The sequence below is a fragment of the Sciurus carolinensis genome, chromosome 9 (genome assembly GCF_902686445.1).
Source record: "Sciurus carolinensis chromosome 9, mSciCar1.2, whole genome shotgun sequence".
Taxonomy (NCBI): domain Eukaryota; kingdom Metazoa; phylum Chordata; class Mammalia; order Rodentia; family Sciuridae; genus Sciurus; species Sciurus carolinensis.
This window is the reverse complement of record NC_062221.1, coordinates 26,193,808-26,265,896: the sequence shown is the minus strand read 5'-3', so window position 1 is coordinate 26,265,896 and position 72,089 is coordinate 26,193,808. Positions and strand designations below refer to the sequence as shown.

At 39.8% G+C, this 72,089-nt stretch overlaps 2 protein-coding genes across 2 annotated transcripts in view; both read left to right on the top strand.

Annotated features, from left to right (window-relative positions):
• The first annotated feature begins 25,430 nt into the window (after positions 1-25,430).
• On the top strand, positions 25,431-40,181 carry LOC124993554 (IQ domain-containing protein F5-like). Its single transcript, XM_047565441.1, has 3 exons — positions 25,431-25,565; positions 38,581-38,667; positions 39,753-40,181. The coding sequence occupies exons 1-3, from the start codon at positions 25,431-25,433 to the stop codon at positions 40,179-40,181; spliced, it is 651 nt and encodes a 216-aa protein (XP_047421397.1).
• Positions 40,182-70,708: 30,527 nt separating this feature from the next.
• Iqcf3 (IQ motif containing F3) overlaps positions 70,709-72,089 on the top strand; it is a 9,566-nt gene continuing 8,185 nt past the window's right edge. Inside the window, exon 1 of the mRNA XM_047565440.1 lies at positions 70,709-70,723. Within this exon, the coding sequence (XP_047421396.1) occupies positions 70,709-70,723 (15 nt within the window). The remainder of the gene's footprint in view (positions 70,724-72,089) is intronic.

Below are 72,089 nucleotides of genomic sequence, written 5' to 3'. Positions count from 1 at the left end.
TCAATATATATAGGGAATAGCAAGTGGGTCACATTAAACTCAAGGACAAAGCCTTAATGGTGCACTTAAATGAAGGATGAGAAATCTGGAGCCCACTCTGCAAGGCAGACAAAGATGCCTCTAAGTTCTTAGCCCTGGTTTTCCAGCTGGAGTCATTTGGGTGGGTGTTCTACTTCTGATGCCTGGGTAGCAACCTTGCTGTGCCATTCTGGGTTACAAGTGCCTCCTCAGGTTCTTCCTGAGCACACACTTTCTAGATTCATAGAATTCTAGATTCTAGATTCTAGATTCATATGGAAACTTTCAAAGCCTGTGTTCCCCTCATCTCATTCCCTAGGCTCTTCTCAATCTCTCCAGTTGGTCCTGTTTGCTCCAACAGTTATTCCCGGTATCAGGTGGCAGTGACTAATTTACTTGCCATTAAACATTTCCCACAAAACACCCCTGGGTAGCTGTCTCAGTCTTGGATAGTTCTTAGGCAAATAAAGGCAAGGACTTTGAACTGATCCTACAGGGAGCCACCAGACAAACATCCCAGTCTTTGAGCACAAGGACTCCTTTTGCTCTCTCTCTGGCATTAGGAACCTATATTGGGAAGACAGGCTGTTGTCTTGAAGGCTTCTGTGGAGCTGGAGAGTGAATGAGAGATGAGGCAGGGTAAGTTAAACATGCCACAACAACTCTAAATAACATTCAGCATTTACTTTGTTTTGTATTTCTCTAATTAAGCATTTGCCCCAATGCTGTAAACTTTATATTAGTTTCCAGATTCTGTTAAAATCAACTCTAAACGTTTTTGGACAGTGTTTATTGCTTTAATAGAGAGGCAGTTTTCTGGAGTTCTCCATTCTGCCTTTTTTGATGCTATCACTCCATGCGTGCATGTTTTTCTTAAATTTATTAGTTATTTTTAGTTATACATGATAGTAGAGTCCATTTTGAAAACAATTATACAAGCATGGAATATATCTTATTCTAATTAGGATCTCAGTCTTGTGGATATACATGATGGTGAGAGTCACTGTGGTATATTCATGTATGTACACAGGAAGTTGTGTCAGATTCATTCCACTGTCTTTCTTTTCCTATCCCCCCTCTCTTCCCTTCATTCCCCTTGTCTAATCCACTGAACTTCTATTCTTCCCCTCCTCCCCTATTGTAAGGTTCGTTTCCACACATCAATGAAACATTGACCTTTGGTTTTTGGGATTGGCTTCTTCACGTAGCTTGATGGTCTCCCAGATCCATTCATTTACCAGCAAACGTCATAAAGTCGTTCTTATTTATGACTGAGTTTCATTATCCATTCATCTATTGAAGGGTACCTAGGTTTGTCTGTAGCTTGGTTATTGTGAATTGCGCTGCTCTAAACATTGATGTGAGCCAGACGGGGTGATGCACACCTGTAATCCCAGTGGCTCGGGAGACTGATGCAGGAGGATGACGAGTTCAAAGCTAGCCTCTACCAAAGGTGAGGGGCTAAGCAACTCAGTGAGACCCTGTCTCTAAATAAAATACAAAATAGGGCTGGGGATGTGACTCATTGGTTGAGTACCCTGAGTTCAATCTCTGGTACCCTCCCCCAAATTGATTTGGCTGTGCCACTGTAGTATTTAGAGAAATGAAAATTAAAACTACACTAAGATTTCATCTCACTCCAGTCAGAATGGCAATTACCAAGAATACAAGCAACAATAAATGTTGGTGAGAATGTGGGGAAAGTGTATACTCATACATTGTTTGTGGGACTGCAAATTGGTGTAACCACTCTGGAAAGCAGTATGGAGGTTCCTCAAAAAACTAGGAATGGAACCACCATTTGACCCAGTTATCCCACTCCTTGTATATATCCAAAGGATTTTAAATCAGCATGCTACAGTGTGTATGTTTTAAAGTGAACATTATTGTTAACGTGCTTTTTAATTTTCCTTTTTTTTCAGAGTATGCACAGCATAGATCTTATACTTTTTTTTTTTTTTACTATTTTCTATGATTTTAAAATGGGAATGCTATAAAAGGATGTGTGTGTGTGTGTGTGTGTGTGTGTGTGTGTGTGGGTGTGACATTTTGTTACCTCCCAGTTTCTGTGGGCCAGGAATCCAGGAATGTTTACCTAGGTGGTTCTGTCTTGAGGTTGCAATCAGCACATTGTCATCTGAAGGCTTGAACTGCACATTCAAGTGACATACGTGGCTGAAGGCATCAGGCCTTAGGTTTTTTGCTGGCTTGTTTTTGGTCTTGTGCTTGTTTTCATTGAACTTCTGTCAAGTTACAGTTTCATCAAATTTGGAAAAATTTCAGGCATATTTTTGCAAATAATTTTTCCGATTCCTCTTGCAATGGTTTGGCTAAGGGTCCCCCCAAAATCTCTGTAGTAAAAGTTTGGTCTCAATCTTGACACTATTGGGAGATGGTGGAAACTTTCAGAGGCAGGGCCTACTGAGCAGTCTTTGGGTCCACTGGGAGCTTGCCCTCAAATGGGGATTGGGGTATCCTGGTCTCTCTCTTTTTGCCTTCCTTGGCTAGGAGGTGAACATTTTTGCTCCATGCACATTCTGGTCATGAAGTCCCACCCCAGGACTATAGGAAACAAGACCAATCAATCATGGACTGAAACTTCTGAAACTGCCAGTCAAAACAAATTTTTCTCTGTAAGTTGATTATCTCAGGTGTTTGTTACAGTGGTCTAAAAACTGACTAACACACTTCCCCCTCTCTCCTCTGGGACTTCAATAACATGTTTATTAAGAGATTTGAAAATGACCCACAGCTCACTGATGGTCTTTTCTCCCTCCCTTTCTTCCTCCCCTCTCTCTCTCTTGTTTCCTGTCTATCCTTTAGTCCTGATAATGTATTTTCATCTCAAACACTGTCATTTTCATCTCTAGAGTTTCATATTGTCCTTTTTATATCTTCCATGCCTCTATATTTAACTTTTTGGACCATATGGAATGCATTTACAGTAACTGCTTTAATGTCTTTATCTCTAAGTATGATATTTGGGTCAGTTTTTATTGACTGATCCCTGCCCCACACACCTCATTATGAATTGTACTGCCTGTTTCTTTATATGCTTGGTAATTTTTGATTGGCTACTAGACACTGAGAATTTTACTTTGTTGGATGCTATGTATTTTGTTTCTATAAATGTTCCTGCATCCTGCCTCCCACCAGGAACACAGTTAAGCTACTTGGAAACAGTTTGATCCTTTGGGATCTGCTTCTGAAACTTTTTAGGTGAGGTAAGATCTATGTTTAGCCTTGGGTTAATTATTCCCACTACTGAGGGAAGGCCCTTCTGGGTACCCTATCCAAAATACACCTATTCTGGCGTGGTGGGGACAGCAACGTTCCCAACCGTGGGTGGCACTGGATATACTGTTCTAATTGGCTCTTCGCTTGGTGTAAGGTAGTTTCCTCCAGGCATGCAATGATACTTTATTGAAAGTTCAATGCAGATATGATGATCAAATTCTTTCTCTCTGCAGCTTTCTCCTTTCCTGTGGTCTCCTTGGTTCCCAAGGTCCTCAGATTCTTCACCTCAATTTGGGGAATCCACCATGCTCTGCCTCCCTGTGCCTTGGCCCAGGGTTCACTGAATTTGCATCCTGTCTTTCAGGGATCATGTCCTTTGTTGCCTAATGTCCAGTATCTTAAAATGCACTGTTTCATATATCCATAGGATTCATTATTGCTGTTTTGGTTGTTGAGGTAAATCAGATTCTCCTAATTCCTTGACCAGAGGTGTGTTTAGTCAGCTTTTTTGCTGCTGCGACTAAAAGAATCCCCCGCCCCTGCCAAAAAAAAAACAATTGTAGAGGAGGAAAATTTTTTTTTTCCATTTTTAAATTTTAATTTATGAGCACTCATTATATATCAATTTGAATATAATGTACATGATTTTTGGATGTACATATATGAACTGACAACATGACATACACATAACACAAAAGCAAAGACCTTGTAAACTTTTATAGGTGAATCTCTATTGCAGTGTAACAGATGTTCAAAAACTCTAGTTGAACAAAAAAATAGGACTGATCAATAAAAAGTCATGAGCTCAAAAAATGTAGACTTGGAAAAATTTTTTTGAAGGCTCATAGTTTCAGAGATCTCAGTCCATAGACAACTTGCTTCTTTCTTTGGGGCTCAAGGTGAGGCAGAACATCACAGAGGAAGAGTGTGGTAGACAGAAGCAGTTTACAATGATGTTCAGAAAGCAGAGAGAGAGAGAAAGAGAGAGAGAGAGAAAGAGAGAGAGAGGGAGATCCCCATTTGCCAAATATATGTACCCAAAGCTACTCTCCCAATGTCCCACCTTCTCCAGCCACACTTTACCTGCCTTCAATTACCACTCAATAAATCCCATCGGGTTAAGTCACTGATTGGATTAAAGTTTTCACAATACAGTCATTTCTCCTCTAAACCTTCTTGCATTGTCTCACATGTGAGTTTTTGGGAAATACCCCACATTCAAACCACAACAAGGTGGAAGTCTTATGTATTTTTGATATATACTCATATACTGTGAAACATGAAACTTACTGGTAAGTTCTGGTACAGTTTCTAATTTTTTATCTGTAAGCACCAGGTAATGGCTCTTCTAAGAGAGTGTGAGGAGATGGGACAAGAACAGTGTAAGGACCTCTTTGGGGTCTCCTTTACTGAGTCTATTCCAGTTGGTTTGGGTTGTAAAGGCTTTATATTGCTTTGAACCTCTTAAGTTCAGTGTGAAGTATCTTCTTTATTTTTACCCTCTCTTCCTTCTTTTTCTCCCCTTTCCTCTTCCATCCCACTCCTTATTACCTACCTTTACCCCATAAACAATGTTAACACTGGTCATGAATCCTTCCATAGTTTTCCTTGTTGATCATATAATCATAGTGATCTATCTCACATGTAGGTTCTTTATCTTTTTTATGCAAAATAAAAATGTGTATCTTGATTTTCTCACTTCCCCAAAATGTTGTGAAAACATCATCAAAGCAGCTGATAGAAATGTAATCATCCTTTATTGGTAACTAATATTCCATGGAATGGAAGCACCACCATTCGTCATTCATTTATTTTCTGTTGGTATTCCTTTGTTTGTCATTTTCATTTGCCACTGTGTATCACATGGCGTGAACACCCTTGATGTGGGTTATCCCACATGGGTGCTACTTGTTTAAGACTTATACATGGTGGAGTGTGGTTTCTGGGTCAGAGAGTATGGGTTTATTAAAATTTATTAGTTGATGCCAAATCACTCTTTCAAAAACCTATATTAATTCACATTCTTCCAATAACCATAGTGTATGAGAATACCATGCATCTCTAACAACATCAGGCATTATCACACAAATTCTTTGAAATATAAGGGTAAAAGTAACATCTCATGGTTACTTTGCATTTTCTTGGCCACTAGACTGGTTATGCATGCTTTCATTTGTTTATCTGGTTATTCTACCAGATTGTATTTTGACTATTTGGGACAACTATAGGCATCACCCTTTTATCTGTTATCTATTTTGCAATTTTTAATGCCTTTTTTATGTCTTTGTTTATGAAAGTTTCTGACAATGAAGCATTTTAAATTTTGATACAATCAAATGGACTTTTCTTTCTTAGCTTCAGGGTTTCTATCTGGACTGAGCGTACTCCCAGACCTAGAGGTTGCAAAGTAATTTCTCAAAATTTGTGGGGAGGAAAATATTGATTAGGGAGAAAATCTAGTAAAAAGGAAGAAAAGAAAACATCAAGAAAGTAAATTAGAATGACCAGGAGAAACTATGTCCATCAGCAAAATCCTAACAAGTGAAGAAGTGTGTTAATCAACTTTGTGTCACTGTGACCAAAATACCTGACAAGAACAGCTTAGAGGATGTTTATTTGGGACTCAGCATACTGCAAATTGGTGCAACCACTCTGGAAAGCAATGTAGAGATTCCTCAGTCCATAGATGGACATAGAGAGCAGTCCATCGATTGCTCTGGGCACAAGATAATGCAGCACATCACCGTGTGGTGATCCTCGCTGACCAGGAAGGAGAGGTTGTGGATAAGGGGGAAGAGGCCACTGGGAAGAACAACTCTTCCAAGGACCCACCACCTCCAGCTATGCTTCACAATTATCATCCAGTGGGTTCATTCAAACTAGGATGGACTGATTAAGTTACAGCTCTCATAATCCAATCACTTCATCTCCAAACATTCCCATGTTAACACAGGAGCTTTGGGGAGACACTTCATATCCAAACCATAAAAAGGAGGTAAAACCAGAAAGAGGCAGGCAGCAGGTCCACCTTCTCCAGCCACACTCTACCTGCCTTCAGTTACCACTCAGTTAATCCCATCAGGTGATTAATTCACTGATTGTACTAAGGCTTTCACAACCCAATCATTTCTCCTCTAAACCTTCTTTTGTTAACTGCAAGAATGAGATAACTGTGGTCTATATAAATGTTGTTTTTGAAACTGCCCTTTTGCAAACTCCTCTCCAAGCTACTCTGACACTGTGATGGGCTAACAGATTTGACTCCAGAGAATGTTATAGGCCAGACTCTAAGGGAAATGAATAAACAGACTCCATTTTGCTCCAAGACTCCATGTTATGTAGGAAATAAGCTTCTCCCATGGGAGCACCCCACCTCTGTACCCATCATCAGTTACTTAGTGTGACATGTTTAACTATACAGAATGACAATTTCTATGTAAAGAAAAATTGCTCTCTTTTGATTCCTATTGATCCTAAACAATGTACCATGTGAACGGTGATTATGTGGATGTTAGTAACCATTCTTTAGTTTGTACCTAGGTAAGGGTCATTTTGACCCACTTCTCCCTCTGTTGATGATCTCATGATGTTAGTTTGTAATTTCAAATCATAGCAACAGACACTTATAATTGATGTGATTTTTGGTATAAGAACCCCTACAACCCTATGGTCGGGGCTGTTCTCCCAATAACCACTTTTGGGGGCATTGTGTGAGACAGTCAGCTGGCCGGCTTAATAAAGACTCTCAAATTTGGACTTCTCAGTGGTGATCGGTCTGTTCTTAAGTTGCACCCCATAACAGCACTAGCACCCCCACAGTCATAGCATTGTAGTGAGAAAAATGACATGAAAACGAGTAACATCAGCAAGAAGGGAGCTCTCCACGTCTGGTGGCCTGTGACTGCGGAGCATGCAGAATGATATCATGAAGATATAGAGTAGACCTTAGGTGTCAAAGTATTTCCTGGAATCCACAGGCTTACAGGCAGCTCCTGGCCAGAGTACTCCCTGCTTCTTGTGTACATTCAGGTCAGAAACCCTAAGAATTGGGACAGTCTCTCTCCAAGTTCCCTGGGAAGGGTCTAGGCTACACTGTGGGGGTTTTCCCTTTTGTATGATCATCCCTCCGGGAATGGAGCCATCTAGACAATACCTGAGAGCTTGGAGTTGACAATATTCAGGGGTAATTTTTCCAGTTAGATTTTAATCCACCAGGAATAATTTAGTTTGACACATGTTGAGAGATGAGAGGTCCAATTTTACATTCCAGATGGACCCACTATGCATTAAAGAAACTGTAATTTACCCATAAAATTTAAATACCACCTTTATGGTACAGATGAGAGGTGTCCCACAAAAGATCAATGAGGCAGTCAAAAAGTTTAGAGGTGAAATGAGAGCCTTAACCTAATTTTCACAGCAAAGGAAACAATCAAGAACATGAAGAGAAATCTTCATATCTTACAGAATGATAGAAAATCTTTGCCATGTGCACCTCAAATAGAGCATTAATCTCCAAGAAATACAAAGAACTCAAAAAACAATACCAAAATAAGCCAAATAACCCTGTCAATAAATGGGTAAAGGAACTTTACAGAGGAAAAAATATAAATTGTCAACACATATATGAAAAAATGTTCAACATCTCTAGCAATAAGAGAAATGCAAGTTAAAACTACACTGAGATTCCATCTCACTCCTGTCAAAATTGCAATTATTAAGAACACAAGTAACAATAAATGTTGGCAATTATGTGGGGAAAAAGTTCACTCATACATTGCTGGTGGGAATGTAAATTGGTACAATCACTCTGGAAAGCAATGTAGAGATTCCTCGGAAAACTTGGCATTGAGTCACCATGTGACCCAGTAATCCCACTCCTCAGTATATACCCAAACGATGTAAAAATCAGCATATTGCAGCAACTTTTATGGCTTGGATGTGGTATCCCCCAAAAGTTCATGTGTGAGACAATGCAAGAAGGTTCAGAGAAGAAATGATTGGGTTACAAGAGCCTTAACCCACTTAACCCAGACAGTGAATTTTAATCACCTGATGGGATTGAGTGATAACTGAAGGCCAATGGGGTGTGGCTAGAGGAGGTGGGGCATTGGGCGTGGCTTTGGGGAATATATCTGTATCTGGCAATTGGAGATTTCTCTTTTGCTCTGCTTTCTGATCATCATGTGAGATGCTTCCCTCTGCCACACTCTTTTGCCAGGCTGTTCAGCTTCACCTTGAAGCCTGAGAAATGGAGCCTGCTGTTTATGGATTGAGACCTCTGAAACTGTGAACCCCCAATAAACTTTCCCTCCTCTGAGTTATTCTGGTCAGATGTTTTAGTCACAGCAGCTAAAAAGCTGACTAAAACAGTGATGCAGTCACATAAATGTTTATAACAGCCCAATTCATAACAGCTAAGCTATGGAAGCAACCTAGGTGCCTTAAACGAATGATTGGATGAAGAAAACGAGGTATATATACACAATGGAATATGATTCAGCCTTAAAAAAGAATGAAATTATGGCATTTGCTGGTAAATGGATAGAACAGAGAACTATCATGCTAAGTGAAATAAGCTAATCCCAAAAGACTGAATGTTCTCTCTGATGTGTGGATGCTAACACACAATAAGGAGAGGGGAGGGAAGAATAGAAGTCCATTGACATAGACACAGCGGAATGAAGGGAAGGGATGGGGGATGGGAAAAGGAAAGACTATAGACTGACATAACTTTCCTATGTTCATGTATGAGTAAACGATCAGTGAAACTCCACATTATGTACAACTACAATTAATTGTAGTTGAATTAGAATAAGTTATACTCCATGTATGTGTAATATGTCAAAATACACTCTACTGTCATGTGTGTCTAAAAAGAACAAATAAATTTTTACAAATGTAGCTATGAAACAATTTGGTTCCAGGGCAATATATTCCATCCCCTCCCAGGGCAATATTTAACATACAATACAAATGGACCTCTGTAGTGACTGTTCTATTCAAGTTTTCTACTTTTTCTTGGATTGATTTTGATCATTTAGATTTTGCTAGGAAACCATCTATTTCCTCAATATTTTCAAATTTGGTTTGTGATAAATTTGCATTGAGTATTCTCTTAATAAAATTTTAATTTTATCACATTTGTAGGTTTGTCACAGTTCTCCTTTCTTGTGTGTTTTTACTGTCTCTTTTTATTTAATCTGTTTCTTAAGAATTTATCTATTTTATTGGTATTTTCAAAGAATCAGTTTTTGTACTTAATTATTTTTCCTGTAATTTGTATTGTTCTGTTTTCCATTTTGTTAACTCAAACTTACTATTATCTGCTCAGTTTTCATTTATTTTGGAATATTTTGTTGTTTTTGATTTTTCCAGTCTCATGGTGAACACAAAGTTCCCACATCTCTGGTCTGTTTTCCATAATTACGAATGCATTTGACACTATGGAATTCTCTCCAAGCCAAGGCTTTCTTGGGAAGGGGTCTCTTTTTCATTGTTTTATGGGTAGTTCACAATTTCATTTGATTTTTCCTTGCATTAGGGCTTTATCTTAATTTGCAATGAGGTAAGACATTGATTTTTAAATTATTCATTTCTAGGATTATTGGACTTGTTACAAAAATACTTTAAAAATCTCTACTTTTGTATTGCTCTTAAGCTTCCTCGATAGCGAAGTGCATGCCACTCAATGTTCTGTGGACATGAAGTAAATTATCATTCTCTTTTTAAAAGATATAAAGCTCTTCATATATCTGCCAAATTGTGTTTGCTGATTGCTATTAAATTCTATGTCCTTACTTTTTGCTATTGATATTGAAGTCTCTAGATAATGGTCACATTCTCCTTGCCTTTCATAGTTCTAATAGTTTCTTGGTTGATTCTTTGAGATTTTTAAAGTAGATGATCACATCAATTATCAATACTGACAACTATGTAGTTTCCCCAATTCCTTCCTTCCTTCTCTTCCTCCTTCCTTTCTCCCTTCCATTCTCTATTGCATAAAGACTTAAGTACAATGTTGAAAAATATTGGGGGAAGTGGGCACTGCTTTTCTCTCTGACTTTAATTGGAATACTTATTATGCTTTTCCACCAGTGAGGCTGTTTGTGGGGGTTTATTTTACCTAATTTTTTTCAAATTAAGTACATTTCCTCTTATTCTGGTATGCTAATTTTTTAAGTCAAGGCTTTTGTTATTTACTGTTTTTTCTTAAAAGAAGTACGTTTCATTTTACAGCTTTCCTCTCTGACCTGTTAATATGGTAAATTACATCAACAGATTTTCTACTGTGTAGACGTCCTCACAGTAGTGGACCTTGGCTGTATTTGGGGCTACCTCTAATCCGATCTCTTTTCCTATGTTTGGGGACTCCCCTTCTTAACCTGTCTTGGTGAGAAACAGCCTGCTTCTAATTATAGAGATGAAAATGCCAGGTCTTCTTTTTCCCAGTTTTTCTGTTTACTTGAACAGACAAGTGAACAGGTTTGGCCAATCAAATGTACCTGTTAGGATTTTCAGTCTGTAACTTGGCATCCAGAAAACCAGCATAGCATTATCTATGCTGGTGGTGGAATCCCCAGCAGGCTGGTCTATAGCATGGTGTTTTCTGTCATTCTGGACGTGTAGCTTCTCTTGATCTGCCTGGTTTTTAGGCCTGACAATTTGGTGAACTACTAAATATAGGTTCAGTATGTTTAAGTTCCTCTTAAACAAATATGTATCAGTATATGTTGTTGATAATAAAGAACAATCACCAGTATGCTTGCATTTGTGAGATAAATCCTACTTATTCAAGTATTATTAGAAATCACTGCTGGATTCAGTTGTTAATATTTCTGTTTGTAGATCAAATTGGCTGATGATTTTCTAGGCTTGGGTCTCCTAATCTGGTTTTACTGTCAAATGGGAATTCACTTTTGGAAATATTTCTGTAGGAAGAATTCCCACAGTACCACTGCTAAAGCAAGAATTTGGTGCATTTTCAGTGTTGATGGATAGTGTCCAAAGAAATTCTGCTAATTTATATTCTTACCAACAACACATAATGCTATTTCTCTCCAACCTTGCCACCACAGAGGAACTGTCACCAATATGTTCCTTTAATTTTTTTTTATGGATGAATTAAGCATCTTTTCATGTGATCACGATATTTTTTCCCAGTTCTTCTTTTCCTTCCCTTCCTCCCTCCCCCACCATACCCCATCCCTTTTCTTTGTCAGTACGCGGGATTGAACCCAAGGGGACTTACCTCTGAGCTACATTGCCAGCCCTTTTTGTTTTATTTTGAGACAGGGGAATCTTTTTTTAAATTGTTTTTAGTTTTATTTTAACAGACTGCATTTTGATTCATTGTACACAAATGGGATATAACTTTTCATCTCTATGGTTGTACATGATGTAGATTCATAGTATTCGTGTAATCATACATGTACATAGAATAATGATGTCTGTCTCATTCCACTATCTTTCCTTCCCTGGCTCCTTCCCCTCTTCATTTCTCTCTACACAATCCAAAATTCCTCCGTTCTTCTCTTATCCCCTGCAAACCCCACCCCCTGTTATGTATCATCATTCACTTATCAGAGAAAACATTTGGCCTTTGGTTTTTTGGGATTGGCTTATTTCACTTAGAATGATATTTTCCAACTTCATCCATTTACTTGCAAATGCCATAATTTTATTTTTCTTTAAGACTGAATAATATTCCGTTGTGTATATATACCACAGTTTCTTTATCCATTCATCTATCGAAGGGCATCTAGGTTGGTTCCACGAACTAGCTATTGTGAGTTGAGCAGCTATAAACATTGACGTGGCTGCATTACTGTAGTGTGCTGATTATCAGTCGTTTGAGTATAAACCCAGGAGTGGGATAACTGGGTCAAATGGTGGGTCCATTCCAAGTTATCTAAGGAAACTCCATGTTGCTTTCCAGAATGGCTGTGCCAATTTACAACTCCACCAGCAATGTATGAGTGTGCCTTTTCCCCCACATCTATGCCAACACCTATTATTGCTTGTATTCTTGATAATAGTCATTCTAATTGGAGTGAGATGAAATCTTAGGGTGGTTTTGATTCGCATTTCTCTAATTACTAGAGATGTTGAACACTTTTTCAGATATTTGTTTATTGCTTGTATATCTTCTTCTGTGAAGTGTCTGTCCAGTTCCTTAGCCCATTTATTGATTGGGTTCTTTGTATTTTGGTGTAAAAATTTAAAATTCTTTATACATTTTGGAGATTAGTGTTCTATCTGAAGGGCATGTGGAAAAGATTTTTCTCCCACTCTAGGCTCTCTTTTCACATTATTGATTATTTCCTTTGCTGAGAAAAAGCTTTTTAGTTTGAATTCATCCCATTTATTGATTCTTTCATTTCTTGTTCTGTGGGAGTCTTGTCAAGGAAGTCTGGTCCTAAGCCAGCGTGATGAAGATTTGGACCGACTTTTTCTTCGGTTTGGTGCAGGGTCTCTGGTCTAATTCCTAGGTCCTTGATTCATTTTGAGTTGAGTTTTGTGCAGGGAGAGAGATAGGGGTTTAATTTCATTTTGTTGCATAAGGATTTCCAGTTTCCCCAGCACCATTTGTTGAAGAGGCTATCGCTTCTCCATTGTTTTTGGCACCTTTGTCTAGTATGAGATAACTTATATGGGTTTGTCTCTGTGTCTTCTATTTTCTACCATTGGTCCACCTTTCTATTTTGGTGCAATACCATGCCGTTTTTGTTACTATTGCTCTGTAGTATAGTTGAAGGTCTGTAATATAGTTGTGATTCCTCCTGCTTCACCCTTCCCACTAAGGATTGCTTTGGCTATTCTGGGTCTTTTATTCATCCAGATGAATTTCATGATTGCTTTCTCTATTTCTATGAGGTACAGTTTTGGGATTTTAATTGGAATTGCATTGAATCTGTATAGTGTTTTTGGTAGTGTGGCCATTTTGACAATATTAATTCTGCCTGTCCAAGCACATGGGAGATCTTTCCTTCTTAGGTTTTCTTTCTTTCTTTCTTTCTTTAGTGTTCTGTAGTTTTCATTGTAGAGGTCTTTCACCTCTTTTGTTAGATTGGTACCCAAGTATTTTATTTTTTGAGGCTAATTATGAATGGTGTAGTTTTCCTAATTTCTCTTTCAGAAAATTCATCACTTATAAATAGAAATGTATTATATTTATAAGTGTTGATTTTATATCTGCTACTTTGCTGGATTCATTTATTAGTTCTAGAAATTTTCTGGTGCAGTTTTTTGGATCCCTTAAATATAGAATCATGTCACCAGCAAATAGCGATAGCTTGAGTTCTTCTCTTCCTATTCCCGTCCCTTTAATTTCTTTGGTCTGTCTAATTGCTCTGGTTAGAGTTTCAAGGATGAGGTTGAAGAGAAGTGGTGAAAGAGGGCATTCCAAGTCAGGGGATCTCTATGTTGTCCAGGCTGGCCTCAAACTTGCCATTCTCCTGCCTCTGTCTGCTGAATAGCTGAGATTATAAGCATGCACTTGGCAAGTCATTTCTTTTTCTATGGAACTGTCTATTCGTGTTCTTTGCAAGGTGGTTATTTTTTCTTCTTATGTTTTGTTTTGATTTGATTTGGTTAAGTCTTTGTCTCTTCCTTTGTTCTACAGTGATCTGATGGTCTGGAATTTAAACTCAGTCACCTTTGATATTGATTTTTATGACGGTTGAAACTAGAAAAGACTCAATGTGGAGATGTCATTGTTGGTTCTGCTTTCTAATTCAAGATATTCATTTTTCATTGCATCCACCAGTTATGCAAAGGTTTTTTGAAGTCTGTTTAGAAGAGTCCATGTTCCATATTAATAATTAGCTGTTCAACAAACCAATCAGATTGTGTTGCATTTTCATATTTTTAATTATTGTTACTCATGCATTATAATTATATATCATTGTGGGATTCAAATGTCATATTTGTCCATGCACACAGCTTAATATTTTTAACAATGAATCCCAAACTAACTTTGTTTTGAAAAAGTGATAAGTAGATGAAAGAAATTATATTTCCAAAATTGTAAGTGTTCAGTTATAAGATTTCTTGTGAATGAACAATATTCCTTTTGGTAACAAGATCACATGAAGAAGAAAACTTTTCAAATCATCTGTTTTTGAGGAGCTCCCTCTAGGGGAGAGAAAAAATACCACACCAGGGTTTCTTCTGGTTCCTTGCGCTTACTGGTTAGAAACAATTCAGGTCAGAATTTTTGTTTATATCCACCCCCCAACCCCAGCACCATGGAACTCTTTTAAATCCATGGACCCATGTTGGCAAGGGTTAGCATTGTTAGTATTCTATCATGAGCTCCACAAACCCTATTGTCAGTGAACAGATGTCACAAACAGCCATTTTTTTCCAATGCATGAAAAGCATACATCTTGGTTCATTTCTAATGAGAAGGTGGCTTCTGTGCAGGTAGGGCTTTGCCTATCTTATTCATTCTTTTAACTAATGCTTACAACTGTACATGGCACATGGATTTCAGTAATTCTGAATCAATCAACAAACCTTTGAATAGAAATTCTGAACTTATTATAGTTTGAAATCCACGATCAGGCCCTCTGGCCAAGGGCAGGCACTTGTCTGTGACCTAGGGCTGGGTGGCCTGAGGTAAGGTTGGGGGTGAAGGTGGGATTAATTTAACTGGATCAGACCAAATTTATTCACTCAATACTTGCTTATTGAGCATGCATGTATGCAAGACATTGTTGCACAGCTGGGGTCCCAATGGTGAAAAAAATAGGCAAGTTACATAGATGGTGTTTAGTTGGTAGTACTTGTGGAGAAGAGTCCAGCAGGGAAGGGAGGCAGAATATGTCAGGATGGAGAAGAGGTCTCACTTTTACCTGGGTGACCAGAGGAAGCTTCATTGAGGGGAGAAAGAGAGAGGGAGGGCATTGAGCAGCTGTCTGGGGATCTATCAGGTAAGAAGACACTGGTTCAGAAAAAGGTCCGGCATGTTTGAATAAGACTGAAGTGGCTGGTGTGGCAGAAGCAGTGTAAAGGGATGGTGAGGGGAGGGACAGGAGATGAGTAGGAAAGGTGTGCCATACAGATGTGAAGTACCTAGAGAGAATGGTAGAGAATTTTCCACCAGGACCTTGTGAATACAAGGTAAAAGCAAGTTATTCCTGCAGACACCCCTGCTCCCCAGAGTGGCCTCCAGGTTGCCTTCTTAGGGGCCATTTACTTGGATAGCAACCAAAGATGAATATGAGGTGATCACCCCTAAGGTGGTTCCAATGCAGCCCACATGTCAAGAAGTGGGAGATATTCTAGGATAGCACAGGGTCCATAAGGAAGAATCCGCTAACCATATCCTTGCTGAACTAAGCCTAGCTAAGGAGAGAACACTTAGACTCTGAATATTCAGAACTGGAAAGAAGGACCATGAATCTCTCTCACCTCTTGTCCTCAGGACATCTAACTACCTTAACCCAGATTCCCTCACTGACCAATGAAAAATCTTCATCTAAAAACTCTAAACCTCCCAAGAGCCAGAAAAGAACAGTCTGTGCTTGAGATGACAAAACAAGATTAACTTTTGGGACAGTGGTATGATTACCTTTGGCCTCATCTTCTTATTGTTAGATTCTTTTGTAAGCTTTTCATTGTTCTGAACTTTCTAGTGTGAAATGGACAATGGCATTGCCCTGAACTTCCTATTTGCTAGTTGAGGTAGGGTGGGTGCTGTGGCCAACACTTTTTGCTGCATCTGGATTCATGACATAGTTGGTGAACTTGGCCCTATATGGGAAGCCTTGTTGTAGTCAATACTCTAAGTAGGCCTGATTACCTTACTAGCAGTCAGAGTGATGGTCACTGTCATCCAATGTCATCTAAAACACATAAAATGGACTTGTTCAGGCACCAATCTGTACAATAAATTAGGGTATCTGATGGGGGTGGCCTAGGATCCTGAGAATTCTTATCTACGTATGTGAAAGACAGAGAATGGAATTGTAGGGAAGGACTTTGCTATGGTAACCTTGCACATGTCCAGACATGCTGCAAAAGCAAAGACTCATCTGAGTCTTGACAGAACATCTGTGATCCTCCTGTTATGGGAGAGGATGGGAGGTGTGCAAAGAGCTTCTCTAAAACTGGCTTCTCAGCAACTAGGTCTCTCATAATTTATGTTAGTCATTGGGCCCCTTTTGTGCTGTTCCTTTTATTGTCTGAGACAAGAACCACCTAAACTATCTGAATGTAGAGTGGCACACTGTGTCTTACCAATTGGATCATTCAGAACTTGGACTTGATTTTCTCTTGTCATGTGTCTGTGTGCGCTTGACAGAAAGCTGTGGACCACGAACTGTTATCTTTCCTGACTGCTAAGAACCTCTGGACTGGGAGAGTTGCAGAATGGAATGCTGATTTGTACCTATGTGATTAGAATGACATACAAGACCAGTGGGAAACTAAGGCAATGTTGCCCTGTGTCAAGGTGAACTGCACATGCTTCAATCTCGTTCTGGCAATTGTTTGCACCCCTCTTGCTCCTTGTGGATAAAGGAGAGGAGGAACAAGAATCTGCATGTATGAGTAGTTGCTGGGACTCCCAGGGAGTGTAGCTCCCATGCAAGGTGACCTGTGTCTTCTACAGAGCTAAGAACACTCAGTGCTAGATTCAAGTCTGCAGTATCTGGAGTTTGACTGCTAACCTACCCTATTTGTTAGGGTTTAGATATTAGGTGGTACCCAAAAGTTTCAATGCAAGAAGGTTTAGAGGTGAAATGATTGGGTTATGAGAGTTAACCTAATCAATGCATTAGTCCCCTGACAGGGATTACCTGGATGGTAACTGTAGCCAGGTAGAGTGTGACTGGAGGAGGTGGGTCATTAGGGGTATGCCTTTGGGGAATATATTTTGTATGTGATGAGTGGAGACTCTCTCTTTCTCTGCTTTCTAGATATCATGTCCCTAGATCTGCCACACCCTTTCACCATGATGTTCTGTGTCATCTCAGGCCTTGAGGAATGGAGCCAGCTTTCTTTGGACCGAGACCTTTGAAACCATGAGCCCCCAAATAAACTTTTTCTTCTCTAATTGTTCTTGTCAGGTATTTTGGCCACAGCAATAAAAAGTTGACTAAAATACTACTGGTGGTGGGATGGATACGTATAGAAGATGGAGCACAGAAATAAATCCAGATTAGGAATCACAGCACATGTAATAGGTTAAACTTAACAATTAAAAGGTAAGTTCAGGGGCTGCAGATATAGCTTAGTTGGTAGAGTGCTTGCCTAGCATGCACAAGGCCCTGGGTTCAATCCCTGGCACCACCAAAAAAAAAAAAAAGCCTCTTCAGGTAACAAGTAAGTTGATAGAGCGGGTTAATTACATTAACTGGATCTATAAAATGTTTATAAAGGGCATACTAAAACAAAGTAACACAGAAAGGAATAGAAGCTGATCATGCCTTTAATCCCAGCAACTTGGAAGGCTAAGGCAGGAGAATTGCAAGTTCAAGGCCAGCCTCAACAACTTATCAAGACTCTGTCTCAGAAATAAAATGAAGATATAGCAGACAAATTTTAACAAATGGAAGAGACCGCAAAGAAAAGAATTTAAACATCACAAGAAATATCAGTTGGCAAACTGATATGGAGTCATTAAATCCACTGCCTGCTTTTATTAAAAAATGATTTATTGGTACACAATCAATCCCTTTGTCTATGGCTGCTTTTGAGTCTTAATGGTAGGACTGAGTAGTTGTGACCATGATGGCCAGAAGAGACTAAAAATATATAAAAATATAAATATTTAAATATTACATCAAAGAGGCCACCCCGAGATAGTAACACAAGCATGCAAATACCTAGGTTTCTTGTGCCATCTCATGTGTAGTAAGGAATGAGGAAATGGATGCTGTATGAAGGATACAAACTTTGTCACAATGCCCACTTTACTATTTTCCTCATGTATGAAATCTTGAAAATAAAAAAGAATGCTGTACTTCTTGGGGAACCATTGAGGAGAGCTGGAAAGATGCATGCTGGGCAGCATATAGAATTATCCAGTAGGAACATCCTCAAGAGCCCACAGAAAGAAAAAGACTAGACTATAGCACAAGGAATGAGGGACAACAGAAGTATGCATAAGGCAAAGTAGGACCTGAGAAAAGTGCACAAGACAGGGTCGCCAAGGAGTAATGTGGCCTCGGTCTTTGCTGTTTTCTTTGCAAACTACACAAGGAAGAGATGTATATGAGACACCTGGGAGTAGATTCTGGTAAGTGACGAGATTCATATGTCACATATTTCTATTCCATCTCTAACTTATCTTTGACAGTCAGGAAATGGATAAGTTTTACATTTTCTTCCATAGAACCTCTTCCTAAAGAAGACTCAACTATGTGTCCAGTATCTTAATCCCTGGGCTATGGCCACTTTTGATCTCGTAATTTCCCCATCACTCCTTACCTATGCTAGATGACTGAGCCTGGTTGAATAAAGCTATGGTTTTTTACCCTTGTATAGGAGACATGTCCACTCAATTGGTAGGGAATAGTTACCAAGAGGGCTAGCTAAAATTCACTAGAAGTGAATTTTTGTGAGAGAAAGTTTGCCCCTTGTGATTTGTCTCTTCTGCATGCACTGGCTTGCCCTAACATTTTCTGCCATTAGCAGCACGAAGTCCTTACCCAAAGCTGAGCAGATGCCAGTGCCAAATACTTGGACCTCTTAACCTCCAGAAACATGAGCCAAAATAAACCTCATTTTCTTATAAATTATCCGGTCTTAGGTATTTTGGTATAGCAACAGAAAGCAGACTAAAACGGTATTCTTCAGGCAGAAAAAAAATGAGCCTAGATGGCAGATGAAAATTTAGAATCAATGAAAATAGTAAATATGGGGGAAATGTAAATGAATGTGGACCTCATTAAACAATAATTATATAAGTTGAGAAGGAAATTAAATGAAATTAAAATGTTCTGATCTCCTTGAGGTATCTGTGAAGAGGTGAGATAGAAATATTTATAAATTTTATTAAACTCTGAAAAGTTAAGGATTCATATTGTATGCTTTAGAAAGCTGTTTAGATCAATATGGTAGCCCTAATCCACATATGACTAGTGACACTTAGAAATGTTACTACTCCTAGTTAATAAGTGTTATAAATATAAAATATACACCAGATTTCAGATTTACTGCAAAAAAGGAGAGAGACAATGATAACATTTATAGTTTTACATTGATTATATATTAAAATGAAAATATTTTGGATATGTTGGATTAAATAAAGTATATTATTAAAATTAACCTATTTTTCTTTTTTTATTAGAAAATTTAAAATTTCACATTGGCTCACAGATTACATTTGCAACATGCCTTATATTTCTATTGGACAAAACTGGTCTAAGGTAATCACTAAGTTAATAGTAATAAAAAAATGTTTAACTTACAAGCTAATAAATTTAAGGGTGCAAGGAAAATAACAATCAAATCAAAAAGGGAAAGAAATGATGGGGGTGGGAAATGTGGAATAGACGAAGGAAAAGAAAAGATATGGAAATCAAAAAGTAAAACAGTAGACTGAAATATAAATATACCAGTAAATTGTGCATGTTTATACTAGTGGTATGCATGTATCACTACAGCAGCACAATTCACAATTGCCAAGTTATGGAACCAGCCTAGGTGCCCATCAACAGATGAATGGATAAATAAAATGTGGCATATAAATACAGGGATGTTTTATTCAACTATAACGAAGAATGATGTCTTTTGATGTGTATGGATGGAAGTTGGAGCATATCATACTAAGTGAAATAAGCTAGACTCGGAAAGTCAAGGGTTCAAAGTTTCATCTTATATGTGGGGCAGGTGGGGTGGGGAGAAAGGAATTGATGAAAGGGATCTCACAAAAATATGAGGTCAATAGAGGAATGGTATCAAGATCAAGGGGGAGGGCACCCCTGACTTGTTCCAGTTTTTAGAGGGAAGGTTTTCAGTTTTTCTCCATTTAGAATGATGTTGACCTTGGGTTTAATGTATATAGCTTTTATAATGTTGAAGTATGTTCCTACTATTTCTAGTTTTTCTAGTGTTTTGAACATGTGTCATGTATATCTCAAAAGTACAAATAAATTTTTTTAAAAAAGATCAAGGGGGAGGAGGAAATGGAGAAGTAGTAAAAAGGAAATCTACCAAATTATTCAATGTCCTTGTATACCACAATAAATCCTGCTTATATAATTATAATGAACTAATTAAAATACTAATATAATGGAGATCAGTAGAACAAAGCAAGTGAATCATGGGAGGGAGGAGAAGAGGGATAAAGAAGGTACTGGGAAACGGATTGATCAAATTATGTTATATGCGTGTATGAAAATGGTATAATGAATTCCACTATTACATATAATCAGAATGCAGCAAATAAAAATTTAAAAGACCTAGTAATTATATTAAAACATAAATGAACAAAGGGCTCTAGTTAGAACACAAAGATTGTCAGATTGGATTTAAAACAAAACAACATGCTGCTTATGAGACAAAAATCTACTAGTAAGATGGAAAGTAAACAGATTGACAATTACAAACCATACAAACACTAACCGAAGGAGGTTGGTCTAATTAATAACATTAGACAAAGCATATTTTCAGGCAAAAACATCTAGAAATAAAGATGCTTACTTCATAATGATAAATATCTTCTCACAGGGATGGCATAGCAATTCCAAATTTGTGCCTCTAATAAAATAGGTTCAAAATATATAAATCAAGAATTGATAAAATCACTAGGAAAAATATGCATACAATATAATGGAATATTCTAATATACTTCTTTCAATATCTGACAGAATTAGAAGGAAAAATTGATAAGTAAGAAAATGGAATATTTAAACAACCTAATTAGCATTGATCTAATTAGCATGTGAATAACACTGCATTCAACAAATATAAAACACACAGTATAATTAAATGAACCCCAATATTATGTATAAATATAACACACTAATGAAAATATAAAAACACATTATTTTCAAGCACACATGAAATGTTTACCAAAATTGGACAATAAAGCAAGTTTCAATAAGCCTCAAATAAAGATTAGGTTCTATGACCACTGTCAAATTTAGTCAGAACTCTGTAATAACAAAGACAATTAGAAAATTTCCAAATGTTTGAAAATTACACTCTCCATTTCTGTAAATCAAAGAAGAAATCAACATAGTAATTACGGGCTATTTTGAACTGAGTGATAACAAAATACTACATTATCAAAAATTGTGGGATACAGCTAAAATGTGCTTAAGAGAGAAATGCATTATTTCAAATGTATGAGACAGAAAAATGAGCTAATTATTTATCTCAAGTTATAAAAGCAACTTAAACTTAATAGAAGCAAAAGGAGAAAAATAATAGAGATATTAAGGACAGAAAATAGCAGAAACAAAATAAAAAATCAAAGCAGGGCTGAGATACTGCTCAGGGATAGAGTGCTTGTCTATCATGCACAAGGCCCTGGGTTCAATTTTTTTTTTTTTTTTAAATCAAGGCAAAAACAACAACAGTGTAGGCCCCAAATTTCTGAGAAATCTAATGGGTCTTAGAATCATGAACAAGGTTTGTCATATTAATGTGGTATCCTTCAGGTCATTATAGTCTTCCTGTCAGATGCTGCACCTCGCAGGGAAACACGACATGTCTACTTCTACTTACAAATTAGGATGTACCTACTCAGAAGATCATTTGCTAAAAGCTGGACACAAAGTCAAGCATTCGTCCACTTCTCTGGAACTATCCAAGGAAGAGAACCAGGGCCCCCTTTTGGCAAATACTATGTTGAGCTGTGGGTAGTTATTTCTCCCAAGTTGCTATGCTTCCTAAAGACCAAAGAGTGCACAGTAGAACAAAGCAGCCATGAAGATTCCACCTGAATGTGATATACTGGTTACAGCCTTGCTTTTTGCACTGCTCATGATGTTGATCATTCATTGCTGACTGGGGCCAAGACTGGTGAGGCTGCTAGAATAGAAATGGCTGGCAGCTTGAAGCTGGAGGTGGGGGTTCTATATAAATATCCAAACCTCCATCCAAACTTCTGCCAAGTGCTATGGCACATGATCTAGGACTGATGTTGATACTGCACATTCCAGGCCCACAGGTTTTTCCAGGAGTAATATGAAATCATTTCCAAGTAGATGGGTTTTAAATTGAAATCTGGTAAGAAGAGAGCCAAAAAGGAGAACCTATGAAAATCTGAACTGGGGTGTGTGTGTGTGTGTTTGTTAAAATTTCCTCAAGTCTTTGTACTCCAAGGACTTCTGCAGGTGATGATGACAATACATAACTGACCTGCTCTATAAATTAGAAACTGAGGTCCAAGGCTGACATGATGTGTACCAGAGACAAGTTCCAAGTGTTTAGCCTTGGTACCATGTTTATATACTTCCATTCAAGGATGTTGTCTCACATTATTGAAAGCATACCTAGTTGAACATTCCCTCTGCTGGGAGTGACACCCTCATGCATGCTTGTTTATGTCCCTGTAAAGACAATGCCACACATAACTGGCCACATTCACATGTTTGGCTTTCCTAATGCATTGATGGAAATCTACAAACATGTATTGTTGAATACCCTTGGGTGGATACTTATCTCAATTCAAGGCTGGATATCCCCACACATAGATGGATATCCCTCTTCATACCTGGACATTGAGTAGCCCATCTCCTAAGAGTTTTCAGCCCTCACCATAGGCAACTACAAAAGTTTTACTCCACATGATTCACAGGAAAGATGGTCCTTCACATGCCAGACTTGGCGTATAGCCAAGGCAGTGTAATCTTTGAAGGGAGTTACAGTTAAAGACTCAGAACCCTCTGACTTTCCATAGTTCAAGTTCAGATGGTTTCATTTGGAGACCTCTTTATTGGGGGCCTTGGGCTGAGGATTTATCTAGGTGCCTCTGACAAAATCTCCTTAACTGAGTGAAGAGTGGGTGGGTGAAGGGGTCTTAAAGGCATTTTCTCTACTCTAACTAACTATTCAGTACATTTCTACTACTAATCCTTCACTCTCCCTTCTCCCACCCCCTGGACTCAAAAAATAAAACATAAATAATAACTGCAGAAGCCTTCACTCCAGGGCTGCTGCAGCAATGAGATACCTTCATCTATGCCAATCAATCTGACCCCTCCATTGATATGCTGTCCCACACAGGGAAAAGGAGTACAGGAGATTCAGTGTTTTCTCTAGTTTAGCTTCTTGTTTATACTATCACAGTAATCATTAAAAACTTGAATGCTAACATTCATTTTGGCTTGTTGTCATAATTGCCTACTCTGTCACATCTCAGCTTAGCTCGCCTTAGCTCAACTGAGCTCCTGACAGGCATTTTAACTCATGGCTGGATGTCCTAATTATGACTACATATTGACACAATGGCTGGACCCTCTTCTATTACTGAACATCCCAACACAGCAGGACATCCTTACTATGGCTGGTGTCCCCACCAATGGTTATATGTCTCACAAATGGCTGAAGGTCCCTCCCCCATAGATGGACATTCTGCCATTGTGTAGACATTCTTCTATGGTTGGATATGTTACCAATAGATAGACATCCATGTTTATGTCAGGACATCATACCAATCACCTATAATCTTCATTTATGGTTATATATGCTCTAGTGACCAGCACCCCCACCTTTGGTTGCAGATCCTCCATGGCTAGACATTCACCCACCCTTATATAAATGAACATGTTTCACTTGGTTCTCTGAGTTTCTGGAAATTGACTTATTACCATTTCTCTTCCTTGTTTCTTACAAAAAGTTGGCACTTCATCATTTAAGCCTTCAGGAAACCTTGAGCAAGTCTTAAGTCATGTTTCAGATTAGCTTCATCGTTCTCTATCTCTATCTCTCTGTGTTTTAGTCTCTGTCTCTTTTTCTCATGTATGAACACATCTACACACATGGTTGAGAATGTCATAGATGGTTCTACTCCATAATTTTTATTATCCTGGATCCTGTCATAATACACTCATGCTGCTATAAACAAAATACCTTAGGTTGGATAACAATAGAAATTTTTTTCTCACAGTTCTGGAGGCTAGGAAGTACTGACAAGATCAAAGCACTGACAGATTTTGAGTCTGGTGAAGGCTGCTTTACTTCATCGATCACACCTTGTTGCTGCATCCTTACTAGGGGCAGATGCTGTTTCCTTCCTCAGCAGAAGAGTAAACTAGCTCCCTGAAATCTCCTTTATAGGAAACAAATCTTATTTTTGAGGTTTGCATCCTTCATGTCCTAATCACCTCTCAAAGGCCCCACATTTTAATACTATGGTATTGAAGATTAGCTTTCCACATATACATTCTGGAGGCTTCTGTGGCTAAACCACCTCTCAGCTGGTGTCTCACAGTCTGTTTATCATCCAAGCCTGAGGTCCTTTACTTTCATCCTGGGTCTCCCAGATATTTGTCTCTGAACTTCCAACCTGCAAGTCTGAGGTCTGTGACCCTCCCCAGGGTCTTTTAATGATTGGACCCTGCTTAAGTGGTGGGAGGACCAGTTGGGAGGGGCAGGTCTTCATGTAGCTAGGGTCTTCTCATAGCTGGGGGTAACTTTCCCCAATCCCAAGCCTTCTGTGTTGAGGGTGGTGGTGGTCTCCAGGATAGTTTAGGTATATCTGCAGGTCCAAGGTCAAATATGATCCTCCTCACCACTGGCAATGCAGCTTGCAAAGGTTCAGCCCATGACGTACTGCCTTTGACTGGTCTCTCATCTGAGGGGCTCTCTTCTTTGGGTACTTTAGGAATAGCTTCCTTTTCCTCCTCCCAAGCCATCACTGTGGGAGCTATGCCTGCTTTTGAATGTCTAGCTTTGTAAGGTGGGTTGTACCTAGAATTCTGCATGACAAGTCCCTGGTGATGTTACTGGGGTAGGATAAAGTGTGCTTAAAATCTGGGCTTTGAGGAGTTAAGCTAAACACTCAGTGAGCTCAAGTGAGTCATTCTTTCTGCTGCATAATGATCCAAATAAAAATTTGAAATGAAATTAGAATCTAAGCGGGGTGGTACACAACCTGTGGAAACATCTGCTAGCTTGGGTTTGAAGACTGATGGGGCTGAGGAAGAAAAAGGGGCTCCATTTGTCAAAACAGTTTTCCAGGTAGATGGCACCTGCCATTGGAGTCACACAGCATGCGTCAGGAAGAGAGGCAGGAAACCACCGACTCCTCAACACCCACCCAGCATATGTACCTCCAAGAAATCTCAGGGCCTGTGCCTGTGAGTGGGAAGAGGTTGTCAGTAGTCAGCTGTGGAAACTGGACGCAAGTGAGACAAAGACACACATGAGGAGAGACATTCCTTTTTCATACTGAGGTCCACTGATCAGTCTCAACCCAATTCTCCCATGCAGTCCAGAGTTCTCTTTGAATTTGGAAAATTTTAACAGGAAACAGAGTACACAGAGAGATTGCTTTTACTCTAATTAGTCCAGCATTCCCCCACCCCTGAAGCCCTTAAGCTGGTAACATCGGACAGCAATTGAAGATAACTCCCTAGGGAAGTGGCAAGTAGATACAGCTTAATCTAATGGGGACTTTTATGGTTTAGAAAGGAGATGTCCCCTAAAAGCTCATGTATGAGACAATGCAAGAAAGTTTAGAGGTGAGATTATAAGATTATGAGAGTTGAAACCTAATCAGTGGATTAATCCACTGATATGGACTAACGGTAATTGTAGGCAGGCAGGGTGTGGCTGGAGGAAATAGGTCACTGGGAGTGTGCCTTTGGGGTTTATATTTTGCTTCTTAGCTGCCACACTCTCCCACCATATGTTTTCTGCCTCACTTGGGCTCAGAGCTATGGAGTTGGCCAACCATGGACTGAACTTCTGTAACCCATGAGCCAAAATAAACTTTTCATCCTCTATGTTGTTCTTGTCAAGTCTTTGGTCTCAGTGACACAAAGCTGGCTAAAACAGGGACTATGCTCAGCTTGGATTTTAGAGTTTTAAAACTCCATGGGGTTCAGTTGAAAACTCTCAACATAAACTGAACGGTAGAGGGAAGAAAGCAACTGGTTGAAGGCCTCAGGACCCAAGAAATGACAGGATGAGTTCCCTGGGGTTTATTTTGCCTCACACATCAGAGACGTGGAACTGAAAGAGTCAGCAACCTAGAAACACCAATGGGTAAGACAAAAGAGGTTTCCCCACATAGCAAAAACAAGCCCTCTCCAGCCAAAATACCAGAGAAAGGGCAGACCAACACAACGCAACTGTTAGACGGTAACCACTCAACTCTAGCCAAACAACACAGAAAAATCAGTGGTCTCTCCCTAAATCATGCTAGCCAAGGCAGAGTGGGCAACCTACACTTCCACATTTCCCAGGGCACAGTGAGATTCCCCACCCTGCTGCTGGGGTGGTTTCAATGAAGATTGAGGAGGTAGCTGTAAATGGAAAGTTTTACAATGCAGTGAGAATTGGTATATTTGCCATGTTGAGTCTTTCAATCTGTGAGCATGACTTATCTATGCATTAATTTAGATCTCTAAATTTTTCAACAATGTTTTGCAGTTTTTACCATACGAGTTCTATACATGTATTTCACTATATTAAAACTATTGTAAATAGTTATTTTTTTTTACCCAGGAACATGCTAACAGTGACCCATATCCCTAGTCATTTTTATTTTTTATTTTGGAACAGAGTCTTAAAGATCTTTGAGACTGGCCTCAAACTTGCAGTTTTTCTGCCTCAAACTTCCAAGTTGCTGGCATCTGCCACCAAGCCCAGCAGATTCTTCATTTTAAACAAAATGGTTTGTTTGTTTGTTTATTTATTTATTTATTTATTTATTTATTTATATTGGTTCTTTTTAGCTATACATAACATAGGATTCATTTTGACATAATTATAAAAGTATGGAATGTAATTTGCTCTAATTCAGTCCTAGTACTTCTCCTTTCCCACCTCTCTTCCCTCCCTGATCCCCTTTCCTCTACTGATCTTTTGCTATTTTAGTTTTTTTTTTTTTAATTTTGTATTTGGTGTCTTATGTGTATACATGATGGTGAAATTTACTGTGATTTATTCATATATGTATGTAGAAAAGCTCACTTTGTTGTTTTTGCTTCATCCCACCCCTTCTCCTTTCCCTTCAGTCTCCTTCATCTAGTCTGCCGATCTGCTTTGATGGAATACCCCCTTTTCCTTTTCCCTCTTTCTCTTTGGGTATTTTTTAAAAAAATTGGAGACCTTGTATTTATTGTTAATATGTATAAAAGCAATTGATTTTTGTTTGTCTTGCATCCTAGAACCTTGATGAATTCACTTTTCTTTCTAGGATGAATTTTTGCTTGTTTTGTGGATTACTTGAAATCTTCTATATATAAACCATATCAACTTAGAGGTTGATAGTTTTCTTTATTGTTCTATGATCATTTTGCACTCTATTTCCTTTCCTTGCCTTTTTTCACTGGCTACAAACTCCAGCCCTTTTCCCAAATTAGTGAGAAAGTATTCAGCATCTCACTACTAAGTGTAATGTTGGTCGTAGGATTTTTTGTTTTGTCTTGTTTTGCTTTCTTTGTGTATGCTCTTCTTCCAGTTGAGGAAGTTCCCCTCTGTTACTATTGCTATTACTATTTTCATGAGAGATTTTTCATGATTGGGTATTGGATTTAAATTTTTTTTAAATTGTAGATGGACACAACACCTTTATTTAATTTTTTTATTACTATGTGGTGCTGAGGATTGAACCCAGTGCTTCACATGTGTTAGGCAAACACTCCACCACTGAGCCACAACCCCAGCCCTGGATTTTTGTCAAATGATTTTTCTGCATCAATCAATATGTTAATCTGTTTTTAGTTACTGTGACAAAATACCTGAGAAAAGCAACTTAGAGGAGGAATGTTTCATTTTATCTCACAGTTTCAAAGATTTCAGTTCCTCATCAGCTGGTTCTAAGAAATATCATGGTAAAAGTTTATGGTGGCAGAAAGCTTCTTCTGTCCTTGCTTTTAGAAAAGAAGGGGCCAGGGACAAGATATAGTTCCCAAGGGCACACTTCCAAAAACTCTTTTCTTCAACTTGGCCCCCCCTTCTACAGTTTTCATCACTTCCCAATAGTCCACTCAAATTATTAATCAGTCAAATGGATTAATTCATTGATGAGACTATGGCCCACTTGATTCCGTCATTTCCTAAAAGTCCCAACTCTGAAAATTGTTGAACTGATCATGAGCCTTTAACACATGTCTTTGGGAGATACTTTATATCTAAACCATAATAATCAATATAATCATAGGATTTCCCTCCTTAGCCTATTAATATAGTTGATTACCTCAATTGATTTAAAAAAAATTTTTTTTAGTTGTAGATGGACACAATGCATTTATTCTATTTATTTATTTATTGCGGTGCTGGGGATTGAACCCAGGGCCTTGTGCTTGTGAGGCAAGCACTCTACCAACTGAGCTATCTCCCCAGCCCTCAATTGATTTTTGAATGTTGAATAAGAGCTACTTGATCATGTTGTGTAATTTTTTGTATATAATAATGAATTATACTTACCATACTGTTTAGGATTTTTGCATCTATATTTATGAGAAATATTGGTATATAATTTTCTTCTTTGTAATTTTTTCCTGATTTTTGTATCAAGGACATACCATTTTCATTAAATGAGTTGGGAAATGCTACCTATTCTATTTCCTGGAAAAGATTGGGTAAAGTATTTTTCATTCTTTAAAAATTTGGTAAAAATCTCTAGTGAAACCTGGAGATTCTTTTCTGAGGGGAATTTCAAAATTATAAATTTATTTAGGTCACAGATATGGGACTATTCAATTATCTATTTCATATTGGGTAAATGTTGGAGGCTGTGTATGAAAAATGGGTTTGTTTGAGCCATTACAAAGCAGTGGGGTTGCTTTTCTGGGAAATCCCTGGTGAAATTCCCAGGTTAGAGAATGCTCAGATTATGCCGACACCCTGCCTTCACTCACAGCCCTAGGTTCAAACACAGTCACCCAGAAGTAGAGGAGGTGGGCTTACCCTGCTAAACTCCAACCAAGTTGTTTCTGCCATTTTCTTCCTGTTTCCTCAGGAAGTTCTTTACACTGAATCCCATTGCTGTTCCTACCCATTCAAATAAAGCCCAGCAGACTCCATTTTGGGGAGTTAGACCCAGTCTCCATCAGAGCTCATACCCATCGGATCCCACTTTTCACTTATTTTCGTGTATTTTCTTATTTCTTAAAATTTTCATACCTTTAATATTTCTAATCTGACTCACTGCCCTAGCTCAGGGAAACTGAGGTTGTGACAGGTAAATTCTGGTAGCTTGTGTTTTTTGATATATTGGTTCACAAGTTAAATCTACGTGAGTAGAGTTGGTTTCTACAGGGTTTCTACTATTTCATTCCTGATGTTGGTAACATATTTCCCCATCCCCTTTTTTCCTGAGTCATTTCAGGCTAGAGGTTTGTCTATTTTGTCAATCTTTTCCTAGAAAAGATCTTTGTTTCATGGATGTTATTGTTTTTCTATTTTCAATTTTATGGATCTCTCCTATTATCTCTATTATTTTCATTAGTTTTGGAGGCTCAGGAGGGTGTTGAAGTCTCCAATCATTATTATATTCAAGTCTCTTTTTAGAAGTCTTTCTTTGGTACTTTTGACAGTTTAACTATAATATGCTAGGGTGAGTACCTATCTGAATCAAATCTATTAGGGATCCTTTGGGACTCTTGGACCTGGATGTCCATTTCTTTCCCAAGATTAGGTAAGTTTTCAGCTAGCATTTCCTGGAATAAGTTTTCTGTGGTTTCCCCCTTCTTCTCAACTTCTGGGAGCCCTGCAATTCAATAATCTTTTTCATTTAGTTGTTCTATAACTCCTGGAGGCTTTCTTCATTCTTTATTTTTATGTCTGTCTGTCTGTCTATTTGTCTGAGACATTTCCAAAAGGCCTGTTTTTAAGTCCAGGAATTCTTTCTTCTGCTTGATGTAGATTGTTGAGACTTTCAACTGTAGTTTTTTGACTTATTGAGTTCTTTAGTTACACACTTTTTGTATGATTCCTTATGATCACTATTTGCTGGATTTCTTACTCATATCATGAATTGTTTTCCTATATTTATTGGTTTGCATTCTCTTGCATCTCACTGAGTTTCTTTAGAATAATTCTTTTTAATTCTTTATCAGGCATTTTGTCAATATCTTTTTCTTTGGTGTCTGTTGCTAAGGAGTTGTTGCATCCTGTTATCTTGATTTTTCATACTTCTTGTGTCCCTACATTAATATTTGTGCATCTGGCACATCAGTTGTTTATACCACTTTTATAAGGTGGCTTTTGTAGTAACAGAACTTCCCTTGAAATTGTGCCCAAGTGCACCAGTTTGGTAGGTTATATTGATGTTGATTGCATTTGGGTGCCATAGTGTACTCACCCTAAACATTTTTCAGTTGTAATCAGTGACTTTGGGCACTGGCAGGAGCAGTGAGTGTTCAGTGAACACTCTCAGGCTCAACAGTGATGCATGGGCAGTGGTAGAGGGGGTGTGTGGTGAATGTGTCTGCAGGCCCAGTAGGGGTACATGAGCTGACAGTAGCAGCAGGTAGTGAGGGCTAAAGGTGGAGAACTGGTCCTAGGTCCCAGGTCCTAGAGGCAAATGCCTTTGTTTCTCAGGTCATGGGAGTGGTACCCCTCAGTGCAGAGCCACTTTCCTCTATAGTGCAGTGCACAGGGATGCTGTGGTCACAGTTGCACTTCTGGGTCTAGTTGGGTTCATGGGACTGCAGCCCTTTGTGCAGCATGGAGGAATGTGGGTAAGATCCTAAGAATGGGAATATGCAGAGGCTCCCAGGACAGTATGTGTTTCCATTCTGAAAATGATGACATGCTGTAGCAGTCTGGGTTCTGGGAGTTTGTGGGGAGATGATATAGGTTCTTTCTCTGAAGTGGAGCCACTCTGCATACTTCAGGTAACTTCCTTAAGTGGACTTCACTTCCTGTGATGACAGACAGTTTTCATGGGAATGGGGGTTGGATAAGGTTCTTCCATCTACCCTTTCCCTGGATGTGGGGAGTACCCCCAGCCAGGGAGCTGGGGTCGTGTTTGCTAGTGTGCCTTATTCCTCTCTTGGTGGTCATCCCAGGTCTTCCTGTCTTCCAAGTTTCCCATGTTTCCCTTGCTGAGTTCCAGTGCTCTCCCTCAGCCACTCATCTTGAAATGCAACTATTTGCTAGTTTGGATTCTTATTTGTTGAGGAGGAGGTGAGTGCCGAGCTTCTCTCTTTGGCCATCTGGAATCCCTCTTTATTTCTAACTCTTATTTCTGACAGTGAGACTCATGGCTCCCAATTATTCAAAATTAATTTTCTGATTTGATCCATCTTCCCCTTTTGTGACCAAGCTTCCATTGCTGCTACTGCCCCACTCTCATGTGTGTACCCTCCTCATTCTGTTTGGGCTCTGACTCCCCATGGCAGATGTCCCTCTTTGTGAAGACCTTGCCTTACCATGTCCAGGCTCTATCATCACTGTGTGAGGCCATCACCCACGTGGATGCGTTTCCTACCCTCCAGGATCCAACAATGGCAGCCCCTACACAGTTATGCTCCCCACAGCTGTTGGCTCCTCGTTCCCTCATTGCTCTGTATGACTACTTAGATGCTCCCTTTGTCAACCTGAGCTGACACAGAAATTCAGGACATCCTCTGTAAGGATATCTTCCTCATAGTGCTAAAGTTCTGACTTCCTACAAACCCTCCTTATCCCACTGGATATGATATGCAATACTGATATGAACTTGGACCTCTGTGTGAACCCATCCTCCCTCTACCAGATTTCTTTGATGGGAACCTCTCCTAGGCCAATGCCTTGCTCACCTTTCTTCTTCTTTTTTTTTTTTTTTTTAAGGAAGATAGTTTTGTTTTGTTTTTTAATGAACACAGTACCTTTATTTTATGTATTTACTTTATGTGGTGCTGAGAATTGAACCCAGTGCCTTGCAAGTGCTAGGCAAGTGCTACCACTGTTGCTCACCATTCTTGATGTCCTCTGCTGTGGTGACTATTTCCCCCTCCCCCCAGGTACACCTACATTGCGTTGCTCAACTTAATGGCTTTTAGACTTATTGTTCAGGAAATCAAAGAAAGAGGAAGTATAAGAAGAAATGAATTCATTTATTTTATTTTAAAAAAGAGAGATACCATCTGTATAAGAAAATATTCAGCAAAATCGGTAAAACATGCATTAACATTTTCATTCCAAACCTTAAGGAAACTTATATAATCATCCAACTGACAAGAGACTACTTGTCTCCAGGAGGATCTATGGCTGGTTTTGGGAGGCGTTACTGGTCTAAGTGCCACATGACACCCTTTATCCAGGAAGGTCCATGACCAAAAGACTACCCACTGACATCCTATTCCTCACAGCCCACTCCCTAGAAATGGAAGATCCAGAGGTTTCAGTGTTGTTCAAACATGCACTCCTGAGAAAGGAAGTATAGAGAATGGGGGGAAGAAATACTCAAAGCATTGACAAGAGAATTTCCCACCATTGATGAAGCAGTCTGAAAGAGACTCTTTAGAATCATAGTATAAGATAGTTGACCAACTGTACCAAGATGACTGAAAACAGATGAACCCAACATGTTCTGGCAAAATCTCAATTGCTGAAGATGAAGTAATGAAACATTTAAAGAGGAAATAAAGGCAACAGTGTCCCATCCAGGAGTAAATCAGACTGACACTTGTGTTCTCAGTAGTGACAAGAGTTACAAAGAGAGAGAGGAGAAGCAACTTAACTCTCTAAAGAAATATATATTTTAGTACATGATTATTAACACCTCCAAATGTTATCCAAGTGGAAGGGCAAATGAAGTATGATTTTTTATGGTTTAGATATGAGGTGTCCCCAAAAAACTCATGTATGATACAATGCAAAAATAGTTTAGAGGTGAAATGATTGGGTTATGAGAACCTTAGCCTAATCAGTGCATTAATTCCCTGATAATGATTAACTGAGTGGTAATTGTAGGTAGATAGGGTGTGACTGGAGGAGATGGGTCCTGGGGGCATGCCCTTGGGGTATATATTTTGTCCTTGTTGAGTGGAGCTCTCTCTGTTTTCTGATGCCATTTCCTGAGCTGCTTTCTTCCACCACATCTTCTGCCATGATGTTCTACCTCACCTCATACCCCAAGGAATGGGGTTGACCATCTATAAACTGAGACCTCTGAAACTGTAAGCCCCTAAATAAACTTTTCCTCCTCTAATTGCTCATCAGGTCTTTTGGACACAGTAACAAAAAAGCTGACTATTTTTTATCTGTAAAAACCCTAAAAGTTTTCTATAGTGCCTGGAAATATTTACTGGGCTCAGTAAATATCAGTGAAAACCTCAGACGGAAATGGCACAAAAGGAAGACATGTCTTAGTCCATTCGTGCTGCTATAACAGAATTCTCCAGACTGGGTCATTTATAAAGAATATTTCTTAAAGGCCCTAACTCTTAATATTGCAATGGGAATAAAATTTCAGCATGGATTTTGGAATTTCAACCATATCACACAGTAAGCAGAGAAGTCATAAAAATTTACTCTTTAGTCTAAGCAAGATTTTACTGTAAAAATTCAGTATCGATTTTAAAATAATATTCAAGATGTTAAGAATATATGAGCTTGTTGTAAGAGTGAATGGAGGAAAAGGAAGGTGGAGTAAGGTTCTTGCCTGAATTCAAGATGAGACAAGAGACAATGATTTGCTCCAGAATTTAATAGCAAATCATAATATAAAATACACATATTGACATTGAAGTATATTGTAAAAATAAAATTAAATGCATAATTTTAACATCAGGAATTACATTTGGTTGTTATGATAGAAACCAACACAACAGTGGCTAAAAAAATGAGAGGATTAACGTTATCCTTGATGTGATCCTGGTGTCCAGACTTTCCCATGCTTATGATTGGACTATTGTTCTCACAGTCTCAAAATGGCTACAGAGTGCCTGCTATCATGTGAACATTTCAGGAAATAAGAGGTTTAGAGGTTAAGGGCAAGAAGGCCATCCTTGCCCCAGGAAGCCTCATTTTCTCAGAACATCACTCAGTGACTTCTGTTGACATCTCATTAGGCAGTGAGAGTCATTTGACAACCCTAGTGGCAAAATGGACTGATGAAGGTCATCTATTTTTTTTCTCCCGTTGTATAATCTTGGCATATGCTACTCCAAATAGCTATAGTTTCATTGATGAGGAAAATGGGAAAAATGGATTCTGACTAGGTAACCAACATCCCACCTCGACTTCTAAAATAATAAAAGGAATAAAATGTCAAGGAATTCTTAAATAAGTCCAATAATAGATAGGGAAAATGGGGTGGTGGTGGTCATCTGTAGAAAAAAAAAGAGGGGGGAAAACAATGTGGCAATGTCCAGACATAACAGAAATTGAAATGTATGTGAATTTGTATTAGTTGTCTATTAAAATAGAGACTGTCTTGGCTGCAAGCAGACACACCTGTGCTTTGTTAACAAAGGGAGAGGGGAGGTGAAAATAAAGCAATGGGTAAAGATCCAGCATGGAGACACTCCCACTTCTGATAATGATGTGCTGTTTCGGATGAGTCCTTTTGCTAAAGATAACGGAAAAAGCTGATCCAAATGTTTAAAAAGTTTTCTGTTTGAAGGTACTGAAAAGAAACAGTATATTTAAAAAAATCATTGAGCCATGATCCAAAGTAAGAGAGAAGTCCAGAGCTCAAGCCTGGCATTGGGGTTGTCTCACAACTGTATTGCCCATCAGATGCTTCCTGCACCTTCCCTGTCCTAGGTGTCCCTGCCAACACTTCCCCTGTCCTCCACCTTAGTGACCCTCATCCCACTAGCTACACACTGACACCGCAACCTGAAGGGCCTCTGCCATTCCCCACACTCCCTTGCAGCCCCACCCCAGCCCTCCACATTCTCACTTGCACATTCTGAATGCACTCCTCAGTGACCCCTGCTGCAGTTGCTCTGAGGAGACCAGGGCTTCAGGTTGACCCCCAGGCCCTTGTGCTCCAAATGACCTTGCTGCTCCAGCTGGGGTTTAAGGGACCAGCAGTAGGTACAGATGGAGCCCTGCTTCTATACTGGCCTCCCTGACCCATCTCCTGACTGTGACCTTGGGGCCCTCAAGGACAGAAAAAGACACAGAACAAAGATATTTGAGACTGGAATGGTGCCTTAGGGTTTTCTGACCTGCATGTGTCCTGATCTCCCTAGAGGCTGGTAACTGGTTGCTCTGAAGGTAAGCCAGACATAGGGTACCTAGCCACAGTGAGGGAGTGGAGCCTGCCAGCCCCCCACAATTCCACTGTCCTCATCAAAGACAATCCCTGCTCAATTTTTAAAAAATTTTATTTGTTCTAATTATTTATACATGACAATAGAATGCATTTATGCATTGTGATAAATCATGTAAATGGAGTATAATTTCTCATTTTTCTGATTGTACATATTGTAGGATTACATTGGTCATGCAGTCATATGTGTACATGAGGTAACAATGTCTCTACTATCCTTCCTGTCCCCATACCCCTTCTCCTCCCTTCACTCCCCTCTACCTAATCTAAAGTAACTCTATTCTTCCCTAGTGCCCCCAACTTATTGTGAATTAGCATTCACATATCAGAGAAAACATTTGGCCTTTTGTTTTTTGGGTTTGGCTTATTTCACTTAGCGTATTCTCCAACTCTATCCATTTACCAGCAAATGCCATAATTTCATTCTTCTTTAAGACTAAGTAAAATTACATTGTGAAGATGTACCACATTTTCTTTATCCATTCACTGTTGAAGGGTTCCATAGTTTAGCTATTATGAATTGAGCTGCTATAAACATTGATGTGGCTGTGTCACCATATAGTATACTGATTTTAAGTCCTCTGGGTATAAACCAAGGACTGGGATAGCTGGGTCAAATGGTAGTTCCATTCCAAGTGTTCTGAGGAATCTCCATACTGCTTTCCATAATGGTTGCACCAATTTGCAGTCCCACCAGCAATGTATGAGTGTGCCTTTCCCCCCACATCTTCACCAAGACTTATTGTTGCTAGTATTCTTGATAATTGCCATTCTGACTGGAGCAAGATGAAATCCTTTGATTTGCATTTCTCTAATTGCTAGAGATGTTGAACATTTTTTCATATATTTGTTGGTCAATTGTATATCTTCTTCTGTGAAGTGTCAGCTCATTTCCTCAGCCCCTTTATTGATTGGGTTATTTGTGGGCTTTTTTTTTTTTTTTGGTGTTAAGTTTTTCAAGTTCTTTATATATCCTGGAGATTAATGCTTTATCTGAGGTACATGTGGTAAAGATATTCTCCCAATCTATACCAATCTATAGGCTCTCTCTTCACATTATTGATTATTTCTTTTGCTGAGAAGAAGCTTTTTAGTTTGAATGCATCCCATTTATTGATTCTTGATTTAACTTCTTGCACTTTAGGAGTCTTGTTAAGGAAGTCAGATCCTAAGTCAACATGTTGAAGATTTGGACCTACCTTTTCTTCTAGTAGGTGCAGGCTCTCTGATCTAGTGCTTAAGTCTTTGATCCACTTTTAGTTGAATTTCATGCAGGGTGAGAGATAAAGGTTTAATTTCATTCTGTTACATGTGGTTTTCCATTTTTCCAAGCACCATTTGTTGAATAGGCTATCTTTTCTCCAGTGAATGTTTTTGGTGACTTTGTCTAATATGAGATAATAGTATTTATGTGGATGTGTCTCTGTGTCTTCTATTCTGTACCATTGGTCTATGTATCTGTTTTGGTGCCAATACCATGCTGTTTTTATTACTATAGCTCTGTAATATAGTTTGAGGTCTGGTATTGTGATGCCTCCTGCTTCACTTTTCTTGCTAAGGATTGCTGGTTATTTTGGGTCTCTTATTTTTCCAGATGAATTTCATGATTGCTTTTTATTCGGTATTTCTTCCTATTCTTCATCCTTCCCTTTTAAAAACTTTATAAAGTTATAAACTTTTATAACTTTATTGACTTTATAACACATGAATACAAACATAGAGAGGGATCATACTGTTTTTTAATTCGATATTTTTCACTTGTTAAAGACAAAACCTGAATCCTGCAGAAGAGATTTCCCCACCAATATCTGAATTTTATAGAAGAGATCTCCCAATCTCTTTGCAGTCTGCCTACTTGATGACTCCACCTACTTTTATTTTTCTGACTGTGAAAGTTCATGTCATGACTTTCATGGGGAACCATGTTGTTGAGTAACTTGAATCTGTGTTCCTGCCTGGGTCATTCATATCTGGCTCAGAATAAACTTTTTTTCTCATTTTCTCAGAGCAAAGTTGTTATTTTATGTGGAGAGAGACACATGGTTTCATTTTTCATCTGTGAGTACCTAGGAGTGGAACTATGGAGTTTAAGAATACATATTAGAACTTTTTCGGAAGCTGCCAAACCATTTTCCACAGTGGTTCTGGGGTCCCACACCTGCTACCAGCAGGAGGGAAGACTTGCTGCTGCTCTGGGTCCCTGCATGCATTCATTGCTGTCAATGTTTTTTATTTCACCTATTCTCTAGATATCAAGGGGAACCTCATTTGGTTTCACTTTCAGTTATCTCATATCTAATGATGGTGTGCATCTTTTCAGGTGCTTCTGATCCATTCATAAATCTCCTCTTGTGAAGCACTTGTTAATTATTTTGTCACAAATTCTTTTGCTTCATTTTTGTTTCCATTGTATGATTTAACTGAAATCCATGTTTTGAATTCCCTATTGATGGATATTTAAGTTGTCTCAATTTTGCTTTTTTCAACTAGACAAAAATGATAACTTTGTACACATTTATGTCAATGAACCAGAATTTCCATGCCCAGCCAAGTTTTAGGCATTTCTGCAGGAAAGAATAGACACTTTCACTAAAAAGGGTCCAACTGTTGGAAGCCCCTGGTACCTGCATCATAGGTGCTCTTATGACATCAATGTGCTCTCCCCTCCTCCACTCTTCCTGCCAGACTGTGGCAGAAGGAATGCAGACCTGAGCATAATGGAACCACCTAGCCCCTAACCATGGGCAATTTAGGGGATCACGGACCTGAGGGGATCTGAACTATCTATCTCCAAATCATGGGCAATATATTTTGTGTAAGATATAGCCAGTTCACCCAAAGTTTCAGGGAGGGGAAGGTGGATGACCACAGTCAACCAGGATACTAACTTTATGTCTAGGGAGGTATGTGTTAGAATTGGCACCCTGTTGTACAAAGAATAGCTTGCCCACACCTCTCCCTTTTAACTCTGGTTACAGAAGGATGGCAACCCTTGTGAAATCGTAGTTGTAAATGTTGAAGAAGTCAAGAAGAAAAAGGAAGAGCCAGAGGAAATAAAATCAAAGGTAGGTGGTACAGACTCCAAGGCTGGGAGTGACTTCTGACCTCCTGCATTTCTGATCTATGTCACCCATAAGTGGTGTTTATTTTCTTGAAGCTCATTGCAGTTGATAATCATGGATTTATTCACCCAGGATATATTTGGGAGTGTATTACTCAGGACAAACATTAGGAATAAAAAATGTCCAGGCCAACACAAAGAGTTGCCCCATGCAAAGCTGGAATGAATAGAGATTGAGTCTTCTTCTCCAGTTGCTTTAGCAACCTGAGAAAAGCCAATGACTGAGACAAGCAGACTTGATTATGGGGAGGAGACACCCCAAAGTGTGAGAACCAAACCATGCAAACTTGGAGAGTGAGACAGTGAGGGCTGAGTTTGGGAAATGTGTGATCAGAGGGAACCCCACGCATCCAGAGTTGTGTGGGAGTATGTGCGTGAGCACATGTGTGTGTGTGTGTGTGTGTGTGTGTGTGTGTGTGCGTGTCTGTGTGTGTGTGTGTGTGTTAACTAAAGACTTAGGTGTGGGAACCAAAAGAAATAAAAGTGAGAAGTAGATGAGAGAGACCCCAAATTGTGTGGAGCAAGGAAACTTAATATGAGGGTCTAGCAGAGGAAGGAGTAGGTTGTGGATTGAGGAGGAGTCAGGGAAGACAGGGCAGGGCAAAGACTGCCACTTTCCCAGCAGGTGGGAGGATATGAAGGGGAGGTGATAGATCCAGGTAAATGGTCAGGCTCAAGTGGATCCTGTGGATCATAGGGTTCTTTCTCCAGGACCATGGCAAACCAGGTGATGTAACAAGGTCAGGTGAACCCCCATCCTATAGATGGGTACTTTGGGCCTCAGAGGTCATGATGAATGTGTATGTGCATTAACTGACATGGCAGAGAGAGGCTGACAGAGGAGGACCCCTACCTGGATTTCTGGGTCCAGGTATTGCCCTGCCCAGTACTCATGAATTTCAGAGAAAGAGACGAATGTTGACAGAGGATCAAGGGCCCTTCCTGGCATACTTTGGCTTGAGGTTGTTGGGGAATATGTCCTAAGTGTCATTTGTTTACTTTGTATCTCCCCTCCCACACACAATGAAGCCACGTTCTGACAATGAGCTGGAAGCCATAAAGATCCAGGCCTGGTGGCGGGGCACCCTGGTGCGTCGCACATTGCTACATGCTGCCCTGAGAGTTTGGATTATTCAGTGCTGGTGGAGGAAGGTATTGGCAAGGTTGCTGGAGAAGAGACGGCGGATAATGCTGGAGTTGAATTCACGGGAAATACAGGCCTCTGTCAGGCTGCAGGCCTGGGTCCGAATGTGGCTTGTACGGCAGCAATACTGTCGTGTGCTCAATGCTGTCCGCACCATCCAGATCTGTTGGCGCTGGCATAGTTGCCACACCCGTGGCTTTTTCCGGGGAAACTATGATATCACAGAAAACCAACTAAAACTTCAACTTGACATCTTTCTGGGATCACAGATTTGTCGGATCACAGATTGCATCCCCTTCCCAATAAAGAACTGATCAGGTCTGCTCCAAATATGTGCCACTAGATCTTTGTTAGACAAGCTCCTGGAGGTCCACATCTCAGCAAAGGGCCAGGACAATGATGGAAGGTACAAAGCATCTTACATGATTACTTGGGAGAATCCGCAGGGTGTGTCTGGGTGCTGGAGTCTTTAAGGGGGTGGGAGCCCCTCCTGGAGGAGCAGAGCCTGAGATCCATCAGCAAGGTCTGCCATAGGTGGGAGGGTTGGGGTCAGGAGGTGGCCAAGGAGGCCAGCTCCAGAAAGACTCCTTCACTGTGGTCTATGCAAATGACACCCCTGTAGTTGTGCAAAGCGGAGGCCTGGGCCATCCTTTGCCCTTCATCCTCCAACACCTTCCCACTCAATTTAGAATAAATTCAAAAGCCCTCCCTGTGGTCCATGTGACCTGGCATGTTCTGGTTCTAGCCATCACACCCCCTGCCAATGTCCTCCCCCAATGCTCTGCTATCCATCATACACCCAAGCAGAAGAACCCAAGTGTGTCCCATCTCAGAACTTTGCACTCACCACCTGCAACCCTAGGGTGTCCTCCTCTGAAGGAGCTCTACCTCCACTCAGATTTGTCTGCACAAATGCTCCCTCTGAGGGGCTTCCTTTGTCCACCTGATGCAGATGACTTTCCCACCTCTTCTTGGCTCTAGCTCCTGACTCTGCTTTCCTGTGGGCTCAGTTCTCATTAGGACCTGAGGTCATCTTACCTCATTGCTTGTCTGTTTTCTCCCTCCCACTAGAGGGTGAGCTGCAGGGGAGCAGGACTCTGTGCCCTTCCAAGAAACTGAGGCACTGCAAAGACCCCCTCTTCAAACTCTGATTCTTGTGATCAAGTCAGAAAGATTTCAGACATGTCACTCAGAGTAATAGGAATAAGTTTATTGAAGGGTTAGGAAACGGGAAAAGGATACTGTCGAGGGAGAGAGTGGGTCCTCTCAGAGAGGAGAGTAAAAATGTGCCTCTCCTGCACTACAGAGAAGTGGGGAAGTAGGGAAGCCCAGAGAAGTTTCCAGAGAGTCACACCCAGGTCTACCTTTTGACTTTTAACTGACTGTATGGTGACATCAGACTTTCAAGTCCCCACTGTCATGGGCAGCTGTAGGTCACGTTGGTCCATGCTGACCAGTTCTAATTGGATTCTTAACCATACATTCTTACAGATTTTATGGTTAGGAGGGACTATTCTTTATATCCCAAAGTTTCAGGATCTGGTAACAAAAGTCTCCTTCAGGATAACTTGAGTTCCTTTTATCAATATTATTTTGGGCCTGCATTTCTCCTATAGTGAACAGGTAGTTTGCTGAGGAATGTGACATATCCTGTCCACTTAGGCCAGGTGGGCTGCAAGTAAATTGCTTCTTGGGAAAGAAAGCATGTGGGGGTCAGCACAGTGGGCCCATTTATAGAATTATTCTCTTAACTTCATGTTCCCGCCTTCCTCATCTTTGTTCCCTAACAGGACCAGGACCTGGCAGAGTGCCCAACATTGAGTGGTTCTGTCTTTTCCAACTAGCCAATCCTAAGCTGTTTGCTCAGCCTGACTTGCCTTTTCATGGAAACATCAACCATAGTAGTTCCTGAGCTCTCTCCTTACTCCATCTGCTGCCATCTCACAAAACCTGGAGCTCCTTCTGGAACTTTGCGGGTACACAGTGACTCCTTCTCTAGGACCCGCAAGTGCAATAAACTGTTCTGTTGAGCTGCTTCTGTGTCTTCTCTAATGGCTAACTGACCATACATGGATGTGTGTGTGTGTGTGTGTGTGTGTGTGTGTGTGTGTGTACTGGGTGACTACAGGAGGGCCTTTTGCTGTCCATTTCATGTGTGCATACCACTCTCTATTTCTATTGATGTTTGTGTCTCTGTCTCTACTTATACCTTGTAATGTGATCTTTCCTTATAGTTACCTTATGTTCCTCTATTTTTCCTCAGTTCTTTGCCTCTCTCCATGTACATCTTTTTTCAATTTTTTATTTGTTCTTTTTAGATATTTATGACAGAGTATATTTTGACATATTTTATACATACACAAAATATAACTTATTCTAATTAGAATCCCATTCTTGTGAACATACATGATGTTGAAATTCACTCTGGTGTATCCATATATGAACATAGGAAAATTATGTCAGATTAATTCCACTGTCTTTCCTATTTCCATCTTCCATCCCTTCCCTTCATTCCCCTTTATCTACTCCACTGAACTTCTATTCTCCCACTGTCCCTTGTTGTGTGTTAGCATCTGCATAGCAGAGAGAACATTCAGTCTTTGGTTTTTTTGGGATTGGCTAATTTCACTTAGCATGCTGGTCTCCAGATCATCCATTTACCAGCAAAAGTCAAAGTCGTTCTCTTTGTGGCTAAGTAATATTCCATTGTATATATATTCAACATTTTCACTATCCATCTGTTGAGGGGCACTGAGGTTTGTTCCATAGTTTAGCTATTATGAATTGAGCTGCTGTGAACATTGATGTGGCTGTGTTACTGTAGTACATATAACTGAATTCAATAGTGGCTCCATTCCTAGTTTTTTGAGGAATCTCCATAGCGCTTTCCAGAGTGGTTGCACCAATTTGCAGTCCCCACCAGCAATGTATGAGAGTACCCCTTTTCCCCACATCCTCACCGACGTTTGTTGTTTATATTCTTGACAATTGCCATTCTTACTGGAACAAGATTAAATCTCAATGTAATTTTAATTTGCAATTCTCTAATTGCTAGAGATGTTGAATATTTTTAACATATATTCATTGACCATTCGTATTTCTTCTTCTATGAAGTATCTGTTCAGTTCCTTTGTCCATTTATTGATAGGGTTATTTTGGGTTTTGGTGTTTAGTTTTTTGAGTTCTTTATATTTCTTGGAGATTAATGCTCTACCTGAGGTGCAGGTGGCAAAGATTTCCCATTCCGTAGGCTCTCTCTTCATACTTTTGATTGTTTCCTTTGCTGTTAAGAAGTTTTTTACTTTGATACCATTCCATTTATTGATTCTTGATCTTACTTCTTGGGCTTGAGGAGTCTTTCAACAGAATACTATATATATATATGGTCATGATTGGTTCAGGAATGAGCACCTGAGCTAAGCCAGGTCAATGAGAGTCAATTCTGATGCTGTGTTGGAATTACTGGTTTGCTAACTGCAAGGATTGTATAACCAGAGCTCTGGGGGACTCCACATAGAAAAAAACTTGCTGAGAATGAAACCAACAGAGGAAAGTAGAGCAATGGGATAGTAGAGAAAAACTAGGTACTAAGAATTTTTTTAACCCCTTGATCTAGCTGATAAACTAGGTTTTGGTAAGATACTCTTTTGGACTAGCCTCCTGCATTAGGCCCCAGCACACCAGACCAAATCATAGAGAAGTTATTCATGCTAGGTGCCATGTAATCAACTCTGAAACAGGCCAGTTAAGAAAGAAAGAAAGGAAGAAATGAAAATAAAAGAGATGAGACTTAGCCTATCAAAAGGGGTGTAGATTTCCTAAACTGGCATTAGGAAGTCCCCTTTGCTTTAATTCTATATTATAGTTTGGATCCAAAATGTCCACCAAACACCCATGTGTTAAAGGCTTGGTCCCCAGACTGGCACTGAAATTGGGAAGTAGTGGGACTTTGGAGAGGTGGTCCCTAAAAGGGAACCTTAGGTCATCAGAAGCATGCCCTTGAAGAGGATAGTGGGATATCATCCCTTTCTTTCCCTTTCTTTTGCTTTCTAACCATAGAGTCAATGGTTTTGCTCCCTCATACACTCCCCACCATGATGGCCGATAAATCATGGACAGGAAACTTCAAAACTCTGATCCAAAAACAAACCTTTTCTTTTTATAAGTTAATTATCTCTGGTATTTTGATATAGTAATAGAAAACTGGTTTACATTCCCTAAAGTAACTTTGGAATGATCAATTCCTTTTTTATGATGTTTCCGCTCTTATCAGCTCTTTTCTGCCTGGAAAGCCATGTTCCTTGACTCATTGGAACATTGAATTTATTTTAAGGAATGAGATGTTGCTCAATCCTAAAGTCACAAAAGCCAATTTGGTCTTTAAATTTGTTGTTATTTTGTCTTTTGAGGGTTATTTACAACCTATGAAAGGATCCAAAGGATGCTGGTGATGAACCTGAAGAACACAGATGAGGCATCATGGAGCCTCTTGTGAGATTTCCTGTTTTCCTAAGAGCCCTTAGCTTGTAAATTAAATTACTCCTAAATTCAAACTCTACTCTCTTTTTCACTAAGCCCACTGATCTTTTTGTTGGTTTTCAAATCCCAGGTTGGCATGTTATTCAGCTTTTCATTTAGGGGAGGAAAAGTTTATTTTAGATGATGGTTTCAGAGGTCTCAATCCATGGACAGTCAACTCCATTGCTCTGGGTCTGAGGTGAGACAAAATATGATAGAGAAGGGCATGGGACAGTGGGTAGTTGTCAGTTTATGGCAGCTAGGAAGCAGAGGAGAAACAGGAAGCGGCCAGGGATGGATGTAGTTCCCAAGGCCACGTTCCCAGTGATCTACTTCCTCCAATGATGCCCAAGCTGCCTACAGTTACACCAATCAGCGTCCTTCAAATTATTAATCTATCAAATGTATTAATCCACTGAGGAGGTCAGAGCCCTCAAGAGCCAATCATTTTACCTCTGTATATGGCTGCCTTGCCTTTAACTCACAAGCTTTTGGAGGACATTTAAAATCTAAACCACAATAGTTAGTTTTGTGCTGTGTGAGAGTGCATGAACTAGGCTACAAGTGCTGACTTGTGCTGTTAGGGGTACATGACCTTTTTGACATTTTATAGGTAACTGAAGATGGTTAAAGTAAGTGGATATTACTGCATGAGGTGTAAGAGCCCAGCTTTCTGAATTCTCAAGGATTTGGTTTTGTCCTCTTTTTTTTTTTTTTTTTTTTTTCCCCTCTTTCTTGCATGTTGAACTTGGGAAGCTGGTCAAAGGAATCTCAGCCAAGAGATGACTTGAGTGTTGGGCATATGCCAGACATGTAAAAGCTAATAAGAGTGCCCCATCACCTAGAAATGAAACTCCTGAGAAAGGATAAGCTGGGCACAGAATGGGTTATTTTGATATTAGGTTGCTCACCAGCCTGAAGAAAATTTCTGTATCATGAAGCACACTGAAAACATAATATGACCCAGACCCATGTCAGTTCCCTCTCAGACTTTTTCCTCAGCTTGGAGAGACTCAAGAGTCAACATAAAAACGAGATCTTTAATTTCTAAAGAACAAAGCCCTACACTTACAACCTTGTAGCTTTTCTGCATTTGCCTGTTTCATAATGACTGTGATTCTGATTGATCAAATGTTTTAAACATTGTGACATTTTGACAGACTTTCCAAAATCAAATTCTTTTGACTTCAAACTAACTTTGGAGGGTTCCAGAGGGCCTTTAAAATGTCTCAAAAGGGCGGGGCATGGTGGTGCACACCTGTAATCCCAGAGACCTGGGAAGCTGAGGCAGGAGGATTGTGACTTCAAAGCCAGCCTCAGCAACTTAATGAGTTCTGAGCAACACAGTGAGACCCTGTCTCAAAATAAAACATAAAAAAGGCTGGGGATGTGTCTCAGTGGTTAAGCACCCCTGAGTTCAATCACTGGTACCAAAAAATAAATTAAAAAGTCATTAAAAATATGTGCTAAAAAATAGTGACAGTAAACTAACAAGTCTTTTTTTATGTTACTTTCTATGGGAAACATTGTCAAATAATAAATGATACTAAACCTTAAGTTGTACTGGATGAATATATTTTTGATGTCAGTGCTCTAGAAATTACAGGAAATTCCTAGAAATCTGAGATGTCTTTATATAATGCTATTAGTCATATTCTGGTTTTATGTTGAAGTGTTATTTCCCATCAATTGATTATACTGAACTCTCATCAGGCTTTTAATCATAGTCATTTTAAGTCTTGCTGCTCACAGATAATTAACTGTGCTATTCTGATGCTTTTCTGAGGGCTTTAGAAAGCAACTATAATCCTAAAGTGCTTCAACTTTGAAGAAGCTGCTTTTCCAAATCAGGAAAAATGAGAATTACATGGAACTAAATGAAGAGTTTGATTTTTATGACTTTTTATTTGAAATTTTGCTGGTTCTTTATTTTAATGATTTGTTTTCCAGATTTAATTAAACTTCTTAATTTTAGGCTTTCTATAGCTTATAGAAATTTGGTCATGTCTACTTTTGTAAATAGAAATGAAATGTTCACTTTTTATCCCTACTAGATCCCTCCAGAATTTAAAAAGCTAATTGTCGATATTCTTATTTTATGGAAATATAGTTAATAAGAAGTTTCTGTTCTCTTTATAACAAGACACGACTGGAAATATTGGTTATATTACCAAGACTTTATCTAGAATGTCATATTTGAGAATGTGTATAGAATGCCTGTCTCCAAGTAGTCCCGGCTTTACACTGAGTGAGTAAATCTGTCACTTTCTGGTAGGTCCAGGAAACTCAAGATATTTTGAGGACCCCAGGAAGAAATGAATTTACTCAAATCTATATGTAGTGTTGAAAAAGTCTGAATTTTGCAGTGGTTTGACTTTGTAGGCTTTCAAAAGTCCAATCTCAGATTCTTCGTGAAAATTTCAGCAAAGTATGCTTATAGAAAGCCTATGTGGCAATCACTCTTCTTGTTGTACTTATGCAAGTAGTCGTGCCAAGTTTGATGGAACTAACCTTATTTTGCATGCAAATTAGCCGTACTCTGATTATCTTTGGTAGAAGTCAGGATACATATAAGGAGAAAAATTGTATTTCAGAAAATACTGTAATATACCTGTTATATTGTAGCACTATTCATTGCTTTTGAGTTTTTATTATTTATCTATAGACAGAACATGATCCTGAACTATTCTCATTTCCTCCAACATCTATAACTCTCCAACCAAGGACAAGAACTGCTCTGTTCCTGAAGTCCTGTTAACTGAAGTGGACAACCAGTTGTAAATTTCAAGGGACAATCCTTATGCCCGATGTGTGGGCCACTCAAAGTGTGGTCCTATGCCATAATCAAGAGACATTCAAACTACAAAGTAGGATGGGCAGTTGATGACCTCATGCTGTGAGTAACTTTCCACAAGAGGTTGCAACAAGACTACCCATCATAAAACTCTTGCCTCTCTTAATTTTTCCTTGCTTATGCCTAGATCTTTTGCTTGCTGGGATTATGCAATAATTAGAATTTCACAATCAGTAGTCTCTTCAAGTAACTTGATGAAATTTTGGATCCAGCATGACAAACCCAGTGGCTAAATTCAGCAGCAACCCTGATGCAACTATTCAGACTGTGAGTGGTCCTTTTTAGAGTCATATGTTCTATTTCCCTGTTTTAATTTAATCCTGTGATAACATACTGTATTATGGAATTAATACCTGCCAGTTGAAGGAGGAAGAAACTGTGCAGTTGATAATACTTCTTGTTGCCCATAGATAAGTGGACCTAGTTGAAAAAAGAAAGGAAGGAAGGGATGGAGGAAAAAAGAAAGAAAAGAAGGAAAGAAGATGTGATACTAGATGTCCAAGTCTAAAAAGAACCACTAATACAATCTGAACCATTGCCTCAGGAGGCTGCTAAAGTTAGCCATTTGGTGGGCAAAGATCTCTTATATCTTGCAAAGATTTGAGTTGTCATGACAGAATCAACACTTCATCAAGTTACTTGGAAAAACTATTGACCAAAATTCTAATTATACCATAATCCCATCAAGAAAAAAGATGTAAGTGTAAGCAAGCTAAAATTAAAAGAGGCAAGAGTTTCATGATGATGGGCAGTCTTATTCCGATCTCTTGAACTGCTCGGAAAAAGTGGGTAGATTCCTAGTCTGGCTCATTCTCTGATATGTTTCATTCTAGTTGGTTTGGCTCATGGGGACCCTGGCTAAGAAGCATCCTCCAAACTCTTGATAAGAAGGTTTCCTAGGCAATTCTTGATATTAAATGTGGAACAGTCTCTCAGATCAGAATATTCTTGTAATACTGTGTAGTGAAAAAGGAAAGTACTGTGGATTAGCAGACAAATCAACTAATCATCTAGAGTCAGAATGGCCCTAAGGTGCTTTGAATCATGGATGTGTTACCTATGAGCCAGATTTGGAGTTTTAGAATTTGCTTTCTTCAATAAGTCAGCAGGAAGAAGCCAGGGGCACTCATCAGCCAATCATTAATCTAGTGCATCAGGATAGATGAAGTGTTCCTGTCCTTCTCTTTCCCTCTACTCCACTTATGCAAAGCAAACACGAGGGTAGTTTTCACTTTCAGGAAAATCTCTGAGCTCTGTTTACTAAAGAAAGTATCCAATTTTGCCATGGAGATCTTCTGTTGTGGGGATTGCATCTGAGAAAGAAATGGTGAGAAGAGTTCTTCTGAAACTTTAGCACACACCACAATCACAGGAAGGTCCTGTGAAAACAGATACCCAGGCCCTACCCAGTGTTTCTGATGCCATATACCAGAGTCCATGAATATGTGTTTTTAAGAAGGTTTCAGGCAATGCTATGGCTACTATTCCAGGGTCCCCCTCTTTTTAGAATGACTGGGATAAATATTGGTTATATCAGGATTAAGGTGACTTTGAATAGCAGCAAGACCAAAGTTACAGTGGTTTAAACAAACAAATGGGAAATTTACTTTTCTTTCCCTAATAGGCTCAGAAATAAGTGGTCCAGGCCTGGTACACCAGTCCATGGGTGAACAACCTTGGCTATTTCTATCATTTTACTCTGCCATGTGTTGCCTTCTCTCCCAAGGGAGGTTAAGGATCCAAAAATGGCTGCTTCCACTCAATATGCAGAGAGCAGCAAGGAAGAGACACAAGAAACATGCATTCCTCATTCTCTCTACAGGTGTATCTTTGAAGTTTGATGTGCCACTTGAGCCCACAGCTCAGAGGAATATAAAAGAAAACTAAATAATGGAGAGATAAACAATATTCATTGATAGAATGACTTAACATCGTAAGGTTGTTAGTTATCTCCAAGTTAGTCAGTTAAATAATAATAAAATAAAATTAATTCAATTGCAATCAAGGATTTTGGATGGGGTGGGGGTAAGGGGGAGCTTGACAAACTGATGCAAAATATCACGTTCAAAGAATAAATGTCCACAATTTGTTAAGCCTATTTTAAGATTCACACTAAAAAATCTATAAAACTAAAACAATAATGTTGTCTAGAATTGAGGCACCAGCTATTAGTAATCTTAAGGTGGAATGCTGACTGGGAGGGTCCCACAGTACTGTGATGGAGCTGCTGGAGAGCAGGCAGTTCCTGACAGGACTGACCAGGCTCTTTCAGAAGTGTTGGTTGTCGGGCGGTGTGTATATCATGTTGAAGAAGTATGATGGTCAACGAACCCTGCACCGAGGATGGGTTCTGTGGAGGGCGTTGAGCCCTCAGACAAGTGTCCATTGACAGCAATGGATGGGAAAAAGATCAGCACAGTGGTGAGCAACAAGAAGTGAATAAGTCTCTAATGGCTTATTCAAACACATTGAGAGCTAACATGGATTGGCTGAAGAAGAGAGACATAAAGAGCAAGAGTAGCCTACTGAAGGCACTGAATTCCCTGCTTTTACCAAGCCACTGAATTACTATTTTTCCTTTGTTTATAGTTTTATCCATATATCTAGGTTTCTGGTTCCCCAATTGATAACTTTTATGTGATATAATATCACCCCTAAGGGTCATTTTGGAGAGAAGAAAGGTTGCAGTGTTTACAAAGTAGTTGTGGTAAGAAACTAGTTTATTTCAGATCTGCAATGCATGATTATATATTCTAAATTATAGTTTTAAAAAGTCTCTGTAATCATCTCTGTGAAGAGCAATGTATCATTAAACACCTGCCTATCAGCACTGTCTTTTATGCATTACTTTTCCCACCCACCCCCTTTTTTTATGGTGCTGGGGATTGAATCTGGGGCCTCTTACATGCTATGCAAGCATTCTACCACTGAGCTCCACTCCCCCATTACCCACCTCATTTTAATAGTTTGGCAATAACTAATTCTGGAATGTGATTACTGAATGTTTTAGCCCTATTTTCTAGGTTGTTCTAATTGAAACCTGACAATTTTATAAGTCGTGTTATCTCATGGACTTGCTTTCCACCAGGTTGTATAATTTTATCATCATACTTTCTTAAGCAAGTTTGGAAGAGTGCTCCTAGCCAAATGAAAGTATGCTTAACCACATTAGGATAAACATATTACAAAATATCAAGAATGAAGATTCTAAGCTTAAAAAAAGAATCTAAGATAGACAACAAACATTTATTTATGGATTTGGTGGGTTTATTCCATCCTTCATGCATACAGTCAGGTAACAGCACTTTCCAAAACCTGGCAGAAGAGGAGGCAAGATGGTGGAATAGAGGCACTCAGTGTAATATAAAGCTGATACTCTGCCTCCCAACCACTTGTCAATCTGCGCTCTGCCTGCCTCTTATGTTACAGGAATTTCCAGCTTATGCTGCTGCCATTTTCCTGCTTCCCACGTTATAGTCCTAATATGCTAGATAGCTATTGGTTCACCAGTCAGCTTGCAAGTATTCTCCTCCGCTATTGGTTCCTTCCAGCTCGTGAGATTCCAATATCTGGGAGTAGCTATATGCCATCTTTCTCTTTTTTCCTTTCTTTTCTCCCTGGAGCGGACGTGTTAGTCGTCTGCATAATAAAGTCTCTTGCATGAGACCTCCTATCTGTGGTGCATTTTTCTGGGAGCTATTGGTGAGCCGCAACTGAGACGAGAGAGCAGGTGGCAGTTCAGCAAGAGTGCGCAGGGGCGGCTAAAATCACCACGGGTCCCAAGCTGCCTTACACCCAGCACTTGCCTGCTCCTCTCCCAAACAGAACCAAAGCAACAGAGGTGTAGTTACAGGTGGCTGGGGGAGGGGAATTCTCCCCGCTGAGGGGATAAAGGTGAGAGTATTCCAGCTAGCATAGAAGCCTGTACCTTGAAGACACAGAGTCTAAATAAATAAGAGGCCTGGAGTCTACACAGCAGGTGTACTTCGGAGGCCTGGTAAGCTCTTTAGGAACCGCTGGCTCTCCAGAGTACTCATCTCTGAGTCATCCCTTAAAGTGATATAGTCAGGAGCCACCTGAGAAGGGTCCTCTTATCTGAGTTTGTACTGCTCTCAAGGTCAGAACTCCCAGAAAAATTTCTGGGATCCTGTGACACTCTGCTGCATTGCCTGGAAACGAGGTGGCCTCACAAGATGGTCTTGGCTTGGGGCAGTGACTCTGAAACAGACTCCAAGAACTCTGTACTGAAGAGAGCATGGGCTGCAACACAGACAGCAGAGGGCACCAGCCTCTGGGATCCATGTATTAGGGAATCTGCCCTGTGACACTGGAGTGTGACCAGCCCCTGTGGTTTCACATGGAGGCCAGGAATGAAGACGCCACGACCGAGAGTGGCACTTTGCATGGTTCCTACTGCCCACCATCAGTACATAACTTTTGATTCCATTGCTGCCACTGGCCCCCACTTGCCCCTGGAGGCATTGGAGATTCTCTGCAGTTACAGCCTTTGCCCTGCCCCTGGAGCATGCAGCACAAGAAGCTCCAGAGAGAACCTATGCTCAAATTCAGCCTTCTTTCTAGCATGAAATTCAGGTGAGAGGAATTTCAAGAAGCTGCAACTGAGACTCACTTCCACTGATTCCTGGTGAGTATCACTGCTGAAAGAACAGAAGAAGATGGTGGCGAAAAATCCCTGGCCAATTTCCTGCTTCTGGCTTTCACAACCTAAGAAGACCTGGAGAGAAGCTTTGATTATTAAAGTCTGCAATCATCCACCCTGACTGATGTTTCCAAGAGCTTCAGGAAGAATTTTTAAAATTAAAAATTATATATATATATATATATATATATATATATTTCTCCTTGATCTTCCTGTTTAATTTATTATTTTTTAAATATTTTTTATTTTTCCTTTATTTAATTTTTCTTTTTTTCTCTATATTATATTAATTTTAATTAATTTTCTTCATTCTCCAATTTTATCATTTCATCATTTCTTATTTTTATGTTTTCTCCTTTTTATTTTTATACTTCTTTTCTTTTTGTGGGGATTGAGCTCAGGGCCTCACATGTTGAGTGGATGCTCTGTCCCTGAGCTATACTCCCAGCCCAGCTGAGAGGAATAGTGTCAAATTCTAGCTATGACCCAATCCTGCCTGAACCCTGATGAACATTTCTACTGAAAGAATATCAGAACCCAGTTGTTCAATCATCCCCAGGGAGGCACAGCTGATTGGGGAATTCCGAGGACCTGCCCCTGGGAAGACACCTTCAAAGAAGCAGCAGAGAGGAAAAACAACATTTGATGAAACCATACCTAAACAGGTTCTTTACATCACTTACATCTGCACCTTGGCAGAGCACACATTGCTGACAAGAATGAAGGCAATGTGATTCCATCACTCTTCTCTCTCCATGCATCACCTGGGTCTGCATTTATGTCCAATAAAAGGACATGAAGTTCAGGCCCTTCATTATGACTGGAGCAACCAGCATCATAATTGCTTTCAAGTAACAGAGACAATATCAATAATCCTGCAGAAACACTCAACAACTGATAGAGGATAACACTTCCATTGTAGGAGGGTGCATTTAACACAATCTGCTGCTTACACATCTTCCTGATTTGCCATAGTGTTCTCACTCTTGAAAGTGACCTGCAGAGTCAGTGAGTCTGTCTGGTTCTAATTTGGGCTGTATGTACCCAAACCCATGAATCACAACTGAGAAAGCTACAGAGATTTTACACTACAGAGTCCAGTTGGAAATAAACTTAACATTACACAACAAATCCATACCCCAAGGCATGTTGTCAGGAGAAAGCTGCTTACTAAGAAGGTTATCACATCAAATGGAAGAGACATCCATCACAAAAAATGTGCAAATTTCAACATACAGACATAAGAAGTAGGAAAAAACAAGGCACTATGACATTTGCTAAAGTTCATAACTCTCTAGTAACAGAGATCTCTCTAGTAACAGAGATATTGGTGCAGATGGAATGCTAGATAAAAACATTTAAAAGAATGACTTTTAAAAGCTCAATGAAATCCAAGAGAACAGATAAGAGTTGAATGAAATAAGAAAAATATTACAGGATATGAGTGAGAAATTCAGTAAAGAGATAGAGATTTTGAAAAAGAACCAAATGGAAATTTTGTAAATGACAAGCTCGTTGAAACCCTCAGCAACAGACTAGACCAAGTGAAAGAAAGAATATTGGTGCTTGAAGACAGGTCTTCAGAATATTATGTTCATACAGAAATGAAGACAAAATAAGAAAGAATGAAGAGAGTATTAATAGATATCTGGGACACTATTAAAAGATCAAGTGTCCAACTCATCAGTATACCCTAGGGAGAACCAAACCTTGAGGAAATAGAAAACTTACTCAATGAAATAATATAAGAAAATATTGCAAATCTTGAGAAAGACAGGGACATCCAGGTATAGAATGCATTTAGAACTACAAAAGAACGTCTCCATGACATATAATAGGTAAATTATCAAAGGTACAGGAAAAGAAAGAATATTAAAATCTGTAAGAGAGAAGTGCCAAGTTACCTTTAAGGGCAAACCTATTACACTAAGAGCAGTTTTCTCAGCAGAAACTCTTGCTCTCCAAGAGGGCAAGCAATGATGAATTTCAAGTCATTAAAGAAAATTATTGAAACCAGATTACTATAGCCAGCAAGGCTATCATTCAGAATTGACAAAGAAAGAAAGACCTTCCAAGATAACATAAACTAAGGGAAATCATGACTACTATACCATCAGTACAAAAGGGGGCTGGGGTTGTGGCTCAGTAATAGAGCACTTGCCTAGCATGTGTGGGGCACTGCGTTCTATTCTCAGCACCGCATATAAATAAATAAATAAAGGCCCACTGACAACTAAAATAAATAAATAAATAAATAAATAAATAAATGCTTTAGGTACTCCTACACCCAGAAGAGGAAGAAAGAAAAGAGCAATCATAGGAACAAAGGAAAGAATAAATTCCGCTAGAAGGGTAGATATGTAAGTGAGGTGAGAACTAAAAAAAGAATCAAATATTATCAATTCAGCAACCCATCATACCTCAAAGATGAATGAAAGAGGAATAAATGAACAAAAATATGCAAAACAACCGGAAAAAAAACCAACAAAATGACAGGAACAAGCCCGTACCTTTCAGTTACAACTCTGACTTTAAAGGGCCTCAATTCTCCAATTAAAAAATGCAGGTTATTTGAATGGCTTAAAAACAAGACCAAACAATATGCTGCCTACAAGAAACCTCACCTGTAAAGACATACACAGATTGAAAGTGAAAGGTTGTAAAATGATATTACAAGCAAATGAAATCTGAAATCAAGCAGGAGTAGTTATATGTGAAAAAATAGACTTTAAGACAAAAACAGTAAAAAGATGCTATATATGTTGATCAAGGGAACAATTCATCAAGTAGATATAATGATCATAAATTTGTGTGCACCAAGCATCCAATTTTATAAAACAAACACTACTTAGACATAAAGTAAGATATAAGCTGCAATCCAATAGAAGTGGATGACTTCAATATCCTACTTTCACCAATAGATAGATCATCCAGACTTCCCCTCAAAACAAAATCAATAAAGAAACCTCAGAGTTAAATTACATTCTAGATCAAATGAACAGATTTGAATAGTCATTTACAGATTATTCCATCCAACAGTTGCAGAATATATATTTCTTTCAATGGTGCATGGAACTTTTTATAGAATAGACCACATATTAGGCACAAAGCAGTTCTTAACACATTTAAAAAATTAAAATAGTATCCTGCATCCTCTCTAATCATGATAGAATGAATCTAGACATCAACAACAGGATAAACTACAGAGATTTCACAAAGACATGGAGATTGAACACTTTTGAACAAACAGGTAGTTGAAGAAGTCAGAGGAGAATTTTAAAAAATTTTTAGTTGTAAATGGACAAAATATCTTTAATTATCTTCTTATGTGGTGCTCAGAACCAAACCAAGTGGCTCATATGTGCTAGCAAGGGCTTCTTCACCACTGAGCCACAACCCTAGCCCTCAGAGGAGAAATTTTAAAATTCCTTGAATCAACAAATAGGGAAACATGTGGAATACAGAAAAAAAAAAATACTACTAAGAAGAAAGTTTATAGAAATGAATGCCTACATTAAGAAAACTAGAGATCTCAAAAAATAACTTAATGATGCATCTCAAGGTCTTAGAAAAGCAAGAACAGGCCAAACCCCAAATCAGTAGAAGAAATAATAAGAACAGAGCATAAGTAAATGAAAAATAGGCTAAAAGATACAAAGGATCAATTTTTAAAAAGCTGGTTCTTTGAAAAGAAACAAAATTGACAAACATTAGCTAAACTAAGCAAAATGAGAGCCAGGTGGGGGGCACCCAAATTCAAGGGATCATTAGGGAATATTTTGGAAAACTGACACAAATTGGAAATCTAGAAGAAATAGAAAATGTATGGACACATATGATCTACCAAAATTGAACCAAGAAGATATTTTAAAGTCTGAATAGACCAACAAGAAAGTAATAAGATTGAATTAGTAAACAACCAAACAAAAGACTCCTAATGCTGGGCACAGTGGCACATGCCTGTGATTCCAGCTACTCAGGGGGCTGAAGCAGGATCATTATAAGTTTGAGGACAACCTGAGCAAATTAGTGAGATTGTGTCTTGAAGTTTTAAAAAAATTAAATAAAAGAGGCTGGGAATGTATCTCAGTGGTAGAGCACCCATGTCTTTAGTACTGTAAAACACACCCACAAACACACAAACTCCTAGTAAAGAAGAGCATGGGACTGCATGGCTCTGCTGCTGAATTTTACCAAACTTTTAAAGAACTAAAACCAATGCTTCTCAAATTATTCCATAAAATCAAAAGGGAGGGGACCATTTCATACCCATTCTACTAAGCCAGCACTGCCCTGTAACTTATATCTGACAAGTAAACAACAAAGACAGGAAAACTATAGACCGATACTCCTGATGAACATAGATGCAAAAGTCCTTAACAAAACACTTATAATTTAGATTTGGCAGCACATTAAAAAGATCACACACCATGATTGAGTTGGTTCCATTTCAGGGATGCAAGGATATTTCATCATATGCAAAGCAACAAATGTAATACAGCACATAGAGAATAAAAAATAAAAATTACTTGATAATCTCAATAGATGCAGAAGAAACAACTTGATAAAATTCAACATCTGTTTATGATAAGACCCTGAATAAATTGGATATAGTAGGATCAGGGAGATCCAAGATGGCAGAGTAGAGGAGGTTGAGTTCCTGGCTGCTCCATGGTGTGAAACCAAGAAAGCAGACAGGCAGCTTCTCCACAAGGTGGGTGAACAAAAGAAAGGTGGGAGGGACTTTACTGGAACCTAAAACTGGACATTCAGAGCACAGGAAGTTGGATACAATAAAATGAGGAAAAAAATCCCCAGTGGCACAGCCACTGCCACAGTCAGGCCAGAAGCTCCAGCCAGAGAGCTCCCGTTGTGAGCATAGTAGAGGGATAAGGGAATTAAAGGGACCAATAATTGGCTCCCCCACCAAAGGACTGGAACCCAGGGGAGAGCCCTGGGGTAAAGTCCTCCAGCATGGACCAGCAAGTACTGGAAGCTGGAGGTGCCTTGATTTAAAATCTCCAGAACAATTAGCATTCAGCAAAGAGCCTGGAGCCTGCCTAATCCTAAACTCTGTCTCCAGGAACTCCTTCTACGGGATTACCCCTCCCACATTCCAGAAGACTCCACGTAAAAATGCTGAGAAGAGAAGCTGAGAATGTTTTAAATTGCAATGGAAAGAATTCTTTAACTTTTTATCAATATTTTTTTCTTTTTTTAAAAATTCTTTTTCACTGTTTAATTGTGACCTTCATGGTACACAGACATTTATACAGTCTATTTTTTTTTCTTCTCATCTCTAGCATTTGTGAAACCAGTTATTTTACATGGATTAGTTTTTTTGTGAACTAGGATATTTGATTAGATATAGTAGGATCTACCTCAACATAATAAAGGACACATATATAGCCAATCTCAAACTGAGAAACTGAAAGAATTTCCTTTAAGATCAGCAGCAAGACAATGGTGTCTGCTCTCACCACTCTTATTCAATATTAGTAGAAATTCTAGTCAGAGCAATTAGGCAAGAGAAAGAAATACAAGGTATACGAATAGGAAAGGAGGAAGTCAAATTATTCCTGTTTCATACAAAAAACTAAAGACTCTACATAAAGATGATCAGAACTGACAAACAAATTCAGTAAAGTAGAAGGAAACATTACCAATACAAAAATCAGTAGCTTTTCTATACACCAATAATGAACTCACTGAGAGATACATCTGGAAAATAATCCTGTTCACAAGAGCTACATAAAAATTAAAATATTTAGGTTAAACCTAACTAAGGATGAGAAGGGCATCTACAATGAAAATGATAAACACTGAAGAGTTTGAAGAAGACACTAACCCTAACCTGTGCTAAGGTTCAATAGTGCTACACAGAGCGTGGGTGCTGAAGGACACCTCCCATACCTGCTGGGGGACAATGGAAAGTCACTTGTTCTGACATAGGTACTATAAAGAATCCTTGGAGGTGACCTGAATCTTAACTCATCAATGAAGAAGATAGGAAACGTTCTTGTCATGTATACAATTTAACAAAACAAGTCACTGCTTGTTTTGTTAAATTGTATACATTTCAACAGTTTCCTAATGAAAGGGGCTTTTATGAGGCTGTGTGGGAACTAAAGGGAATCTGAGTGTGCCCCCAGTATGGCCCTCAGTTGCACACTCATGGTCACAACAATGTGAAGACTAAATCATGATCTGATCTCAATTTCAGATCTCATGGGAAGGTGAGGGAGACACATGGGTCATCCAGGAAGGGCAGAAGCCACCATCTCTCCTTCCATATGGGAAGGAGGTTGTCGGGGTCTTAAGCCCCCTTGCTCTTCTCGACCAGCGGCAAGGGAAGGAGACACTCCCCAACAAGGTCAGACCGGGATAGGTAGGGCCGACTGACCGCCTGTCTGCTCCCAGCCCTCTGGGCGGAGGACAATCAGACACATCAGGGAGACCCTTCACAGCAGGAACTCGTTTATTGAGGAAGTCACACAGCTTTTATGTAGGGTGGGGGCTAGGCGGGAACCAATCAGCTTAAAGGTCAGCAAGGCATGGGGGGGTTCACGCAGGTGAGAGTCCCATTGGACTATATGGCAAGCACGAGCTGATCACGTTTGCGGAACTGTTGTTAACCAATCCCTGACAGTGGTCCGGTTTATCGTCATGAACCTTTGAAACTGCCTTTGAGCCTTGATTTTGCTCATTCGCCAGGGAGTAAGGAGTCAGCCTGAGTTAGTTAACGTGTCATTAGTCCCAACAGGAGGTGGCTACATCACAGCTGAGAAATGCAGTCAGAAGTGGCAGTGGGGACAGCCAGAGATGGCTGTTTTGCAGCAGCCTAGAGAATTTATTGGTGCTTTAAAACATGACCAATATGGCAGAGGAGCCCACACTGGACAGGGGATTCTTTTCACATACAGTAGCTTCAGTTTGGAAAACTCCTCTGCCCCAGTTAGTTTTAGACACAGGATGGAAGGTCTCATGTTAAGGAGCATAGGTTGGAAAGTTAAGGTACCATAGCCACAGAAGAAATGGAAGGAGATGACAGTAGCAGGAGGGATATAGTAGAGATTGACTGAGGGATCTTATCAGAATGCTTTCCCAGTCTCACCGGCTTGCCCTCCATACCCACTCTGGTTGCTATTAAAAGAAGGACTTTCCCACTGGGCATGGTGGTGCATGCCTGTAATCCCAACAACTCGGGAGACTGAGGCAGGAGGATCACAAGTTTGAGGCCAGACTCAGTAACTTAGCAAGACACTAGGCAACTTAGTAAGATCCTGTCTTAAAATAAAAAATAAAAAGTACTGGGGATGTGGGTCCCCTGGATTCAATTCCCAGTATATAAATAAGAAGAAGAAGAAGAAAAAAAAAAAAGAAGAGGAGGAGGAGGAGGAGGAAGAGAAGGAGGAGGAGGAGGAGGAGAGGGAGGGAAGGAAGGAAGGAAGAAAGGAAGGAAAGAAGGGAGGGAGGGAGGGAGGGAGGGAGGAAGGAAAGACCATGATGCCCTACCAAGAAAGGGCACCATGGCAGAAATGCAGAGGACACAAAAAACCAGCCTGAGTCAGTGTAGTTGTGAGGCCCATGTGTCTTCCTGTGATAACATGAGCTGTTGACAAGATGAGACCAAGGTAGGAGGAGAATAGACCAGAGGTCCTCCTTGGGCCAAGACAGGCTCACAGGCTCTAAGAACTCTGGTCCATAACTGACAGGAGGAGAAAAGACAGGTGTATCCTCCTTATCCAACACCAATGAGCCTGGAGAAGAAAACCTGGTCCCTGGGTCACAGTAGTCCTTGTGACATCATGACCATCTCCTACTTCAACACCTGTCCTGCCCCTGCTGGGGTTAGAGGAGCAGCAACCAGAAGGGGATGATCACCTGAGCCTCTCTTTTTCCACCATGGGCAGTAAGAGCAGTGTAAGACTCCATCAGACTCACTTCTGCCAGGATGGAAAGATGTCCCCTGTCAGAGGGAAGCCCTTCAAGACTCCATGGGACTCAGACAAAGCATGAGGAGCTGGGATTGTGGGAACTTTGCACAGAGATTGTCCTCATCCATACCCCCTATTTTGATTACAGAAACCTGATTCAGAGACCAATTCAGAGAACACCAAAACAGAAAATGAAACAAAATCAAAAGGAAAAGCAAAAGAAAAGGTAGGTGAGACCATCAGAAACCATTGACTCTCTGATCCTAGGGTCCCTGGAAGTGGAGGAGCCATCTTCTCCCCTCTGCTCCCACAGGGTTGGCTCAGCATTGCTCTCCTGTCCCCTAAATCCTCTCCCTATCCTGGGTGAACTGCACACAGACCACATGGAAGGTGGCACAGTGCAATGAGAAGTGGAAAGGCAGGTGAAGGCTAGGGAGTGATGGAGAGGCAGGAGTGGACGTCCACAGAAGTGAGGGAAGGGAAGACCCCAGAGGGCTGTGGCACTACATGAGGCTGTAGGAGGCAGCATGACAGGCTGATTTAGGACTGAGATGCAGCCCATAGATGCAGAGGTTCTTCCTTGTGAGGATCCCTTGGGTCTTCACACCTGCAGAGGGACTTCTGGATCAGAAAGTATTTGCCCTGGCTCCATGAACCTGTGAGTACACAGGGCAAGCATAGTCTCGCTTCATAGGCAAGGATACTACACCTGAGAAGGTAAGCATATGTGTCCATAGCCATAGACCAGACAGAAGTGGGGGCAAAACTCCACCCATCTCTCCTGGGTTCTTGGAACCACCTGGGAAGGATGCATGTTAGCAGAACTCCCTGTATTTGAGGGTGACAAATTCACTGGATATCCTCTGCTTTGTTTGGTTAGTTGCTTCTTGCAGAACATGTTGGATAAATGGTCCAGTCTCCCTCTTCCCTCCCCATCCTCAGTACCAGCCTCCCAAGGTGCTGAACACAAATAAGGCTCCGGGCTGTCCCCTTCCCCATGCATGGCACCATTCTTAATTCCTTCAATTCTCACTGGATGGTGCTCCCAAACCACTTGCCTCTCACTTCCCAGTGACTTTAACTTCCTCCTGCTCCACCCACCCCTGTGATCCATCTTAGACCCCTGATTCCTGACTATTTAAAAAAATTTGAATACACCACAAACCATTTCCTTTATAAAACAATAAAAAAGTTTTGAGAAATATTTACATGGAGAAACCATACAGAATACGACCTATGTTTTTAATCTTGAGGTGGAACAACAATAATATTACTATTTCAATTTGCTATAAAAGGTTATACATGTTCGTTTTCAGACTCTGCACTTATATCAACTGGTCACAGGTGCAGAGCTAGGGAGGCTATCAACCAGGAAACAGCAATGGGTGAAGATAAAGGGACATCCTAAACATCACAACAAGGCCTTTCTAGCCAAACACCAGAAAAAGGCAGAAGAACATTACAAATCTTTTAGACTAGGTCTGTTTAACTCTAGCCAAACACCACAGGAAAAGCTGATCATGGTTTTTATTTTGAAAATTTCTGCTTGAATAAACTTAAATGAAAAACAATTTTAAAGATCATGGGCCATGATCCAAAGTAAGAGAGAAATCCAGAGCTCAAGCCTGGCATTGGGGTTGTCTCACAACTGTATTGCCCATCAGATGCTTCCTGCACCTTCCCTGTCCTAGGTGTCCCTGCCAACACTTCCCCTGTCCTCCACCTTAGTGACCCTCATCCCACTAGCTACACACTGACACCCCAACCTGAAGGGCCTCTGCCGTTCCCCACACTCCCTTGCAGCCCCACCCCAGCCCTCCACATTCTCACTTGCACATTCTGAATGCACTCCTCAGTGACCCCTGCTGCAGTTGCTCTGAGGAGACCAGGGCTTCAGGTCCACCCCCAGGCCCTTGTGCTCCAAATGACCTTGCTGCTCCAGCTGGGGTTTAAGGGACCAGCAGTAGGCACAGATGGAGCCCTGCTTCTATACTGGCCTCCCTGATCCATCTCCTGACTGTGACCTTGGGGCCCTCAAGGACAGAGAAAAACAAAACAAAGACATTTCAACCTTAAATGGGGCCTCAAGGATTTTCTGGCCTGCATGTGTCCCAGGAGACTGAAAACTGGTGCCCCTGAGATAGACCAGACAGGGTATGTAGCCACAGTGAATGGATAGAGCCTTACCCCTCAATCCCACTGTCCTCATCAAAGAAAATCACTGATTAATTTTATTTTATTATTATTATTATCTTTATCATTATTATTATTTTTGGTATTGGAGATTGAACCCAGGGGCACTTAAAACTGAGCTACATCTCCAGCCCTTTTTATTTTTTGTTCAGAGAGAGTGTCTCACTAAGTTGTTTACGGCCTTGCTAAGTTGCTTAGACTGGTCTTGAACTTGTGATTCTCCTGCTTCAGCCTCTAAAGTTGTTGGGATTACAGATGTGCACCACCATACCCAACTCATTGCTCAATTTTTATTGTGTATTTCTTCCTAATCTTCATCCTCCCCTTTTTTATAATGACTTTATGTCATATGCATGTGAATATAGAAAGGGGTTTAAAATGTTGAACATCTTTAGGAGTTAGAGAAATGCAAGTTAAAACTAAACTGAGATTTCAACTTACTCCAGGCAGAATAATTATCAAGAAAGAAAATACAGTATATATAAACATAGGACATGTGTTGAAATATGGTTTGTCAGATAGTGTATATAATCTGTAAACACTTGGAAAGTCTCTGAAAAAAAGAGTTAATAAATTATAAGACATTCTGTAAAAAAAAAAAAAAAAAAGAATACAAGTACCAATAAATGTTGGTGAGGATGTGGGAAAAAGGGTACACTCATATGTTGTTGGTGGGACTACAAATTTGTGCAATTACTCTGAAAGGCAATAAGGAGATTCCTCAGAAAACTAGTAATGGAACCACTATTTGATCCAGCTATCCCACTCCTTGGTATACACCCAAAGGATTTTAAATCAGCACACTACGGTGATGTCACCACATCAATGTTTATAGCAGCACAATTCATAAGAGTTAAGTTATGAAACCAACCTAGGTGCCATTCAACAGATAGATGAATGGATAAAGAAAATGTGGTATATATACACACTGGAGTATTACTCAGCCAATTAAGAAGAATGGCTCTATGGCATTTGCCATAAATGGATGGATCTGGAGACTCATGCTAAGTAAAATAAGCCAATCCCAGAAAACCAAAGGTCAAATGTTCTCTGATATGTGACTGCTAACACACAATAGGGATTGGGAGAAGAATAGAGTTCAGTGGATTAGAACAAAGGGGAGTGAAGGGAAGGGAGAGAGGACAGGAAAAGGAAAGACAGTGGAAGGAATCTGACAAACTTTCCTATGTATATACACCACAGTGAATCCCACCATTCATAAGACTGGGGTCCTAATTAGAAAAGGATATAGTCCATGTTGTATAATTGTATCTAAATGGATCCAATTGTCATGTATAACTAAAAAGTACCAATAAACATGCTTTTCTTGATGAATTGTTGCAATTCCATATTCCCACATAAACAGCACCAAGAAGAGATATAGTATACTTCTCTGTTTCTTTGTGCTATTTACAGGCAATTTATCTTATCTATAGATTAGTTTTATCTGTTTCAGCATTTTATACACCTGATATCACCTGGAAGTTACTCTTTTATTCTTTTTAAAAATTTTTTCTTTTTAGATATACATGACGATAGAATATATTTTGATGTATTATGCATACATGGAGTATAACTTATTTTAATTAGGATTCCATTCTTGTGTTTGTACATGGGAGTTACACTGGTTTTATATTCATATATGAACATAGGAAAAAGTTAAGTCTGATTCTACTCTTTCCTATTCCCGTTCCTCCTCCCTTCCCTTCATTCTTCTTTGTTTGATCCAATGAACTTCTATCCTTCCCTCCTGAAGGTACTCTTTTAAGTGAGACTTCTTTAATTTAGTATACGAATTTTCAGATTCATCTATGTTAATCTGTGTTAGTGTGTTCATCTTTATTGCTGGGTATTAGTTAATTATATGAATACATGACTAATTCTTTATCTAGTTATCTGTTGGGACATTTGGGTTATTTTCCATTTTGACTGTTGGTCAAAAGCTGCTATCAATATTCATGCATGCACATTTTGTAGACAGTGTTTTCATCTTTCATCTGTGAGTACCTAGGAGTGGAACTGCAGAATCTATGGTGGATATGTATTCAACCTTTTTAGAAGCTGCCAAACAATTTTCCACAGTGGTTCTCCTGTTCCACACCTTCCCACCAGCAGAATGGAAGAGTTGCTGCTTCTGTGTCCCTGCCAACATTCATTGCTCTGTGTTTCTTACTTAAGCCATTCTCTAGGATGTCTATGGGTATGTATGTCATGGTGGTCTCATTTCAGTTCCCTCGTGACTAATGATGTTGGCCATCTTTTCATGTGATTCAGAGCCATTCATGAGTCTTTTGCAAAGCTTCTGTTTTGTAATTTTGCCACAAGTTCATTTGGTTTCGTTGTTTGAACTAAAATACATGTCATTGAAATCCCTAATGAAGTGCTATTGTTTGAATATGACTATCCTTAAAGGTCCTTGTGTAAAAGTCTTGGTCCGCAGGATGGTGGTATTGAGAGGTGCTACGGACCTTTAGGTGGTGGCCCTATGGGAGGCCCACAGGTCTTTGGGAGGTATATCCTCCATGGAATTCTGCGGCCACAGTCTTCTTCCTTTTGATCATGAGGTCAGTGATCTGTTCTGCCACATGCACCGACCATGATATGCCACCCTTGCCTGCAGAGCCCCAAAGCCTACAGTCACCTGATTATGGTTTTAAACCTCTAGGAGCATGAGCTAAAATAAATCCTTTCTCTTTATGGTTAGTTGCCCTGGGATTTCATTATGGTAATGAAAATCTAATAGAGGACAGATGGTTACATTGTGCCTATTTTATATCACAAGTTTCCTTATGCCTGGATACATTCCCCTATTCTTTCTGCAAGACCTGTGACCAAAGGAATGTGGACTTTAAAGAGATGGAGCTCTTTTGCCCACAGCCATGACTAGTTTAGGGGATTTGAACCATCTACCTGCAAGGGATAAACTTTGGTAAGATACAACAAATCTACCTAAATCCACATATAGGAGAAAATAGATTTCCACAGTTAATAAGGATACAAGCCTTATGACAAGGAACACTGGGCAAATAAGGAGTTTGTGTGTATATTAGGATTGGCACCACATTGTACACATTGTGCACCAAAAGCCTATCCCCATGTCTTCCCTTCAACTCCAATTACAGAAAAATAAGAAGGATAAAAAAACCAAAGGTGATGATGATGGAAAAAAGTCCAAAAAAGGCAAAAGCAGTAAGGAAGAAGAACCCCCACAGGAATCAGAGGTAGGTGGTGAAGATGACAAGGGTGGGGATGACCTTCCATGTCACCCAGAGTGATGGTGGTCTCTGTGGCTCATATCATGGATGATCACGGACTATGTTCATCTTGAGAATGAAAGGTGGGGTATTAGCTATTAATCAGAACAACGATCAGAAACCAAGAGTGTCCCAAACCTACCAGGACAATGGTTGCCCTATACAAGGCTAGAATGAATATGTATTGAGTTGTCCTTGGCTGTCTTCTTCTCCAGTTGCCTTAGCAACTTGAGAAGGGCAAATAACAGAAGCAAAAACTCTGAGTTGTGGGAAGGAGAAACCCCAAATAGTGAGAACCAGACCATGCAAACTTGGAGGGCTGTGGTCGGGGAATGCATAGCCAAGTACAGGGAGCCCCAAGTTCAGAACTGTGTGGGTGAGAGTGAGCACATATGTGCGTGAGTGGGCACGCATGCGTGTGTGTGTGTGCGTGTGTGTGTGTGTGTGTGTGTGTGTGTGTTAACTAAAGATCTAGGTGTAGGAACCAAAGGAAGTGAAAGTGATAAATAGATGAGAGAGACCCCAAACTGTATGGAGCAGGGATATTTTTAATATGAGGACCTAACAAAAGGAGGAGCAGATTGTAGATTGAGGTGGAATCAGGAAAGGGCAGGTCAAGCAAAGGATGACACTTCCCCAGCAGGTGGGAGGATATGAAGGGGATGGTCAGGCTCAAGTGGAGCATATGGATTACAGGGTTCTTGCTCTGCACTGGCAAACCAGTTGATTCGAATCCCATCCTATAGATGGGTCTTTTGAACCTCAGAGGTCAAGATGAAGTGTGTATGTGTATTAACTGACATAGCAGAGGGAAGCAGTCAGAAGCAGGACAATTTCCTGGTCTCCCAGGTGTGACCATTCTCAGTGCTCATGAACTTCAGAGAAAGGGACAATTATTGACAGAGAATAAGGGCCTTTCCTGGCACTCCCCATATTTGAGGTTGGCAGAGAATACATCCTGAGTATCATTTTGTTTTTCCTTGTAACTCCTCTTCAAAAATTAGGTGCCTTCTGACTCTGAGGTCACTGCCACAAAGATCCAGGCCTGGTGGCGGGGCACCCTGGTGCGTCGTACATTGCTGCATGCTGCCCTGAGAGTTTGGATCATTCAGTGCTGGTGGAGGAAGATATCAATGAGGCTGCGGGAAGAGAAACAGAGGACAGGACTGGAGTTGTATGCACAGGAAACAAGGGCTGTTGTTAAGCTGCAGTCCTGGATTCGAATGTGGCTTGTACGGCAGCAATACTGTCGATTATGTACTGCTGTTCGCATCACCCAGGATTATTGGCGTGACCAAACATGTCAGAACCATGGATTTTTCCAGGGCAACTATGAGCTCAGAGAAAATCAGCTAAATCTTCGTCTTGACATTTCTATGGGATCACACATTTGTCGGATCACAGATTGCATCCCCTTCCCAATAAAGAACTGATCAGGTCTGCTCCAAATATGTGCCACTAGATCTTTGTTAGACAAGCTCCTGGAGGTCCACATCTCAGCAAAGGGCCAGGACAATGATGGAAGGTACAAAGCATCTTACATGATTACTTGTGAGAATCCGCAGGGTGTGTCTGGGTGCTGGAGTCTTTAAGGGGGTGGGAGCCCCTCCTGGAGGAGCAGAGCCTGAGATCCATCAGCAAGGTCTGCCATAGGTGGGAGGGTTGGGGTCAGGAGGTGGCCAAGGAGGCCAGCTCCAGAAAGACTCCTTCACTGTGGTCTATGCAAATGACACCCCTGTAGTTGTGCAAAGCGGAGGCCTGGGCCATCCTTTGCCCTTCATCCTCCAACACCTTCCCACTCAATTTAGAATAAATTCAAAAGCCCTCCCTGTGGTCCATGTGACCTGGCATGTTCTGGTTCTAGCCATCACACCCCCTGCCAATGTCCTCCCCCAATGCTCTGCTATCCATCATACACCCAAGCAGAAGAACCCAAGTGTGTCCCATCTCAGAACTTTGCACTCACCACCTGCAACCCTAGGGTGTCCTCCTCTGAAGGAGCTCTACCTCCACTCAGATTTGTCTGCACAAATGCTCCCTCTGAGGGGCTTCCTTTGTCCACCTTATGCAGATGACTTTCCCACCTCTTCTTGGCTCTAGCTCCTGACTCTGCTTTCCTTGGGCACAGTCCTCATTAGGACCTGAGGTCATCTTACCTCATTGCTTGTCTGTTTTCTCCCTCCCACTAGAGGGTGAGCTGCAGGGGAGCAGGACTCTGGGGCCAGAACCTGGCAGAGTGCCTGACACTGAGTGATTCTGTCTTTTGCAACTATTCTGTCCTAAGCTGTTTGACTGACTTGCCTCGCCTTTCCATGGAAATGCCTGGGCTCCTGTCTGATGCCATCTCACAAAACCCAGAGCTCTCCATGGCACACTTCCACCCCTTCTCCCACACCTGTGAATGCAATGAACTACTTTCCAGAGCTGCTACTGTGTCTCCTCTTGTGGCTAATTGACCATCACTTAGAAAAATACCAACCTTGCTTGGGCATGGTGGTGCACGCCTGTAATCCCAGCAGCTAGGGAGGCTAAGATGCGAGGATCACAACTTCAAGGTTAGCCTCAGCAATTTAGTGAGACCTGGTCTTAAAAAACAAACAAACAGGACTGGGGTTGTGGCTCAGTGGTAGAGTGCTTGCCTGGCAACTGCCAATGTATGTGCTATCTCCACAGATTTACCTATTCTGCTTATTTGCTATAAATACAGTCACACTTGTACAGCATTTTCCCTTGCTTCTTTCACTGAATATGGTATTCAAGTTGTAGCCTGCATCAGTACTTCATTACACAATAATATTCCAACATATGGATAAATCACATTATTTTTCCAAGTATCTATTAATGGACATTTCAATTGTTTTCACCTTTTAGTTCTTTCGAATAATGTCATTATGAATAGTTAGCAGTGGCAACCATTTCAAAATCCCACCAGTCATGTACAAGTATTCCACATATTCTACATCATTGACATTCATTGAAATTACTAGTGTGAAAGTGATATTTCATTTTGATTTTGATTTGCATTTCTGTAAGGACTAAAGATATTGAACATCCTTATGTATTATTGGCCATTTTTGTAGTATCTTCTTTGAACAAATGTTTATTCAAGCCCTTGGGAAATTATTTTAATTGAAATGTGTTTATCTTTTTGTTTCAATAAATATTTCCATGATGAACAAATACATGATTCACCATTCTACCCTGGTTTTGAATTTGTGGCTTCACTTTAGTTCAAATACTATTCCTTATGAACCACTGTCCCACAATCCCCGAACAATTCTCTCAGAAAACCATCCCAGACTGGGAACAATATGGACCAAGTTATAGTGTTATATCATGTGCATGTGTGAATATGTAACAACAAATCCCATGATTATGTATAATTATAGTGCACCGATAAAAAGATAGATATGGGGGGAAAAAGTGAGAGCAGATTTTGACTCTAAGACTAAGAGTAAAGAACAAAAGAAATTAAAAAGAAAGAAAACACCCCAGACCCCTCATACCCAAGAGGCATGTTGTCCTCAGCCTCTCTGAGTTATCATTTATATCTGGCAATGTCTCTGTGGTGGGAAGGGTTGATGAATAAGAGTCCATTGCTGTCCCTCCATTTCATCTGTGCAATCCACTATCTTCACTGGTCTTTGTGTGTGTCTATGACTCCGTCTCTGTTTACCCCTCATAATGTGGTCTTTTCACTATCCTTATCCTTATCCTTACTTTGTTTGTTTCTCAGTATTTTTCTCCCTCAGTTTTTTCCCACCTGTCTACATTTTTTCTGATGTCTTCTTGCATATAACTCAATGAATTGTCTGAGTGTGTATTTTCTGGTAAAGTTCATTAATATTTAATCTGCTAATATTCAGACACAGTTGTGCAGTTCTAAGTCCTGTTGGCCCCTTTTCCTTGATAGCCCCACAAGAAGGGATGGAGACACCTCAGAAAAGCACCAATGTTATTGTTCCTGGGTGCTTAAGGCATTACTTACCAAGGCCCAGTCTAGGTTATGCAAGCACTAAGAGTATGAGAATATAGCTAGATTATAGAGAGATGATAGATTGATAGATAGATAGATAATTGACATGATTGATTCAGAGATTTAAAAAAACCAGGACGAGGACAGTCAGGTCTGGTGCTAGGTTGAAACTTCTGTGTTTACTAGTTTAGGGAAGAAAGATACTTTCTACCATCCCTTAGTTAATTCTTTTGGCTGTTTGACTGAATCTAGGACTTAATTAATACAGGACCGATAAATAAGAGAAAAGTGTACAAGTTTTATTAAATTCACCTGTACATGGGATCTTCACAAGAATATGTCTGAAGATTATGAACAAAGCAAGATGTTTTTATCATTTAAATTCATGAAGGAATTCTTGAAAGAATAACAGGACAAGTAGATTTCCAGAATAGTCTAGTAAATTCTGGAAATGTGTGTAAGAGATACACAGGGAAGAGGGTAATAAAGCCAAGTGTAAGAAAAGGATTCAACTGATTAGTTTATTTGTTAGGTTCATTACAGTCCCAAATACTAGTCTCTGTTAAATAAAGCTATTTTCCCACATTGATAGAGAAGACACCCCTTTCAAAATAGTCTTTTATGTCTTGCTGAGTGTAGAGAAAGACAGCCAGTGGCCCCTTCTGAAATTACAGGGCCTCAGGATTTCAGGATGAAGTAATCTATATACAATGTGGCTTGAGAGGGCACATCCTTAACTCCTTCACAAGGATCCTCCTATAAAGATGATAAACACAGAGCTGCTGAGAAAGCAACATACAGAACAAAGTACAGTCAAGGCATAGAAAGAGAGATTAACTCATGAGGTTTCCATTCAGACTCTGGATCCATGCCTGAATTTAGGCTAGCTGTAGTTTAAGAGTTTTAAAATTTGCCTCTTTTAAGTAGCCAGCAGAGGGGAGCCAGGGGCCTTCATCAACCATGGATGAGAAAACAACATTAAGAATAGATAAATGAGACAGAGGCTTCTCATGGCCTCTACTCTTCCCATGCACATCATGCATAGGGCAACTTCCAGGAAAACCTCTGAAATCTGCTTCCTAAAGAAAGTTTACAGTCTCCATATAGAGAGATCCTGTTGTGGGGGTTGCATCTGAGAGAATAAGAAAAGTGCTTTCCAAACTTTAGTATACGAACATAGCATGGGGAGGGTTTCTGAAATACTGGGCCCAAACCAGCATTTCTTATTCCACATGCCAGGGATCCATGGATGTGCTTTTCTAAGAAGTTTCCAGGTAATGACATGTCTGTCTATGGTCCTGGGAACCCTTCTTCAATAATCACAGGGCAGAGCTTAGCTATATCAGGATTAAGGTATAGTAGCACAACTAATGTTACAGTGGTGTAAACTAACAAAATACTTATTTCTCTTTCCTACATTGAAACGCAAATAGCTTGTCCAGGCTCAGTATGACGTTCTGCAGGGTGAGTAAGTTGGCCCAGCAACCATTCTACTCTGCCTTATGTTGCCATCAATTCCAAGGTCAATTAATGATCCAAGAATGATCATTCTGTTTAATAATTATATCCACAATTCAATCAGCTGCAAGAAAGAGAGACAAGAACCAAGACTTCCTCTTTCTCCTTTTTTTCTTTTTTAGAAAACTTAGTTTTATTGGTTCTAATATAATTTTGGATACAACTGAACATGTTAAGAAATTGTCTTCCTTCTATATTTTGCATTTTTATTTGTTCTTTTTAGATATACATTACAGTAGAGTCGATTTTGACATATTTATACAAACATGGAGTATGCCATATCATAATAAAAATATCATTATTCTAATTAGGATTCCAGTCTTGCAGACATACATGATGTGGAGATTCACTGTGGTGCATTCATATATATATACATGGGGATGTTATGTCATATTCACTCCCCTGTCTTTCCTATCCCTATCTCCCCTGCCTTCCCTTCATTACCTTCTGTTTAATCCACTGAACATCTATCCTTCCCCTCTCTCCCTTGTGTGTTAGCATCTACCTATCAGAGAGAACATTCAACCTTTGTTTTTTTAGGGATTGGCTTATTTCACTTAGCATGATAATCTCCAGATCCATCCATTTACCAGCAAATGTCATGAAATCATTCATTTTTATGACTGAGTAATATTTCCTTGTGTATATATACCATATTTTCTTTATCCATTCATCTATTGAGGGGCACCTAGGTTAGTTTCATAGCTTAGATATTATGAATTAAAGTGCTATAAACATCGATGTGGCAGTGTCACTGTAGTATGCTGATTTTAACTCCTTTGGATAAATACTGAGAAGTGGTATAACAGGGTCAAATGGGGTTCCATTGCTAGTTTTTTTGAGACCTCTCCATACTGTTTTCCAGAGTGATTACACCAATTTGCAGTGAGTGTACCCTTTATCCCCCACATCCTCATTGGCATTTATTGTTACTTGTATTCTTGATAGTTGCCATTCTGACTGAAGTGAGGTGAAATCTCAGCATATTAGACTAGAAACCCCGCACTTACTAGAAGAAAATATAGTCCCAATACTCCAACATGTCAGCTTAGGAACCAACTTCCTCAGCAAGATTCCTACAGTGCAAGAAGTAAAATAAAAAATCAATAAATTGGATGGTATCAAACTACAAAACTCTTCACAGCAAAATCAAGAGCATGAAGAGACAGCCTACAGAATGGGAGAAAATCCTTGTCACCCTTAACTCAGATAATGCATTAATTTACAAAATATGCAAAGAACTCAAAAAGATTGACAAAACAAAACAAATAACCCAATCAAAAAATGGGTTAAGGAACTAAAGAGGCACTTC

Excerpts from the sequence above, each read along its gene's own strand:
- LOC124993554 (XM_047565441.1), top strand. The coding sequence starts at position 25,431 with ATGCGTCAGGAAGAGAGGCAGGAAACCACCGACTCCTCAACACCCACC. Across the intron at positions 25,566-38,580 it reads GCTGTGGAAACTGGACGCAA|AAGGATGGCAACCCTTGTGA; the intron begins GTGAGACAAAGA and ends CTCTGGTTACAG. Across the intron at positions 38,668-39,752 it reads CAGAGGAAATAAAATCAAAG|CCACGTTCTGACAATGAGCT; the intron begins GTAGGTGGTACA and ends CACACAATGAAG.